Source organism: Phalaenopsis equestris, unplaced genomic scaffold, assembly GCF_001263595.1.
Source record: "Phalaenopsis equestris unplaced genomic scaffold, ASM126359v1 Scaffold000789, whole genome shotgun sequence".
Taxonomy (NCBI): domain Eukaryota; kingdom Viridiplantae; phylum Streptophyta; class Magnoliopsida; order Asparagales; family Orchidaceae; genus Phalaenopsis; species Phalaenopsis equestris.
The window spans coordinates 308,580-380,668 of NW_018165229.1; the positions used below are offsets into that span (position 1 = coordinate 308,580).

Sequence of the window (72,089 nt, forward strand, 5' to 3'; positions counted from 1 at the left end):
GTTGTGTGGCAGTGGAGATGGCTTAAAAATGGCAAGAGGTGGTTATTAGGGTTTGTGGGAGAAAATTTGGTATTGAAGGTGATGAGTTTAAGTGAGGGTTTGATGATTTGATAGTGGTAAGGTGCTCTCAGGTTAGGCCCTTTAAATAGCCATGGAAGGCCATGAGAGAGGCCTTGGAGTGCATTAGAGGCTCTGGTGGCTTTAAAAGGAATGGGCAAGGAGATTTCAGAGGCTTGGGTAAAGGGAATGATGCTCTATGCAACCTGGATTGGCGAAGGAATTTTGGAGGAAGCTGCCCATGGCTGCCAATGAAATACCTTCCGGTCACTCGTGACTAATGAAATCATAAACCCAATGACCCCGGGAGGACAAAACCATGGGATCTTGATCAGGTCATTTCAAAATAAAAATTAAAATAAAAAAAAATCACAAAAAAATTAATCGACTAAGAATTTTTAAGCAACCTAAAACTTTTAACCTCCTAAAATCTGAAAAAGATATTAAAACTTAAATAAAGTTTTAATCAACAAAGATCAATGAATGCAACTTTAACACTGCTACCTGGGTCTACAAAGATGACTTGGACAACGCATCCCATGATTACTGGCATAAATCTTCTGGCCAGAGCAGGCTTGGTCGCCTATCTAAACTAAGTAGATTGGGGAAACCGGTAATCCCAAGACAATGAAAAGCTATTGGTATCTTGACCGGGTTGTCCTAAATAAAAAAAATGATCAATAATCTAAACAAACACAGTTACTTCTTATATGAAGTGTACTAACTCTATTTCGTAGAACTGCTCAGAACAACCTATAAGAGGCTGTTCTAGATTTACTTTGCATGTTATTTAGAGTGTGTTAACTCTATTTTGCAAGTATGACATACAAAATTCCACCTTAGAGTTCTTTACATGTTATTTAGGGTGTACTAACACTATTTTGTAGGGATGACATATAAAGTGCCACCTTAAATTTACTTTATATGTTATTGGGGTGTGTTAACTCTATTTTGTAGGGCTGACATAAACGTTGTAGTAATCTAGATTCTTTTCTTTTGAGTCTGATGTTATGGTCAACTGGCTATAAACATCATAAATGTCAAAAAAGAGAACAAAAAATGAAGCAATGGATGAACCTCAACTAAACCATCACTGATAGTTTGGATGATATTGGTTGACGAGTCTGCCATAAGTTAGGGTTGGTGCCCACAAAAATCAATTTTTCTGTATCCATTTGATAGGTTTGTCCAAATTATAGACCAATATCTACATTTATGCCTTTTGCATGGATTACCAGTAGGCTCACTTAAGAACTAAACCTTCTACCCCAACCTAAATAAATTCAACTTAACTTTTTTAAAATGAAATTTGTAACTAAAGCCACAAAAAATTCATTGCATTCACAACCATAGAAACATCATGCATCTAAGCAACATTGATTGACATCAAAAATAAAATTAAGTAGAAACTCCTTTTTTATTTAGGAATATGAGTGATAAGATGATCTGTAGACAAATGCATGACATGTCGCTCCTGTTCTTTGTCTTCAGGCCCTCACTCATTGCACAGAAAAGGGTGGTTTAACTTGTGAGAACCACTACCTTATAGAGTGAATTCTGCCTATGCATACTGATTGGCCTTTTGAATAGACATTTTATGCATTCATCATCAAGGACTTGCATAGCCCATTGCACGACTTGCTTCGATGCACTCAACACCAATCAAATTTAAACATTTGAGCATGGTGAGGTATAAGAATATTTAAATTTAAAATTAAAAAAATCTTTGCATTAGTTTCAGGACATTATGCATACCATACTCATCTAGGTAGCTTGATTGATAAGCAAGTAATAAAGCCTATAACTTCTGATAAGCAATAGCAAGATCGAGCATGCGGTTTTTAATGTGATTAGGTGGCTTAGATATTAACTCTTTCTAGGCATGGTTGTAGGATAGGGTTATGAAGTTTCACTTCTCTCAGTGAACTTCACCTTAGAACTCTGAGGTTGTCCGTCTACCTATGACGTAAATCCTCAATTTTAGGCTCATGCATGATCGTATGTCATGCAACATAAGTCCTAATAATACATCAGGTTAAATATTAAAACTCCTGTGAGAATGAAAAGCTTAACCTCCTAAAAAGAAAATCACAGCCTTAATCGAGAGCTTTCTTAAGTAGCTTCGGTCACTTAAGATGTAATTAATTATAGGGGTTTGCTCTTATGGAAAGAAGAAGAACCCATAAAAAACATAAAAAATTTGAATCTTTGGTTGTTGGTTGGTTTTATAAGGTTCTCTCCGTGAACATGCTTCCAAGGCGTTTTTTAGCCGATCTCATTTCAGACGTATGTTTTGAGTTACTTGCGCAATGTTCACTTCACGAAAGTCCTCCACACACTTTTTCTTATTTTTCTTCATCATCATATATCATTTCCTTCTGGATTCCTCTCTCCTCTAGATCATATGACTTGGAAGAGAGTTTACTCGAAGAAGGGATTATATGCCGATAGACAAGCTGACGACTCCCCCTCGAATAAAAGTGATGAGGATAGAAGTGGGGCCAAAAGGGCGCCCGACATACATATATCTCTAAAGATGGATATTGAGAAAGATAATGTCATGAGGGAGATAAATGTTTGAATCTAAATTATTCATATTTAAGAGATTATCTGACCTAATGTATCTTTGCTCAAACTTCTCCATCTTTAAACCCTTTTTGCAAAATTGAAAATTAAAAGCACCTCATCATCATACATTATTTTGAATGAATCTTCAAAAAGTAAATTCATCCTCGTACTTAATTCCATTAGCATTTTTAACTTAATCTCAAAATTCAAAATTAGGTTATTTCAAATTCATAAAATTTTCTGAAGAAAGTGTGTCAACTTTAAAGTGAGCTAAAAATCAATCAATTTAAGGAGATGATACAATTTTCGACATTTCCTTTAATTTCAATTTCAACTGAAATTGAAGCCAGTAAAGTTGTCACAATTATGTTTGAATGATGAGGAAACCCGTCATAAAAGTTTTGAATATATGTCAGAACTACCCCGAAAGTGGTAGTCTCAAAACACAAAATACCACATGATGTATCATAATATTCTCCTTGATGTTTATGCTTTGAGATCGTACACATGATTTTCATTAAAGAATAGGTTATTGATACTGGAGACTGAGAATTATATTGCATGTTGAACTCTTAACAGATATTATAACTATTGGGTTATATCTTTTGGGCCTTAAAAATATTTATTTTCAAATATTAGCAGGCCACGACTTGAATCTTTGAGATGCTTGTTCCTAAAAGGTTTGAATAATGTTTCAATAACTCTGCTTGTGTTGGTTGCTCTTATTATAAGGGATGCTACCAATATTCCACTTTTTAATCTTTGAAAAGTTTTAAACAAATTTTCAGAATTTAGAATGATAAAATTATAAAGTATAAACAAACTAAATCACAAAAATTGAAAAATAATAATGTTTGGCTTCAGTCTTATTAAAATTAAAAAAATGAAAGTACTAATCATTATTTAAATATGATTAACAATGGGTTCGTTCAAAAAAGAAAATCTTGAATATTTGATTTTGGGTCCCCAACAGGATGACATGTCATTTGACAAAATTTTCTTTCAGGACTTAACAAGAGTATAGCAATCACTGGGTCTCTAAATCTCTGAAGAAGACTTGATCTCTCATTATTTTAAATTTTGAGGTAAAACATAAATGAAATTTAAATCAATTAAATTTTAAAATCTCAAACATCAAATTTCTTACAATCCAATCAAAATGTAAATCCTTAAAATTAAAATTGGATCCAAAACTAAAAAAAACAACACGTCAAAAAGTTTAAAATTTTCAGTCTTTAGGACCTTGTCCTTTGACTGTTCTGCTATCATTGGGCAAGTTATAATTTTCTCAGGGTATCTTATACCCAATACAACTTAAAAAAATAAAAACTCACAAGCTTAATGATAAAATAATCAATTTTCAAACTAAACAACAAAACATTTAAAAAAATAATTAATTTTCAAACAAAAGCAATACATTTTCAAACAGAACCTTCAAAAAAAATTCAAGATCGAACATCAATCAAAATAATCTCCTTTAGGTCTGGCGTAATGTCCTCTGGGATTTAATTTCCATTTGATTAGTTATTAAGTTATATGTAAGTTCATGTGCTTTCTAACTTGATCTAGTCACCCTGTTCACCTCGTAGGTTTAATGCGAGTCTTTGTGCTTTCCACCCTAATGTGTTCAGGTTAATCAAATCAAATCATTCTTCTATTAGCTCTTAATTTAAACTTGAGTTCCCATGCTTTCTGACTTGATCTAATCATTTTGATCACCCCTTAGGTTAGATGTAATTCCTATGCTTTCCATCCTAAAGTTTTTAGACCAAAATCCATCAAACAAATCAAATCAAACCCACAAAAATAAATGAATAAAAAAAAACGAACAAACATTTTTCTAAAAAAATCAACATTTTTATAACACACAAAATTAGTCAACAAACCAAACACAATAATCAAAAATTTCAATTATCAATACCTCTCATAGTCTCAAGGATGTCATCCTTAGACAGTCGCAGCCACTATTTGGATAAGGTATAATGCCCCATGTGGTCTCCTACATCCAAGTATAACTAAAAAACTTGCAATTGTCCAAAAAAAATGAAACAACTTTTCATCATGTCAATTCAACAAATCAATCCAACAAAAATTCTAAGATAAACATAATGCACAATGAATCCACTTTATACTTCTTTGAGTCCATAAAAAATTAGAGTACGCCTCCCATGACACCAACATGATGGGACCAGGTTGATTAACCTTAAACCAACCAGAGTTTGTTTTGGAGATCAATTCATTAAGCTAAGTTTCTTCTTAAGTTATTCTATCACATACTGAAAGAAGTTTGTTTTTGATCCATCAGAAGTTGGAGCATGCCTCACATGACAACATCAGAATGTAATCAAATTGATTGACTTCAAATTAGTCAGGGCTGATTTTGATTGTCAATTCTTTGAGCTGGTAAACTTGATGTGATTAATCATGCATGTCCCTTTCATTTTAGCATATCGTAACCCTTTTTAGCCTTATTCAAGTTCATTGAAATTTGGAGTACGACCCACGTGGCACCAACACAATATGTTTAGGTTGATTGAACTTCCTATAATTGTCAGTCCGTTGAGTTAGTAAATCCAGGTTGAAGTATGACTTACTCTCATCCAGTATACTCAATACATACCAAAAAAGAGTTTCCAAACTTAATTTGATCTTATTCAAATCCTCCACAAGTTTATCTTTGGTTCATTGGAATTTGGAGCACGCCTTATGTGGCACCACACTATGTGACAAGGTTGATTAATCTTAGGGCAATCAAGGCTGGTTTTGTGAATTAATCCTTTAATTTGATAATTCTAATTTAAAGTAAATCTCCTACCAAGCTTTCTCTCAGTCCAATTTATCACACACTAACGAGATGTTATGTTCCTTCCTTCAAGGCTTGTCAGTTTTGGTTGGTCAATATCCAACCCCAATAGAACTGACACCTTTGCTGAGTAAAACTAAGATAGGTTTAGGTCGATATAGCCGCTCCTCTGAGTCAGTCATTACTTGACTCTGTGTTAGAATATCTTATTTGAAGTTAGATTGTACTAACTCACTAAAATCAACAAGGCTAGTTGATGTTGTCAGATTTCTTGGTTCGATCGATTCAACACTTTAGACTTGTAAATCTAGGATTGATTAATGGACTCCTTTCTGAATCATACAATCTCTTGATTGCCTACATAATAGTTATTTTTTCCTCCAAGATTTTAGGATGTTAATCGATAATATTTTGGTCATGCAGTCTACAATTTGACTATTAAACTTAGAGCATAATCAATATCCTCTAGTACAATCATTGAAAACCTGGGTTAAACAATTAGATCTAGTTTCGCCTTGACCATTCATTTCCACAGATCTAACTGGTGATCCGTCGAAAGTTGATGCTCGACTCATATGGCACCATCACAATGGGATTATGTTTATTGATCTAGTGACAATTACCATTGATGCCTTGAGTTAGTAATTTTAAGTTGAGATAAAACTTCTTAACTCTTTTAGCCCATTAAACACTAAAAGTATATCTTTCTATTCCCAGGTTCGTTAATTTTTGTTGACACGCCGGCCTCAACCTATACTACGCCTTTGCTCTGTAAATCTAGGATGGGTCCTAGTATAGCCATTGCACACTACCAAATCTAGATCTCTAAGCCTATCGAGTGTGGACTAGAGGAACAAGCTAACAATGGCTCTCCATTAAAGGGATTAAGCCCTGATGCAGGCCCCACACTGAGCAACCTGGTCCATTACTTTTATTTATGAGTACGGTAAAGTAATGCCTTAACTAATCTAAACTAAGTCTGGAGCAAGCAACATCCTTACTAAGAACCTTTCTTAGTCTTAGTCATTGAACGCCTAAAAAACAAACTAACACAAATCAATACAACACACAAATTTTCCTACTTCTCGGTTCATTAACCTCAATATTGCCATAGAATTCGATAAGCCAGTTTCTTCACTATGCACCCTGTAGAGTATGTATAGTCTCTAGTATTGTCATTGCACACTATAGAAGAACCCTTAGAAGCCCAAAGCCTAGTGGTCAACTTTTAAAAGTATCAGGTCAAAGCTTAAGGTAGATGCTAGTCCCTAAACTATCTGTTTTAAACTAACCACTTGACTTGCCCTTAGTTTAGACCCAATCTCACCTATCATGATCAAGTCACCCTTTTGCACCTCTTAGCTTGAGAATATATTCCTATATCCTCTTTCTTAATGTGTGCAGACACAACACAAATTCATGTCACAACTTCTTAAACCAAATCCCTCAGAAAGGCTAAATCAACTTAATCATTTGAATGTTCCTCCGCCTAACTCCCAGGATGAATGATAAGATACATTGTCGTCTTTCTTGATCTAATTATTCTGTCATCTTTTAGGTTGGATGTTAGTCTCTGTGCTTTCTCTTCTAGTATAGAAACTTTCTCTTAGCTTCTCTGACAAGCTAACAAGATGAATTATAAGATCTAACACTATTCTTTCTAATCTTATCAGCCCATTCTCTTCTCTCAATGAAAGTTAATCCATAATGTTTTTTTTACCCTAATGTGTCTAGGTAAACCTGAAATCCCTAGCCAATCCCAAAAATTATAATTCATAGAACACTAACTCCAAATCTCCAACATATCCAAAGCAAATCATATGTCTTTCAAATTTGGTTGACCGATATGTGTGGCGCACTTTGAACAGTTCACCACACCATATTGCGGGTCCATTTGTTGACCTCATTTTTTTTGTCACGGAACTTCTACGAACAATTTCCCCTGATTTGGTGCAATCAGATTGGCCAAGGAAATGAATTTTCTCTTTTTTTTTGTCCTGGTGTGGTCACGTTAGGCCTGGGCGTGACCACGCCCAAACATACCTCAACGTGGTCACGCTTAGCCTAGACATGACCACGTCCAAAAGTTCCTTGGTGTGGTTACGCCAGCTCTGGGTGTGACCACACCAAGTTATAGCTGGAGTCATCACTCTGCATGACAAGCCATCAAGTAGCGGCCTTCGTCCAATTCTTTAACCCATTTGATTCATCGTGTTTGTCAACCTGCCACCTAATTGGAAGGCTACAGAGGAGGGGGCTCCACCACCGCCTTTCCAGCCAATAAATAGGTGGTATTCAACATAACTAGGACATCCCGACATCCTAACTCTTCAAAACTTACCTCAAATAATTTGATTAGAGGAAAAAGAAGGAAGGACATCTCTCTGACGAGCCTCCTCCTCCGGTCAGCGTCTTTCTCCTACTAAGCTTTCTATACAATTTCATTTTAATTCTTAAGTCTAAAGTTAATTTTTATGCTAGATTAATGAACTTAATAGCTTTCGATAAGGTTTGGGATTAGACTCGACTAAGGTCGACTTGAACCTAATCTAACCTAACATACTTAATCTAGCTCAAACCTTAAACCTAACTCAGATCTAACCTAACCATGACCCAGCTCAGACTCAACATAGACTTGACTAAAACCCTAAACCTAACCCAGGTTTGATCCAAGTCATACCTGACCCAAACTCGAAACTTAACTTAGGTCTGATCCAACCTAGGTCTAACTCAAACCCAGTCTAACGCAACCCAAACCTGGCCCAAATGATTCCCTTCTCAGTTCAGGTGCACTTTCATACTGAGGTTTTACGCAAGTATATGTTTTGTATAAGTAATATCATATTTATGAGTCTACAATATCGATCCCAAAGGGAGTGAGGCAGTTAAAGTCTTAAGAAAAGTTTTAGCTTACTAAAATGAGTTTTAGCTTGGAAGTAAAGTTGGTTTGAAGTGTTGCTAACTAATTTTACAGAATTACTACCTATAATTTAAGATTTACTTCTCTAGAAATCATACTAATTATATTTAATGTGGTGAAAATCATGATATAAAAACTACCCTCCCTTGCATTGATATATGTAGTGTATAGGAAAACCAATACTTGAAATTGTGATTATGGCTAGTAACAAATAAGAGTAACTTTCTACTTTACCTTGTCCCAAATGCATAAAGAAGCTTTGCTAAACTAGTTTTAGTTCCTTAAACCCCAATTTGAACCCATCAAAGACTATTTCTCTATCTATTTTTGTCTCCCTATAGTTTATTTTTATTTCATAACCTATAGGTCAACCTGAATATTCTAATTATTCTTCTATAGCTCTCCTCAATCATAATAGATCACAACGTGTGTTAACTAATCATTTAGACATAATGATAGTAAATGAAGCATAGAAGAATACTCATCATATTGAAGATGGAAAATCAATTTCCAAAGATTCTACCATTTCTATATAACTAACGTAATCATTACAAGAGAAAAGAGAAAAGACTACTCATTGAGCATGGAAAACACACCACAAAACATTATTAACTTAAAGCAAATCCACTAGGAAATTGTGTTTTACAAAAGTATAATAAAAGAAAAGCACAATACTTAGCTTGTTCCTCTTTACAATGCTATGAAATGCTCTCCTAGCCTTTCCCAAACCCTTCCTGCAGTGTTGATGTAATCTTCTTACAATAAAAATCCCAATTCTCACCAAATTCTCTAATTCAAGGCTCTAATTCTCCCCTACAACGATCCTCTCATGTTCCTCTTCTTCTACCCTCGAAATACTTCTCTTCATGCCATTTTAGAACTGCACATAACCTTAAAATAACTCCCTGCATCATGGGGAGAACTGCTCAAAAAAATGCCCAGCAATTGCTGACGCCTACGTGGCAAGCTTTCTGTTTGTTCAGGTAAAGACTGGTGCCTTAGAGGCCAAGTGTGTGGCACTGAGGCGCTTGGGTACAGCGCCTTGGCCCTAAAGGCTGGCACCTAGGAGCCAGTCACTTGGTGCTTCCTTAGCTCCATGTCACCTCTGCTTCGCTCTGTTTCTTCTCCACTTTGTTCCACTTCTACTACCTATTGTACTTGCAAGAAGAACACAAAAATATTCTTCTTTAAAGTGCAATTTCATCCATAAAAAGCTGAAAAAAATAAAGGAATTTAAGTATGTTTTTGTACATATCAAAATCCTCAAACTTAAACATTACTTGTCCTCGAGTAGTACTAGCAAAAATTAATTTTATTAATTTAAAGAAGCTGGTTTCAATTAAAATTATCAAAAATTTTGTTTCAGGAAATACATAAAGTAAAATTTAGATTAACTCTAATAAACAATTCTATTTCTAGGGTATGAGTAAACCTTTTATCTAACAAGGAAAACCTGATTTTCTATTCAATTTACAAAGGAGTAAATGCTTGCTAACTAAAGTATTTTAGATGGTATAAAAATAGAACTTAAGCACTCATTTTAAAAATACTTACACATTCCCTTTGAATTAATATAAGCTCAGGGATGTAATATTATTTGAACTGTAAAACGAATCCAATGAAATCAATGTTTTATTAGACTTCTCATCAAGCTTCTCTTCCCCTTAATACTTTTTTTTAATCTCTTTTTTTCTTGCTTTAGGATATTTATTTCAATCCTTAGCTTTATTTTAAAAAAGATTATTATATCTGGATAGACCTTCAATATTTTTGAATTCCACTGTTAACCTTGAAAGTGAAGCCTATCACACTCTTTTACCTTTTCTTTCAAAATTTTTCAAAATAAATATAATACTTGAAATTTATATTTTGAAAAGAGGCTTAATTCTTATAAAATGTATATCTAAGATAATTGGGTTAAAATATAAGTAACTCTTTGTAAAATTAAATAGTTAAATTATTTTTCTACTGGTTAAACTATAAGTTCACTACACACTAATCTATACTTATTTACATTGAATGTAAAATAAAAAATACTATGTTTTCTGTATGCAGAATTGCAATAATTTCAATTTAACACCACATGCCTCAAATTTCTTTTTAAAGCTTAAGAATATGAAATTTAGGTAACTGAGGATAAATAAATTTAAGCTTTTAAAAGCTTTTCTCACCCCCTCCCGCCCCCCCCCCCAAACATGATTTTTAGCATATGAATTAATTTAGAACTGAAATATAAGTAGGGAGAAAAATTAGCATAGAAGTACATCTTACTACATGTGTTTATCTTAAACATTTATAAATATATTAAAGAAAGAACTAACATAGTGTAGAGAGTAAATTGCTGCTAAACATGATTAATATGAAACTTCACCAAAAAGATTAAAATATTACAACATATAAGTTTAATAGGAGTCCAGAGCAATAATTACATAGTTCAAAAATATAACCATACTACATTAGCACAAAATAATATGTACAATACATCAGAATAAGTAAAAGAAAGTACAACAACGTTATAGCAGGGAAAATAAAGAAATCAGTACATCCACATCACAATAAAAATCTACTCCTCATCCTCATCATCATCTTTGTTATCACCATCATCATCAACTTCCTCCTCTGAATCCTCCTCCCAGCGTGCTCTGCTCATATAACTGGTAAGGAGGACACACAGGAAACTCCACTGTTTTGTCACCCCCAATCCACTTATTCTATCTATTCATTTTTATTTGAGTAGCATGGAACTGGCCTCGATGGTCAAATTGCCTTTTGTTTTACAAATCCAACTGTGACAAATGCTCATTGAATTTGTATACCTCAACATGTAAAATTGCAATGTGATCCCTTGCTCTTTTCAAATGTTGTGCAGATTTATCCCTTGGAGTAGGAGGGTGTGGTGAATAAAAAGTATAAGAAATAGGCTGCTCTCTATCTGATCCTTCTTTGACATTAGCATGCCAGCTATATAACACAATTTTTGTTGTCGGGATTGCATTTAAGGGAGGAAAAATCTCCTCCTCACTTCTAACATCAACTCCCACATGTTGGCATAAGGAAAATATAATAGATGGATGTCCTAAACCAAGTGTTAATCCTAACTCTGTGGCATTGACTATAGAATAAGGGATGATGAAACCAACATTAATAGGATCATATTTCTGGATATAATAATTTAAAAGGGAACAATCAATATTTACTTTACTAGTGTTTTTCGATGGAAGTAAATGTCAAGCCTTAGAAATTCCATTTAATTTAAAGGTAGAAAATTTGATTAGAGCACCCTCACTATCCTTCCACTCTCCTCTACCATCAGTTAAATTTGTATAACTTCATCAAGAAGATATTTATTTAAAGGAGTATTAGAATAAGTACAATGAGAGATATTACTCAAAGATAAATATGCATTGATATAAGAGGTGGGAATATCTATATATGTTCCTCTTACAAAAATAAATCCATCCTGATCTTCAAGTAGAATTGAATAAAATTCTCTTACTACAGCTATTACAATAACAAAAGCATTATCGCAGAATTTTTCTCACTTCTTGCCAGTAATTTTCCTTTCCATCTCCCCCACCCCCCCAAGACTAACAAATCCTCTTTCAACAATTAATTTCTTTAATATTAAGAGGTCTGAATATCACACCTGCGCTTTGGAGCCCACAAACTTCTTCCTATCAAAAAAAACCTTGCCCATGCCTCCCTTGGTTTTGGGTTCCATAATAAAGGGTGAGATATGCAATCTAAGATGAAATGAGTTCAAATGTATGATATAAATGATTCAATATGCTAATTAAGAGTTTAATCAACTCTCCCCAAAGAATTCTCTTTTTCTCCATGGTCTTTCCAAAAAACCCAAAAGTTTTGGGATGAAGAACTCAAATGCATGATCGAGAGATAAAACTTTACCTAAGGTGGTGGTTTCTAATCTCCAATGCCTCTAGAATGAGCACAAATGTAAATTAAATAGAAGCCCTATGTATCACCCTCAGTTCTCCAAAGAAGTGTTGGGGAGGTGGGGGGGGGGAGGAGTTTTTTGCGAAAATGACCTAAATCGGGGCAGTTCAGTCAATTTTGTCAAACAAGAAGGAGTGTCGTCTAGGCACTGCGATAGTGGCACCAAGGCACTTGGGTATAACACCTTAGCACCAGTATATTGGAATATCTTTACTATTGACAGATGTGTTGTCAATCCCAAGTACTATTGTCTACAAAGGTATACACCACTGGCAGTTCAAATGAAAATCTATTCCACAAGCTCCTCAAATGGTTGGTTTATTGAACCACCCAAATGGAAGAACTAGGTCAAAAATAGGAAGTAAAGAATTGAGATGGACTAGTCTATGTCCAAACTCAACATGTCCTTGATATATCTTTAAGCTCGATTGCGAACTAAGATGTAGAGGATTTGGTTGATCCTACTACTTCTAGAGAACATATACAATTCTAATCACAACGAGAAGACTAAGGAATTACCTCCCTCAAATCACATTGAAATTAAAGCAAACCAGTCTTAATCTTAAACATCAACATATGAATATAAACAATACAACCCACAACAAATAATAACAAAAACACTAACAATAAAAACAAACTTGATTTGCCTCCTAAGAAGCACTTGGTTTAACGTCATCATCCCGACGATTCTAGAAATTTTCTCAGATTGACCCAACATTAAGACTTCATTAACAATAGGTCTTTGACCACCCAGGTAATGTTTTAGCCTTTGTCCATTCGCTTTGAATATTCTACCACTCTTAGGATCTTTGAATTTTTGCATGAATGGACCAACATATGGTCTATTATGAAAAGTGAGTATAAATTTAAATATCTTTCTTTATTTTTATGCTCTGGTAGTAACACCCACCCTTTAATGACTATTATTATTTTTATTTCTTGTTTGCCCACCCCTATATTTTTCTTCTTTTTCCCCTTTTTTGGATGAAAAATCTCATTCTATTTTATTTCTCTTTTCTCTTTCAATGTTGAAAATGCCTAACTGAAAAACTTTTTATATCTAAATTCTACTTATTTTTTTTATGTTATGAAATCAAAAAGATAAAAATCTTGTAATGTACCATATGACTCAAAGGCATAGACATCCATCTTTATTACCAACCTTACTTTAAATTTATAGGCTTAATTTGAATGTATCATAATAGTATAAATAATATGACTATGAGGGTATAATTATATTGAAATATATTAAATAATAGGTACATCTCATTAATATAATTAGTTGTAAATTTCACGTAGATGATTAAATATCCCCATCTAAAATATCAATAACAAAAATATTATAGTGTATCAAAATAATTATTTTAATATGAAAATTTAACTAAGATAAAGGTGAAGCTCAAAGCTAGACACAACCTGTTCCCCTTTACTTAAAACAAATCATGTTATAAGTGACAACACATTATAAGAATCAAAATAAATAGGTAACCAAAGTGACAAATATAGGTGAATAAAAAAATTGAAATGTTGTAGTGGAATAAAGAAAGATAGAAAAACATAAATCTATAATAATAAAAACAATGAACATAAATTCAAAATAACTAAAATGGGACTCAAATTTATCGGTGGGGCGGTGTTATTGCTCTCACATTGATTTTCACTTCTCATCTTAAGAAAATAAAAGTAGAATTAAATTTATAAATAAAATAAAACCAAAAACAAAATAAATAAACTTTAAATTATAAAAGTATTATTGTCTCCTAAAAAGTGTTTTGTATAACATCCTCAACTTGACACTAAAAAATTTGTACATTTCAAACTATTTTCCATTTTATTTACATTTTATTATGGATTGTTTATAATAAATGGACTAGACTTAGTGCTCCTTTGTCCAAGGTCCTTGAGTGTCTTCTTGATGGAACATAGTGTGGTTTTTTTAAGATTTTTGGTGTGCTCTCTGATCATGATGTCTTTTGGCTTAATTACCAATTTAACACAAAAAGAGAAAATTTCCTTGGAGAACACAAATCTGTTAGCTTTCATAATAAAATTTTTTAGGAAAATTCCTCTTCAAATATCTATCCATCTTTTTTCACTAGATCTTTGGGTGGCTTTAATCTTTTCAAAAATAACTTTTTTTAGATTTTGGTTCTCTTGGTCTACTAACTTCTTTAGTTGCATTTCCCTTCTCAAGCTGAAAATATTACTCAGTTGCTTAAATCAACTTCAGTATTTTAATAGAGAGCATCATGATATCTCTATACTTACTATTATGATATCTATCCCAATTATACTTCAATATTCTTAATTATAATTTCTAATCTCTGAAGTAAGGCTTCATATCTCTACAAAGTAGCTTCCATTCACATTATGAATTGTATCTTCATTATCATTAACTATGATAATGCATATTTTAGAGATATATCCTCATTCATCAGTTGTGCGGGACTTTGTTGTAGAGGAAAAAAAACTTATGATATGCTCTTTGTTGATGACGCCTTTATGGTTATTGGAATCCAACTAGATGGTGTCCAACCTTTGTGTTCTTCTATAAGAAACTTGGGTTTCTTTTCCATCCCTTATTATGGTTATTTGATCAAGGGTTGTATAGAAGGTTCCTTGCAAAGTTTAGTTCCTCTATGTATGGCTACACAAATAGGTTTTGTTTTTAGTACTCACTTCTTTTATGACCACCTCTATAACGTTCATAGTATAATCGAAGACTAGGGACAACATTCACTATGAAAGAGCTTTATTTCTTTGTCTAAGAAGCAATTGTGAAATGATTGCAAAAATGAAATCCAACTCTTGTATAGTGGCAATTGGCTTCTTTGGTAGGATTCTCTCACTCAATCATAAGTAGTTAGTCATGAACATCTCTTCAAGTAAGCCATATGTTGCTCCCATTTCTCTCTCATAAATATGATGACAATGCGACAATAAGATATTTTATGTTGGCACAACCAACTCATTTTGGCAATCATTATTGGTTGAAAGCAATTGATAAGAGTTTTTATGTCAAGAGATCTTCTTAATAATAGAATTGCTTGACAATAAATTTATCTAACTATTTTCTCTATCACTTCAAGAAAATGATAACATCCATAATTAGATTGTATTGTATGACACTATTTTATTTGAAGATGTAACATATCTTCAAAAAATTTAAGATTTGAAAGTTGAAATTCTTTATCGCTAAGCCCATGAAATGGAATTTTTGTATCATTGTAGGGTTGATAATTTGATCACAAAATATTAGCTTGCTAGTTTAAAAATTGATTAGAGGATGCCATGCAACATTAGAAGTGCATAGTTTAACAAAATCCTAACCCTTATAAACAAGACTGCTTCTTCATTATTGTTTTCTTATTATAACTGGTCAAGCTCTCGGTTTACTACTCTTTCTTAACCTTCTAAAAAATAAGCAATTAACTTCAAGATTTACAACTAGCAGTGGCTCACCTTCCCCACAACACATTCAACATGACAAAATCTATAAACCAAGTAGGCAAAAAATGTAAAATAAGATTAAAAAAATAAAATAAAGCATACTTGAAATAACAATACAAAATGAGTATTGATATCAACATTGCAATTCCAATAAAATGCTAAGAACATTGTATGGGGCAGGCGTGTACCACACATAATATCATGCTTGCTAGAGAATGAGTTTAAAAAAGTATTAAAGTGCGAATAAGAATACCATCCCATAGGAAATGAACACTAATTAGTGAAATTAGGTGTGTATGATATTATCTTGATGGTAATTAGAAGACAAATTAAAGTACTAATCTAAAAAATTAATAAGATAAAATGAGGATGGCTAAGATTTAGGGATTTGATTTCATCTATGATTACTTGGTTGACTAATTTTTAAATTAGATAAGAGATTTATTTTATTCTATTAAAGTTTGATCAAAGGTGTTGACTACCTTTCTCCTAAAAGAGTAAGATTTTTGTTTTCTCTAAGATTTTTGTTTTCTCCACAAAACCTACTTACTACTTCATAAAGTGTTTGTGGTTATTTGTATCCTACAATCTATTTATCATGCTATTTTTCTTTAATCTATCAAGATTGGCCAAACAATCAATCAATATCATAAAAAAATATGTGATAATTGTAATAATAAAAACTTTAAACTTTCATTTAAACTCGAATCCAATACAAGCAACCATGGTTGCACCTAATAGCTAGAAAAAATGATTTAATTCATGATAATTACTAAAAATTCCTAAAAAATATATAAATAAGTATGATAAACAATGTTACAAAGAAAAGAGCTAAAAAAACTAAATTATATAGGCTCTCACACCTCTCCTGCGGCCTTTCCATTTTTTTTTTGGTGCCTCGAACCTCTCTTAATATTCTCTTCCAATTCTTCTTAAAATTGCAACTTTGAAACTCTAGAAAAAGATTTTAAAAAAGCTGAAAAGTAAGAGGCATCGCCAAAATTTGGTCAAGATTTAGTATGGCGCCCACCAGGCCCTCGTCTAATTGCCTATCTATGGTGCATAGTTACTTATATGTAGCTTTAGATACCAAGTTAGGTACTATTTTGTACATTCAATTCACACTATTTTTTGGTTATAATTATTCTTTGATGATCTTTAATATTTGATTAAACATAGTATGTCATAAAATACACATAAATTAATGCTCTCATTGAAGTTTCAAAAAGTAAATAATTATTATAGTGAATTTTCAATAATCAAGTTGAATATTATGTGAAATTGATATCACATAAATTAAATATTTGGTAGTGCATATAATTGGAAGTAGTGTTGATGATTGTTTTAATATATAAAATTTTAATTATACTTTTCAAATAAATTATAGTGAATATGTGTTTCCAATTCTATATAATGAACATGAAGTCAAACTTTTCTTTGTAAACTTCAATTTAAAAAAAAAAAAAAACTATAAACTAAATAAAAGATGTGAAACCATTTCGGTTCGCACGCCCTGCCACGGGGATTATTGAGTGCGGACATCGTATGCATCTCTGCATGCGGTGTTCGATCCTGGCCGTAGATCACGATGATCTACGGTCAGGATTATTTCCGTTTTTTTAAAAAAAAATAAAAAATTTTAGGTGAGGCCCACCGAAATACATCAGTACCGTAAATCCGGATCCGCATGGAATAATTTTTCTGCCACCCACGCATGCAATTACGCGATCGCTTCCTCTGTTCTCTCAATTTTTTCTTTCTCGCGAAAGCAGTTCACGTTCATTGCTTTGGCCACCATCGTCATTGATCATTCTGGTTCCATTTACCTCATTGATTTTTCACTCATGGAATATTGACCGCTCCAATTCGCCGTCTCTTGTTCGGGTTATGAATCACTTGTGAGGAGCTAGATACAATACAAAGAGGATCCAGCATCGATAACCAGAGCTCGTATTAGGGCTTATAATGTATCAATATCGTTATTTATAATCGATGCTGCAATATGGGCCAAGAAGAGCCGAGCGGCAATGGGGAAGGGGAGGGGTTGGAAAGCAACATTGATAGGAAACCAAACCCTAATCAGGTGTTAATGACATCGCATTCGGAAGAGGCAGTCGATGCCAAAGGAGATGAAAGGGAAAAGAGCGCATCCGTGGAGGAGGAGAAGGTCGGCGTGGTGGATGCAGCTTACAAGGGTTTTCTTTTAAGGAGTGAGAGTGATCGGGAGGAGTGTAGGTAAATAGCCCGATTTATGGTGTTATAATTCTTTTCTCCATTTCTTTTGGATGCATTTCTTCTTTGGTTGAAATTCGTTATGTTGGGGTTGGAGGAAGCGTAGATATCTTATGAATTAGGTCCCTACTCTTCAAGTTGGTTGATCTTTTTTATTATTCTGGTTGTAAACCATTTTTAATTACTTTTAAATGGGAGAAATTGTTAGCATGAACTGATATTTTGTTCCCGTGTAAATACATAGCCATATGCTTTATGCGAGCAAAATAAAATTGCGTGCATATTTTGAATTTATAAAGAACTTTACTGATGATTGTCCTTATCATGCCAGCCATATGCAATTTTTCTTCTTAAATTATGTTAATTTTAGAAATTTTGTTCGATATTTTAAATTCCCTGAATGAACTGATAGTTCCCTCTTGGTAGTTGCTGGGATAGGAATTGTCAAGCTTTCATCATGGTTAACCCTTCACGTGATTCTCCATGCTATTGTTATTAGTAAATTAAATTATGATCATCAATGTCAAACTAATTTTTATTCTTTTTGTTATAACTTTTATGAATTGATCATAGGGAGGATGATTGACAGTACTAAGGAAAATGATGAATTATATTAGTTTAATGATGAACTTGACTCAAATAAACATTGTCAAAGTACCGATTTTAATTCTTTTTCTGTTTCTCTGACAATGGAATTATACGACATGATATATTGGTCATCCTGGTTTTTAGTATCTAAAATACTTGTATCACAAATTATTTTAGAATAAAAATTTATCTTTTTTTAATATAAAGTTTTTCAGTTTGCTAAAGATCCTCATGCATCGTTTTCTCCATAAATTTACAAATTAACTACGCAATTTATTTTAATTTATAACAATATCTGGAGTCCTTATAAAAATCTTACACATTCTGAGGAAAAATAGTTTATGAATTTTATTGTTGATCACACTAGGTTATGTTAGGTTTGTTTAATGAAAGAAAAATCTGAAATGAAAATAATTTAAAAGGAAAATTATACCATGGTACACACGCAATTCCAAAATCATTCAAATATTACTGAATGATAATAATCGAGAATATTTCAATAATATTTTGGGTCAATTGTTTTTCGAAAAATGAATAATTCATCATAGCTCTTGTGCCAACACTTCACAAATAAAATGGCGTGGTTGAAAGGAAATACAAACACTTATTGTATGTTGCTCGGGAATTGCTATTTACTAGTCAGATGCCTAAATTTTTTTTGGGTGAACCAGTTCTTACTGTTATTTTTCTCATAAATAGAATACTCAATAAAGTTTTAAATTTTGAAGCACCTTTTGATGTTTTTTTGATTTTTTTTCAAAAGAATCATCTCTAATTTTTTCTATCTCTAAAGATATTTGAGTGTATTGCTTTCATTCACCTTCATAATCAAGGAAAACATGAATCCCTAACTAAAATTGTGTTTCTTGGTATGCTCCTATCCAAAATGGATATAAATGCTTTGATCTAAAGTCTAAAATATATTTGTTATCATAGATGTTACTTTTTTTTTAATTGCAATCTTTTTGAAACCTTATCTTCAAGGAGGGAACAAAATAATTTTTTTTTTCAAATTGAAGAAACTCAAAATAGTATTTCTCTATCCTTAATTGTTCAACCTGAAAAACACAAGCGATTTTATATCAGGAGAGAGTGTCGAGTCTTTTAGATATTGATGTTCTTATAATGCCATCTCATGATATTTATAATAAAGAATAATTAGGAAAAAGAACTACGATAGTGGTGCCGTTTGATATTATCTACTTACGACAGAGGAAAATTTAATTAAAAGGGTCCACGAATATTTTATACTGTCTAAAATCCACAACAAGTATTGTTCTCACTAATCCTTTACCACATGTTTAGTCTACTTCATCTTCAATTTTTGAGTCTTTTAGCCCTGAGTTTATTGAGTATATCCTTCTCATTGGAGAAATGTCTTGCACCCAATATCCATTATCCCATTAAGTGTCATATGAAAACTTCTCACACACTTTCTTTGCTTTTACCACATAATTATTGGGTATGGAAATTCCTAGAACTGTGCAAGATGTCTGCAAGTCGCTAAGTGGAAGTAAACTATTTTCTAGAAAATGAAAACTCTTGAAAGAAAATAGCATGTGTGAATTGGTTGTTCTATCTATAAGAAAGATTACTATTGGGTGTAAATGAGTGTTTACATTTAAGTATATTTCTGATGGCTTTCTAGAACGGTACAAGGTTCAATTGGTTATTAAGGGATTTATGCAAACCTATACAATTGATTATTTAGTCATTCACTCTAATCACAAAATTAAACTTTGTAAGGGTTTTTCTGTCACTTGGAACTAATTTTGACTGGCTCCTACAATAGTTGAATATAAAGATTGTCTTCCTCAATTGAGACTTGGAGGAAGAGGTGTAAATGAATACACTTTTGAGATTCAACGAGAAGTTTGGTACAAAGGTGTGTGAACTAAAAAAGTTCTTATACATGCTGAAGTAGTCACTGACAACGTGGTTTAAGAAATTTACACTATTTGTTAAATGTTAAGGGTATATTCATGGGCAATGAGATTATACAATGTTTTTTAGACATTCAAATGATGGGAATATAGCCATATTAATTGTGTATGTGGACGATATTATTCTCACCGAAAATGATGCATATGAGATGAATAGTTTGAAGACTTCTTTATCATCTGTTCTTTAAACCAATGACTTAGGATCTCTGAGGTATTTCCTTGGCTTGAAGGTTGCTTGATCGAAAAAAAGGAATTGTTGTCTCCTAACGGAAGGATGCTCTTGATCTTCTCAAGGAAACTAGGATGAGTGAGTTTTAACATGCAGACCCTCCAATTAATCCCAATAAAAAGTTGGGAGATGAGAAGGAAGGTTATTCAATGAATATAGTTAGGTATCAAAAATTGGTGGGGAAACTAGTATTCTTTTTACATACCAGGCCATATATTGCTTTTGCTCTGAGTTTGATAAATCAATTTACGCATTCACTCCATGAAAAACACCTTGAAGCAGTCAACAAAATTCCATTATCTAAAAGATATACCAGGAAAAGGCTTACTCTTTCAAAGGACCACATAAAAGGGCATAGAGGCGTACACTGATATAGATTGGGTAGACTCAGTTATTGAAAGATCAACTTTTAGATACTGCACCTATATGTGGGGAAACTTGGTTACATGCCAAAGAAATAGAATGTGGTTGCAAGGAGTAGTGCTGAGCTAGAATACAAGGTCTTTGCTAATGAAGTATGTTGACTTTATGGTTGAAAAGAATTCGTGGGGGGCTGTAGATCTCGATAAGGTTGCCAATGAAGTTATATTGTGAAAATAAAACAATCACAATCATTGCAGAAAATCCAATGCAGCATTATCGAACAAAACATGCGGTGATTGACAAACACTTCATAAAAGAGAAGATTGATTGTGGAGCTAGTTGTATGCCATTTGTTCCTATTGCTCAACAAATAGCAAATCACCAAAGGATTGTTCAAGCCTAATTTTGAGCTCCTTGTAAGCAAGTTGGGCATGATAGATATCAATGCTGCAGCTTGAGGGGTGTGTTGGTTCTTACAAAGATTTTATTTTTAGTATATTCTATTATTATTATTTTCTATTTCTAGAAGTTAGAATTATTGGTTTGTCATAATTCTTGTTTTCTTCTTTTATCATGCATGAGTAGTTATGGCTGATTTTATTAGTTTCTTACTATGGGAGCCGTCCCTCTCTATTTATCTTATTATCATTTTCTTTGAAATTGAAGAGGAATAATTATTTTTTTTCCTCCCAAAACCTGCACTTTATCAGTGGCCGCCACATTTGATTTTAATATTTGTAAGTTGCATTGACTTTCACATGTGATTATATCAAAGCTAGGTCTCTTATTTTCTTGCTCATTTTTTTCTAGTTTCTTTTGGAAAAATTATTTGCTCACCGAGGCAATGTCAATTCTTGTCATTTAGAATTGACAGACAATTAGAGATTATCAATAGTTGTTTGTAATATTGTTTGTGCTACTTTGAAATATGCCGTCATAATGTTTGGAAATTTTGCCTTGGGCATAATTTTTTTCTATATTATCAATACTCACAGTTTGATTGGAATGTCACCGCTTAAGTGTTGTATGGCTGAGTTTTACCATAAATCATTTCATATGAACCAAGGTCTTTAGATATTGAAGCTAGGGAATTTATGCTCTAGGTTTGATTTGAAATAATTTTAAGACTATTTAAATTTAGAAAAAAAACTCAATCAATTGAAACAAATGACTGATAAGCAATACTGTAAATTACATTTTTTTTTTGAAATATTACATTTGCATTAATCAAAAGAAAAGCAACAAAACTATGTCCAAGGACACTAAACAAGCTGGCTCTTTTCCTCTTGCAAAAAATAAAAAGAGGATCATCAACATTCATAACATACAAAATAAAATCCTTATCTATGGCCATTCTGGCACAAGTATGAGCAACTCTGTTGTTGCTCCTGAAGATGTGTTGGAAAATAACTTGCTTGAATCTGGACAAAAAAGCAAAATTTGGATTACTAGGCACCTCCAATTGTCAGCACCTTTTATCCATACTCCTTCGCAGAAAGTCCATGGCGTTGGAGTTGTCAGTCTCTATAATAATCCCTCAACATTCTGTCATCCAATCTTCAATGAGAGTAGAGAGAGCTAAAACTGCCATCATTTCCACTTATGTGCTGTCCCAATGAGGAAGTCCTTTTCTCATAGTCGTAATAAGTTCTCCCGACTCATCATGCATGACAATATCAATACCAGCCCGTCCCGATGAATTTAATGCACCATCGACATTGACTTTTACCCAACCCGAAGTGGGGGATGCTAGAAGGCTGACCCTCAGTGCTTTGAAATTTGGTATAAAGAGGGGTCGGTAAATTATTCCAGCACATTGATGCCACTGTGGTAGATGTACAATGTGATTTCCCATGCTTCTTGTTATTTCTGGCATGCCAATAGAGATAAACTACATTACAATAAAGCCGCGCCATAGCTAAATACTATATGTTGTTTCGCTTATGTTTCTCAACGACATCCTCATAGGAGTAGAACATAGGATTAATGCAACCCCATAACCTGGGCTTCTCGAGAGCTGCCATCAGAAATAATTAATTAACAGTAATTTGGTGTCTGTCCTCAAGATCGGGGCAACCCTACGGGCATTGATGTCATTCATGAGGCCCCGCCGCAGCAACCATCCATTAGAAGGAATGGCATCTAAGCTTAACCTTCACAAAAAAAATTTCTCACGGGTTCTCAATTTGAGTTTAAGAAGCCAAGCCTGCATGTTTTCCAACTGAGAAATATCGGCTTGATAAGCCATAAAAGTAATAGAAATTCCAGCAAGTCGCTTACAAAGTTTAGGAGAATTTCTGCCGAGGTCAAGCTTGAGGGGATATGGAGTATAATATCAGCGAGCTCCACACAATAGTGCGATCTTATTTCTGTATGTTCCAGCTTTGATTGTTAACCAAATCAACAACTTGTTTGGTTTCATACAAAAAAGAATTAACAAATGTGGGCCATCGGCTTGGCATGCAATCATTTATCCAAATTTGGGTCACAATTTGGATTTTATTACCACCACACACATTCCAACGAATGATCTTATTGAAACTAGCAGCCCGCTACAGTCTTCCAGGAAATGGAGTAACTTCTTTTAAAGTTATAGCCCCATAAATTAGTACCATACTTGTTAGCCAAGAATTTATGTAGCATCGAATCCGAACAAGAAATGAAAGCCCAAGCAAGCCTAGCCTGCAAGGGGGCCCTCTAGTCCTTGGCCATATGAAACCCTATTCTTGAATGGTTTACATAACTCGTGCCACGGGACATAATGCATCCTTGGATGCCCTGACCCTTCTGCCATAAAAAAGATCTGCCCTTGACACAATTTGGGCAGATCTTTTTTAGGATATCTTCGAACATGACGACAATCATGTTGTGACTATTAAAGAAGTTAAAATGATAAATACTTAGAGTGAAATAGGAATGGATAAAATTAATTTGAAAGTTCAAGGTTTTATAAAGCATGAAGTTGCATTTTCTTTTGGTTTTTCAAGAGAAATTTTAAGTTGATATATCTGGTAGGAGGGATTTGGTTTACAGGAGAAGAAAAACTTTAGTTTGATTTGTCTTTTAGGAGAATTTTGGTTTATAGGAGGAGAACTGCAGCTGATAAGTACTAGTTATGTTGTGTTTGTAGCTTCTTTTAATTGTTTTCTTCATATATTGTTTAGTAGTGGTTTGAGATGAGGTTTCCATATTATGTTGTTGTTTTTGGATGTTTAATTTTATTGCACTTTGTAGATTATTGACTTTTTTAAATATTATAAGTTTTTAAAAAATTTTGTGGAAAGTAAAATGAAGTGTTAAGACAATCCGGCCGCAGTTCCTACCTTAGTTAATTCTATGCACCGGGCCGGATCGTGATAATTATTAGAGCGGGAAGTAATAATGTCAACCAACAACATCCTAACACATTGGTTGATTGATTCATGCAAGTACAAAAAGCACTTAGATGGATGGATCCATTTTTCTCTAAATGATAAGTAATTGTATTGAAAAGCTGAAAGATCTTGTGTCAGCTTTAGTTAGTTGAATTGTTTGTTTAATGTGTAACTAGTTTTGCTGGGTTATTAGTTTGTCGATCGTTGGTTTTAGCAAACATGTTTTGTAATAAGGAGGGCTGAGACCTGAACAGAACTACAAATAATTTGATCAGTCAGTTATGTAGAGTGAGCTGAATTTCCCTTGTTTTTCTTCTGTCCGTTGTTCTTCCTGTGCCTGTTTTTGTAATTCATTTTTTTTTTGTTTGAGCAAGCTTGAATTTCTTATAAGTGACATGGTCACAATCACTATAATGTTTGTCCAAACATTCAAACCTTGTTTAAATATGTCTAAGTGCTCTATTTAAAGTACATAAAGTCAACATTCAGAAAAGGGTTGGATGTGTATAGATGGTCAAATCAATCAAAAGTACATAACATAAAGTCAACATTCAGAAAAGGGTTGGATGTGTATAGATGGTCAAATCAATCAATATGCAATGAGTCCATCTCAAAATTCTATTTACAAACTTTTGGTATGCAAAGTCATATCATCTAAGGAGCATGATTAGATGTCATTTGCTATTTTCTTTCTAGTATCTCGAGTTGACTGGGCTAGGGCAACAAATTAGTTGACTTATCATTTCAAAATAAGGTCTCGGTTTTATTCTGGACAAAAAGGCTCAAGGGTACCAATGCGTTTGACTTTGGTTCCACTCATGTATGGCTTAATAGGATCAGTTGATTTATATCAAAATTGGCTCAAAAGCATGAAGCGTGGCCAGTTTGGTTTAAAGGCGTTGACATGACCAGTTCAATTATGTGGAATATAGCTGGAGCCTATTCGAAAGGAGAGCATTCTATGGCATACATATGGGATGAATTATATTTTAATGAATGCTTTTGAGATAATGTTTGGAGTTCATACATTCAAACCTTGTTTAAATATGTCTAAGTGCTCTATTGAAAGTACATAAAGTCAACATTCAGAAAAGGGTTGGATGTGTATAGAGGATCAGTTGATTTATATCAAAATTGGCTCAAAAGCATGAAGCGTGGCCAGTTTGGTTTAAAGGCGTTGACATGACCAGTTCAATTATGTGGAATATAGCTGGAGCCTATTCGAAAGGAGAGCATTCTATGGCATACATATGGGATGAATTATATTTTAATGTATGCTTTTGAGATAATGTTTGGAGTTCATCTTAGATGGAAAGTGCCTAAGAGTACTAGCGTGATTGGTTGTGATTCCATGAAAGTACTATGCATTGGGCTTGGATGAATCATATCAAATTTTGTTTTGGAATTGCCAAGCCTTATGAGATGATCTTGTTTTGAGCTCTCATTTTGAATCTTCAATGCATGATTATATATTTGAAGGAATTTTGCGTACCCTGGATGATTTACTTTTAGTGTGCAAAGTACATTTGTAAATGAATATTCTCTTAGACTATAGGACTGCCAACACAAGACGTGGGCAAATGGGGTTGTTTCATATAAAGAATGATTTGTTGCTAAGCATGACCAGAAGGTGCACCATTGATGTTGGGCAAACAACTTTCTCATGGATCGTTAATTTTATAGGGATTCAATCATCCTAAATGGGCGACTTATTATTTGGGAATTAGATCTTTAAAGGGTGATTAATCTGATGGTCCGCTTCAAATAAATATGTAGGAAGAAGTTTCCCTCATTATTTGCTTATCAGATTGTGAATTGATTTGGATATCGTGTTTGTTGAAATTTTAATGGTCTAATTTGTTTTGGTGAAGATTGCCATAGGTGTAGATTCATATCATTTAATCCATTTTTAAGACCAGATTTTTAGGAACATGCTCTATTTTTATGGTGGATCAGTTTTTATTTAATTAAGATTTAGAATTCGGTGGACTATTTAATTAGAAATGATTTTTTCTTAACCTCACTTGTACGTTGACTCAAAATCATAATTTTTGGTCCCTTATCATAGAAGTTCATTCAAGTTCCTGTAGGCCATATTAAATGTTATTTTTTTCCCATGTTCACACTTTATCTCATAGCACATTCTTTGTATCTTTTTAGTTCATTTTTATCTTGTTACATATTTGTTTAACGTTTGAGATCGTTTTTCATGTGCCCATTTTGTTGATTATTTCTACGTCATTCTCAAAGGATGGAAAAAGTCTACCAAGCCATCACACATTTCTAAAAACTTGTATGGAGCAGTGAATATTATCTGCAACCATACAATTAGTTTCTTTACATGTCTCTATCATATATTAGAAGTTTTTAAAAAATTTTGTGGAAAGTACAATGAAGTGTTAGCACCATCCGGCCTTTGAGAAAACATATTTACAATTAGTTGGCATTGAGCTAATTTTGATAGTGCTTCTTTATCCCTTAGTGAAAGAGCTATTGGGGCATGCCACTACTTATGCAGAATTGGAGCTCATGTTTAACCATGATAATGATAGAGAACGTGGATATTATAGAAATTTAGATTTCCGTTCCAATGTTGAATGTTTGTCCACCTCCATCACACAACAAGAGCTTGCATCATTAACATCAAATTAACCATCAACCAAGGTAAGCCTCAACAACTTGTCCATGTTGATATTATTTTTATTTCAAATTTCTAAATAATATTTTAATTACCAGAATAACTTTAGTATTTTAATTTGTTGGGGTGGGTTAGTTGGTAGTTACTTGTAATTTAGTTGTCAGATTAACGTTAAATTAATATTCTTCATCATATGGACAGCCTATCATTTCCCATTCAATTTAAAGAGTTAACACAATTCAAATTCAAGAAGTTACACTTCAAGGCATAAATCAAGATCTTCTCCAAATGATACAGCTGACCGCCAATTATTTCGAAACCACCAATAATTCAATTGGAAACATCAAAGGTTATTCAAGGAGTATCAATGCATGATCCAAGCTCTTCCATTTAGTCATTGAAGTTCAAAACCATTGACTTCGTCAAGATTAAACATTTTTTTTATTCCTTTGATTTTTGAATTATGATTTCCTCTTTCATAAACATGAAGTGTGCTTATTTGAAATAAATGAGTGAATAGATGACATTTGAACATTTTTAGACAAATTATTGAATTAAATCGTGATAGCAGATTCCTTTGGTTAGAGGCTTGCTGGCTGCAAGCCACCATAATTCTCTTGTGAGGATTGTGTTTTTTCTTTTAAAATTCTCTTTTTCTCCTCACTAGCCAAGACTATCGAGTCTCATTTTCAATGTAAAATCTAATCTTGTTCTTCTACCATGGCCTCTCACGTTCCTACCATTTATCACCATCCCTTAATTCCAAATTCATTTAAATTTTAATCTCATTTCTTTAATTTATTTAAGCTTAAATCCATCCTCTCTTTCTTTTTTTTCCTTTGGACAATGTGGGAGAAAAACATGGGTGAATAATAGATTAGTTTAGTGAATATTTAAAAAAATAAAAATCTTAGGCTATGTAAAATGAATCTGATTGAATTTGGCCATTTTGAAAATTTTGAATTTTTAGTTGCAATTAAGTTATCATAGAGCTGAACTCAGTGAAAGCCATGGTCACAATTGTTGTAGAGAATCATGTCATAGATCCACCACTTAAAACTTATGTGCCATCTCCAGATATAGCAATATATGCTCCTGTCACTGGTAGAGATCACAGTTTTGATTTTGGAATAATTTGCACCTCATATGGTTGGAATTAATCAAGATTGAGAGCATGAAAGCTGTAGGTGACCATACAATGAATTCACCATTCAATTATCATGTGTTTTTGAGTAAAGATGAGGAAAAATTGACAAATTATCAATAAAAGTTAGCGACATTTGAGTCTCAGTTTATATGGAAATGGTGATCATAAAAATTAAATTGATTGAGTGATGAAATCAATAAAAAATTTCATTATTTTAATTAAATATGTGCGAGTAATTGCTAATTGGACAAAAAGGGGTTTCCAAGATTCGTCTGTTTTCTTAAAAATTTTTGGTTTATATGAGATTTCCGAAATCAGCTATACCATCATGAAATCTATTGAGTAATGAGAAACAAATTCACAACAACAACAACAACAATAATAAGCCTTTATCCTACTAAGTGGGTCCAACAACATGAATCATTTTTCTCCATTGTGTCCTATTGAGTGTCATATTTTCATTTAAGATTAAGATCATTTTTATACAATTTGCCCAAGTCTTTTTAAGTCTACCTCTTCATTTCTGAACATCAGTCAAATCTAAAACATCTACTCTCTTAACTGGATTATCAGATGGTCGACGTTTAATGTGACCAAATTATTTAAAACTTTTCCTCTACTCCTTAAACATCTTTTTAGTTTTTTAAATAATATTAATGAGAAACAAATCCATAAAATCAAAATCCATGTTATTCTGATCAAGGGTGAGGGGAATGCCAAAATTATAAAAGAAAATTACATTGTTATTCCTTTTATGATTGATTCACACCAGATGAGATCCAAATACGCCAAATTGGTGCTGATCATGATTATTATGAGGATTTTGATGAATTTATGAAATAATAAAATTATGTGATTTAGTTGAAAGATTCAAATTATTAAAAAATTTACCAAGGTGTTGACCATGGGTCTCGATCTATAAGATCCGAACCTCATTGGATCAGAATTTACCATAGTATTGACCATTATAGGGGAAGATAATCATGATAGGAGTCCTACAAATAAAAATTCATGTAATTTTAATAAATGGAGATTCAACCAAGTTAGTACGAAGGGTTCAAAAGATCTCCATTATCCCTCTAACCATTTCCCATTATTTTGATTTCACAAAGAGGCTTTTGGCATACTTGATGATTTACAAGTTCAAACGACTTCACATAATTAGCATGTTCTAAAACAATGCTCAACAATTACTTTGTTTTTTTCATCATTTCTAAAACCATGTTGACTGCTTTCATTTTTGTAATTTTTGTTTATCTTCTAAACACACACGTTTTCTAATGCAAAATGTTAGATCCAGTGACAAGGATCTTATGCCTTTGGCATTTTTTTCGTTTCTTTTTTTTTTTTATTGTAAGATGGATATTTTGGATACTCATGTTCAAATTCTATAATGTAATTCTCTTAAAAGCCAGACAATCATCACCCTTGAAATGTATAGTAATAAAATCATCAAATAAATTGATCTAAAATATTTGAATAAGACTAATGGTGATAAGATGGTAATTATGATGTGTTTCATTCTAAAGGTTAACAATCATTGATCCTTCTTTAATTAAGAGTAGATGAAAGGTGGATGCCTTATTCAGATACGTTACTTTGAATATTTTGCTTCTAGTGATTTCTTTTTGAATATTGATTTTGATTTTATCTTTTTTTGTGCTGATCGAAAACTTCTCTTTTTATTTTTGTAAGTTTTGGCATCACTATGACTGCTCTTTGGCATCCCCTATACTCATGTTCAAATTCTATAATGTAATTCTCTTAAAAGCCAGACAATCATCACCCTTGAAATGTATAGTAATAAAATCATCAAATAAATTGATCTAAAATATTTGAATAAGACTAATGGTGATAAGATGGTAATTATGATGTGTTTCATTCTAAAGGTTAACAATCATTGATCCTTCTTTAATTAAGAGTAGATGAAAGGTGGATGCCTTATTCAGATACGTTACTTTGAATATTTTGCTTCTAGTGATTTCTTTTTGAATATTGATTTTGATTTTATCTTTTTTTGTGCTGATCGAAAACTTCTCTTTTTATTTTTGTAAGTTTTGGCATCACTATGACTGCTCTTTGGCATCCCCTTGACTGTTCTTATTGTAGCTGGTGAAAAGTTGTATGCTGTGAATAGATTAATTATTAAGTTGTCTAGTAAATTTTCTTCGATAAGATTAAACTTATTTCTAAAAACACCTGAAGTTTTATTTCAACCAAAAAAAAGTAGAAACTTATTTCAATAATTGACATTTCTTTGAGACTTAAGAATGACAAATTATTTTTCTTATAAATTTTAACTTAATGAATGCTAACTTTGTTTTTGTTTAATCTGGAAAACATAAGCAGAGTTTGTCAACAACAAACAGAAGAACCTTTAGTAGAGCTTGGGTGCGGATGCCGAGGAGAACTTTCAAAAGCACACAAATCCTGCATCATGAAATGGTTTCACACTAGAGGGTCAAATAAATGCGAGATATGTCAGTAAGTTTTTCTCTCATTTTGTTTTATTTATTTATTATTTATTATTATTATTTTCTTGTGTTTTTACTCTCATGCTGTATATTTTTTTTTCAGGAAACTGGCTGTAAACGTTCCTTTTCCAGATTCCCAATCAAATGTAAGTATGAACAAATTAAATGTTTGTGCCCATTTTTCTTTCACTTTGGGAACCAGGCGTACGTTCATTTTTACCGATTGACACATGACGAATGGAGAATTGTTGAATGTTTTTTACTCCAAAATTTATGTATAGTTTATGCAATCTTAGGAGTGCTAATTCAAAAATATGCAAAACTAGGGATTGAAAAATAACTTCAAAATTAATTTTAGTAGGATATAGCATAGATCTTGCTTCGTACAACCGAAAACTCACATCAATTAATGAGGTGACAGAAAGATCCCATGAATTTGTGAGGTGGCAAGATAGGTGGAGGTGGAGAGGATGCTTTGATCCCATAGGTTGGAATCAAAAGGCATTTTGACACTTGCTTCTCTAGCCAATAAATTTGTGTTATTCCAAATTTGCTTGATAGTTTTTGGAAGGTTTCTCCTAATTATTTGGTGAGAATGTTCTCAAGTTGTTCACTTGCAGTTATAAATGGAGTACATATTAAACTACTACCCAGCTTCTTATTTATAAAATGTCTATTAATTTTAATATGCTTAATATTGTCAGACATGATATTTGATGGTTGACATATTATCAAAAAAGAATCTCATAAAAATTATTTATTCTACCTTTAAATCTTACAGGATAATATTTAGCTTTAGCAAATCGCAGACTTGCATATTCCTGGTGCAATGGATTGAAGTTTGTCTTCTAAGCTTGATATCGGTATCTTATTTTAGTTTTTTTACTTTTTTAATTTATAGGGTTCCCTCTTAAAAATCTATAATGTTTTAAAAGTTGATCTCTTTTCAACATAGACCCTCAATAATTGTATGCTACAAGAGATAGAGTCTTTTCTTTTTGTTTAATAGGATTCTTTTTGCATGGGCTTCCATTCGCTTATTGAATACTATATTACACCAAAAGATGTGATTTTTGAGTATTATATATAAGCTAAAACATATCTCTTTTTGTTAGAAAATGCTGGATCTTGGATATAATAAATAAGCAAGTCTTCATATTACTCTTTGATAGGAGATTTTTTCTCCTGAAATATCTTATGAAGCATCTTTGAGTTTATAATTTTACATCCAAAAATAGATCTTTAAAGTAATAGGAAAGCCCAAGCGCTAAATGGGTCTTCTTGGGCATAATGGAGAAGACGGCTACTAGAGAACGCCTTCTCAAAAAAAATTGATGAAGTAGAGCCTCCTGGGAATTTCAAGATCTCTTCTTTAGATTCCTATAAAGGAAGAAAGGATCCTGCCAATCACTTGGCATCCTTTGAATCAGCAATATGTTTGTTGCAAATAAATGATGCTGCCCTTAAATGTTGTTTGTTTTTTATGACATTCAAAGATTTAGCTCTGCAATGGTTAAACGACTGGCCGGTTAGAGTCATTACATCTTTCGACGAGTTCAAGTGAATGTCCGTGACTCAATTAGCCAGCACTCAAAAGCCATAAAAAATTCTCAAGATTTATTGAAGATCCGACAAGCTTCATCCAAAAGTCTTAAGGAATTTTATCACGAGATTCTAGTGGGAGATGCTCGATGTTAGAGATTTTTAGCCTTTCGTCGCTTATGCAGTTCTCATGCAGGGTCTACGTGAACGCCCATCTTGATATGCACTTGGCAAAAATATTGGCATATTTCGACTGAAGAATGCAAATCTTTGTCAAATCCCTCTGGAAGTGGAGAGGCAGAAGGTAGATTTTGAAAAAGAGCCTTTCCTAAACACTGGGGTCTCGAAATTGATTCGTACGAAGGGATCATTGAATTGCCTAGGGAAGACATTCTTGGCAGCAGTAACAACCAGAGCAGCCCGACCGAAAGCTTGTCATAAGGAGATCGAAGAGGAGACAGGATATACCTCTGCCCGTTACACTAGAAATTACTCTGTTGAGAATGTCGATGTACGAAACTATAGAGGCCATTCAAAATAAATAATACTTTAAGAGACCATGAAAGCCAGGAGTGTTCAGTGCAACCCCAATAAGTACTGCGATTATCATTGTGATAATAGGCATGACACTGAAGAATGTTGTCATCTTTGAAACTTGATCGAAGAGTTAATCCGAGTGAGAAAGTTAAAAAGAGTTCGTTGCGTCAAAAGCCAACACTCAAAGGCAAGAAAAAATACCTGCCAAATCTGCTTCCAATGGACTAGTCCTTGCCGCAGACATGCATATCGCCGGAGTTGTACCCGTAATTTTCGGTCGGGATGGGCCTGAAGCATCGTGATACTCAAGCTTGAACTAGTTGAAAGTAGGAGATATTCATTCCACCATTTTGGCTAAAGCCTTCATCTGACTTATCCATCGATCACCTTTATGGGAGTTAGCTTACCGGACTACTGGAATCATTTTAACGATGCTATCCTTGTAACCACGGTGATAGGCAATAACCAAATTGGAAGCATCTTGATTAATACAAAGAGTTTTGTTAAAATCCTCTTTTAAAAATTTCTCAAGAAGATGAATATATTGAATGCTTAATTAACCCCTACTTCTGGACCTCTGTGAGGATTCTCTGGCAAGAGAAAAAAACTTGCGGAGTCATCTCATTGCTGGTAACTTTGGGAGTAGGGTATAAACAATATACAACGATGACAAATTTTATAGTAGAGGATGCCTCAACTATCTACAATGCCATCTTTGGCAGACCAGTGCTCAACGTGTTTAAAGCAATGACTTCTACCTATCATTTAGCAATCAATTCCTTAAGAGAGGAGAAATCATCACTGTTCAAGGAAATCTAATCCAATCTAGAACATGTTGCCTGTGAGCTGTAGGAAATGTATGAGAGAATCTCCTCGAACTAGACACAAATAAAGGAATCAATTTGGAGACTACTAAGACCACCGAGTAAGTTCTAACCTGAGAGAAGAACATAGAGGATAACTGATCTCAAGGGGGGAATGCGAGAGAACATTCTTGACCGGTTCTAACCTGACTCAAGAATATAGAGAAAAACTGATCTCAACTCTGAGGGATCATTGTGACATTCACGTTGACTGTGGATGAAATGTCGGGAGTTGATATCAATATATCTTGTCATCGGCTCAAAGTCAATCCCAGTGCCAAACCCATCAAAGAAGAAAAGCAAACTATAGCTACTACCTTGGATAAACCTATTCGGCAGGAACTTTGGAAACTCGTGGATGTTAGCTTCATCTATGAAGCCAATATCCAATATGGTTGGCAAATGTGGTGATGGTCCATGAAATAAATAATAGCGGAGGATATGTATGGAATTTACCAAACTGAACATAATTTACGTAAAGGATAGCCATCCCTTGTCGCGAATAGCCGCATAGGTAGACTTAACTGTCGGTGACTCAGTCAAGAGTTTTTTGTATGCCTTCATGGGAAACCACCAAATCAAAATGCATTTTGTGAATGCTGAGAAAATTTCATTTAAATTTCTTTTATAAATAGAGAGGGTTTTTTTTTTTTTTTTTTTTTTTACAATGTAATGTTTTTTATGTTGAAAAATGCTAGGGCTACTTAGCACCGACTTGTGGACATTGTATTTGAAAATCAGAAAAGAAAGAATGTCGAAGTGTATATCGATGATCTTCTCGTTAAAAGGGAACACTTAAAAAAACACATAAAAGACCTAAAAGAAACCTTCAATACTCTGAGGCGGTTCAACCTTAAGCTCAACATCCTCATAACTACTTTTGGAGTACAGGAAAATTCTTTCGGTACTTACACCTGAAGGGACAAAAATAAATTCTAAAAAAGTTCAATCTATCTTAGATTTGTCTCCACCGAAGAACCTCAAAGAGCTACAAATTATGACTAGTCACGTCGCAGGCCTAAACATGTTTCTTTTAAAGTTTGGTGATCGATAACTACTTTTGGAGTACAGGAAAATTCTTTCGGTACTTACACCTGAAGGGACAAAAATAAATTCTAAAAAAGTTCAATCTATCTTGGATTTGTCTCCATCGAAGAATCTCAAAGAGCTACAAATTATGACTAGTCACGTCGCAGGCCTAAACATATTTCTTTCAAAGTTTGGTGATCGATATTCATCCTTCTTAAAGAACATGAAGAATTCTACTCATTTTGTCTAGATGGAAGAATGCAATCTGACATTCAAGCAATTAAAGACATTATCATTTTCACATCCTTTATGACAGAGTCTCAAACCAGGGGAAAAACTATTTGTTTACTTGGCAGTTAGGAATGATGCAACCAGCTTTGTCCTAATTCTCAAAGAAAATAAAAAATGATTTATTATCTATTACGTAAGTAAAGTTTGCATGGAGTTGAGTTAATGTACATAATCATGGAAAACTTACATTGGCTCATCATTTCAGTAAGGATATTGTGTTCTTTCAATCTCACGTCATAAACGTAATCATTGATCACATATTCAAATCGATGTTATCATGACCTGATCAATTGGGAAGATTATTGAAATGGCAAGTCGAACTAAAAAAATTCGATATTTTGTTTGTACCCAAAACAAATATCAAAGACCAAGTAGTTGTTGTCTTCTTAATAGATCTCTTAGAAGGCCCGATTCATGATGAAACCAACCACACATACACTTTGCATAGATTGAGCTTTAGGAACCCTGAGGAAGGGAGTAAGTATGGTCTTTCAGAGCCCTCAAGGACGCATCTCCTGCCATTCTATTCAGCTCAACTTCAGTGCCACTAACAATTAAGTTGAATATGAGACACTGATTGCCAGGTTGAGATTTTCATCAACAATATCAGTGTGACATCTCTCCTTTAAGTCAGACTCTAAGCTGTCAGTAAATCAAGTAAATGAAGTTTTTGAAGTGTGAGACGATGTCTTACTAAAATATCTTGTGAAGGACAAAATTGAAATTAGAAAATTCAAATACTTCTGGATTGAATCACATCTCCAGAGAAGAGAACCAATTGGCTAACCTCCTTTCAAAAGGACAACATTTAGGACAAAGATGTATGACATTGGAGCAATCTGCCTCCGAAGAACTTGAAGTTCCAGTTTCATATCTTCTTTGTAAGGTGGTTCGACCTAGAAAGCAATACCTGACCATAGGTACAATCTCATCAAGAGTTACAATTCTTTGAAAGTTCAGGTTTAAAGCTGCACAATACTTCATTATTGATGACCATCTATTTTGAAAATTAGTAATCTCTATCGCATTAAGCTTTGTCAAGGAAGATGAAACATCAATAATCCTATAACAAACTCATTTTGTAGAATGCGACAACCATTTAGGGGGAAGAACCTTGGCCAATCGAATTTTAGGACAATGATACTGTTGGTTAACCTTAAGGAAAGATGCAGGAGAATTCACACAAAATGCACATAGTGCCAAAAGTTTGCGCACATGTGATTACTACCATCCCATAAGCTTCAATTGATTACCAACATCTTGTCGTTTGCGATATGCGGAATGGATCTTCTTGGCCCCTTTCCTTTGAGCAATGAACAACAAAAAGTCATCCTCGTAATGATCAGTTACTTCTCAAAGTGGATATAAGGGCTATAATCATCATCAAAGTGGTCAGCAACTTCACCTAAATTGGTATTATGTTTTGATTTGATCTGTCCTTCATGATCATCAATGACAAATGTACTCAATTCGCTAAATAAAAAGTTAAAAAATTTGCAGTGAGCAAGGAATGTAGCTTAAATTTATTTTTGCACATTACCTAAAGACTAACAGTCAAGTAGTATATGCTAATAAACTCATCCTGAGCTTGTTCAAGAAGAAAGTAAGAAGCACAAAAAGACAATGGGTTGAAGTTTTACTATCAGTGTTATGAGCACTGTGAACTACACTTTCAACAGCTACCGGGCAAACTCCTTTCTGTCTATCACATGGAGTCGAGATTGTGGTCTCAGTGGACTATGATTTTCATAGTCAACAGACCCTAACAATCACTAGCTTCGAGGAAAAAAGAATTGGATGAATGGAGAGGACTCATAATGGAAGCATACAAAACTCGTTGGATCTTTTGGAATAGCTTCAAGTAAATTCTTGGTGCGGGAAGAAGTGCATAGAAGAACATGAAAGTACTATAACTCGTGAGTTAATGGACGACAATTCAAAGCAGGCGACCTGGTCCTAAAAAAGTTTGATGTTGTTGCTCGTAGCCAGACACTCGAGAAACTCGACCTCTCATGGATTGGGCCATATACATCATCAAGGGGCAAGTCGGTCCAGGCGCATACAAACTGTTCACGCATCTCGACCAAGAAGTCCCAAGGATATGTAATGGGAATGGTATTAAAATATTCTATCCATAAGAAGTGGCAATGCTATAACCCTCGTGAACATGAAAACAAGTGTATACAAAAGAAAAAGAATACTACATATTCTAACATTTTGATCTTGGTTAATTTGTAATAAGCCTACTTAGCAAGAATACAATTTAATCTCTAAGAAGAGTAGCTTGCTTAATAATAAACTTGAATAAGTTATCACGATAAAAAAGATTGGTCTATTAGCTGAGTAATCGACTATTTTCTCGAGAAAATTGGAGGCCCCCAGGCATTTGAAAACATTGTAGGAGTAGCTCCCGAGCCTCTAAGAAAGTAAGATCTGCAAGAGAGTCGAAAATCTCCCAATGGGAGGCCAGTTCACACTTGAAGAAATATTTTTTCTCTCAAGAAGATGATAAATTATGATAGATTTAATTATAAGCAAACTCGCTAGAAAGTATACATATACTTATAAGAATACTATATGGCATCTTGAGAAACTCATTTTCCACTTTCTCAAACCATACACAACAAGAGTGAATGCTGACTAGAATAATATCAAACTTCCACAAACTCGATATATATTCATCTCGGGGAACTCTAACTCGAAGTATAAGCTAGAAAATATATCCAAAAATCAAAATAAGAAAACTGGCAACAACAATTCAAAAGCGATACACAATTTCAAGAATATAGAGAAAAACAATAAATGAAGGAACTCTGAGTTTTATTTATCAATGAAGAACATATTACAAATAACAACACAACTTAATTCTTGACATTACAGATCATTATATACAAGAGGTAAAGAGTATATGGTACACATTCCTTGCTTATTTCCAGGAAATCGGAAGCTCAACCTTCCTAACCTTCCGGGAAATCGGAAGCTCTTATGATAGCAGTGCGATTGTTTCTCCCACCAGAGAGTAATCACGAGGCCTTTGAGAAGACCAAAAAAGGGTTTTGTCAGGGGCTTGTCTTCTTCAAGTATCTCTATAGCAGCAACACTAGAACTCGAGGAACACTTATGGTAAATATGTTAGAAACAATAAGAGGATTTGGTAGGACCTGTGGTCACCGTCTTTGTCTTTGCTCAGTCGAAACCCTTTCATGAAAGACATCTCCAACATAGTAGGAGTCCTCTGATGACCCCAACGAGAGGCGTAGCCCAACCAAACCTGAACAACCAGTGTATTCGGATTCAATGAGCAAAGGCTCCCTAGTTTGAATATCAACAAATACAAGAATTACATTCTGCACGATGAGATTGGCGAGGATGGCTTACCTCTCTTATTATCGTGAGTTCTTCCAACTACATTTTCATTTATCGAATTTTTCTTATTCAACAAAACATTTTGACCAAATTTATCTTAGTTCATAGGATCACCCTACCTTATTTATAGACTCCACAATGGGGTAATCACGGAAACAGTGAAAGGAGCCATAAAATGGACATTGAATTTATAGCCTACCTTGCTTACTTGTCATATTTATCTATGCCCATTATGACACATTTACTTTCATTTATTAGATTTATTGTTATTGATATCACTTGACACATGTTGAATTCAAGAGGATTTCAATGCTTCTTATTTTTAGCAAAATTATCGATTTGTTGCATTCTGGAAGTCTCATACTTCTTAGTCATGACTTGACAAAGCATGACAACGCGAACTTTCTATGTCATGGGGTTATTTTTCCAGTCACTCAGCTAACTCTACATGGACATGCAAAATATCTTGTTCTTTTTCATCTCTTCTTTCTTATTGTTTCAAGCAATGACATATAAGACTTCTTAATTATTCCTTCAAGTAAGCAAGCGAGCTCAAGCGAGTTCTTTATTTTTCCTATATTTCCATCATCCATAATGTTCGAGCAGAATTTAAATCACCTTATAAGTAATAAACATTCCTATATCATTGGTCAAATCTAGGCGGATTGACTCCCTCCTTGGCCTAGAAAGTGTAATGAGTAGCGTGTGAGTCCTTAATTAAGGCAAGTGAATAAGGATCTTGCTGGCAATGGTGACAAGATCTGCCTTTTACCTTTAACATGATCTATCTATGGGGAACTTAACTAGGAATTACTAATTATACATGATCGATAAAAATCATAAGACTCGAAACAAATGATTTATATTGGCAATTCATATAAATCGCAACAATTAATCACATACACAACAATACAATAGAGGGAAAATGATTCAATACATATGTAAAAGTAATTATTTGAGCAAGTCTTTTGTGTTCAACAACCAAAATATATTCTTACAAAAGACAACATTAGTGTTTTCTTTTAGCAATGAATCAAGAAAAGACGGACATAATCGAGGAAGATGAAATCGCAGATTTGTTGAAGTATTATCTTGTTCACCCTTTTCCTCGTCGAGTTCTCTAGTGAGCTCTAAATAACGATCTACACTGTCCCAAGATGGCGATGATTTTTTTCTGCACGAGCATTGCTCAGGCAAGATTTGATCATTCATTGATAGTGATGTGCCAGTAGCTCCTTATTTTTAGGAATTCGCCTGAGCTCTCCAAGGAACTCCTCTTGTGCCTTCCTCCCCTTCTATTCCTCTTTTAGATCTGCGACCTCATTTCTAACTTCTTCGATTGTCTGGGAGTCTTCCTCTGGCTTCTTCATCATCCTATCAACAACCTCAATTTTTTCTTTCATACATCTACCAATTGTATGCGCTCCTCCACGGCTAGTCTTGTAACTCTCTCGTGCTCTAAGAACTCTTGCTCTAGTAACCTCAGCGTGTCCTTTGAGCGAGTCAATTCACCTTCTAGAGTAGTAAATTGAAGGAGACTGCCCTGCCCTTCAACTCATCAAGGGACATGGCCCTCTCTCGTCCTCCAATTGGTTCACATTGCGCTCATAGGGAGGCAAGCTGATATGCATTTTCCTAGCTCTTGCCTGCATTTTCTTCTTCTACTAACCCAACTTTACCTCCTTCCTCACTGCTTCGCGATAGAGTCTTAGGTTAAGCTACTGGCACATCACTATCAACTGATCTGAATCTTCCTCAATGTTCACTACAAGTTCCTTTGCTAATACCAACTCTTCTTAACGACCGCGAGCTCTTAGTTCTCTCAAACTCCTCACGAGTAGGTGCTAACTCTTCTATCAAACCACTTTCACAATTAAGAAGCTTGATGCCCTAAAGTTCTTTCAAATGATTGCCTTCAACAATAGCTCTTTGCTCATCCTTCGCCAGCGACTCCCCGGAAATAAGTTCTACTGTAATCTTATCCTCTTTTGCATCGAGCTCCTCTGTGATCTGTTCACCTAAGAACATAAAATGATCATAAAATATAAGGTTGTTTGATCCAATATCATTGTGTAATTCCATGTCACCTTTCGAAGGAAGCTAACCAATATGCAATCTAGATACCATCATTGAGTCTGTACGAGACACTTATGTCCCTCCCGCTTCCTCGGTAATGGGGTCCCTAGAAAGGAATGTGGGATAAGGTATCTGGTCAAACAGATTTTCTTGTGGTAAAATATCAATAAAAAGGACATCAGGTTAATCAAAATACAAGCACACCAAAAGCATGAAAGATAAATATTTGGTAATCAGAGCTAAGGTCTGGGAGCATCACTATGTTCGAGCCTTTCCAATCGTTCAAAGGATCGAAAACCTATTCCTCAACAATGGCTTTCAGATCTCAGCTATCGTCAACTACATAACAATAGGATTTGAAGTAGGAGGCACATGATCTTCCAGAGCTGCTTCATTGAAATCGATCTCCAAATCAAGCACCGGGATCGGGGTACTCTTTGCAAGATGCCTTGACAATTCTACCGTTTTCGTAGGCTTTGAACTCTTGGCCTCTTCTCCTTTCTCTTTCAAGTCCTAGACATTCTTAGAACTTTTCTTCCTCTTCCACTTCTGTCTGAGGATCGCTTTCAACTCATCCTTCTGAATGTCCATTTCTTCCTTGAAAATTTGTTTTGTTGAGAAAAACCCAAGTTAACAGAGAACTTTCTACGAAGAATAAGGAACACGACTGTATGAGCCCTAGCTTGCGGTACCAACAGAGACTCACACAATCATTATATATCGCAAAGAGAGTTAACAAAAAAAATCCTTACATACCCACCAATATTAATTTTTTCGTTAGTAATCCTCTAATTTTATTTATGTAGCAAAGCAACAACGGTAGAGTAACGACATATCAATAAGTGATAAGAGTACGCACATGGGTTTCTCCTTGCATGAGGTGACAATTATTTAAAGTTCTAAATCAATCTCATCTTCTATTATGGGGTGGCCTCAAATATTTTCATGGCATTACATTTCTTCATTTTCTTTGAACACGGACCTTCTAGTGACTGAAATTAGTCGTAACATCTGACAACATGCGCTCCACCTAGGGTAACTTGACAAGAAGGAATCTTTATGTATCGTGTATGGGTCATAAAAAAATAAGAGTAATTCTATCACCTTGAATGCAAAGGCTCCTAAATGAAAAACATTCCAAAGTTACTCTAGAGGACTTGCGACTACCCCTGGTTGGTGTGGCTCCAGAGCTCCCAGAGGAAGGAAAGTCTAGGTTCGACAATGAACTCTTCCAATTACTCTTCAAGGCATTGCCAGTAAAGTTTATTGATGGCGGGAAGCACCATTTCAATTGTATATGAACAAATGAATCTCATCAAACCTTGATAAGGAAGAGCTATCGCCACAATTCTCTTATCTTTCTTATCGCGTTTAGAGATGATACATGTTCTTTTTATTCTCATTCTTCTTGCAGTATTCACCCAAAGAGCTATGAGAATTGGGTAACTTAATGTACATCCAAAAATAGATCTTCAAAGCAACATGAAAATCCAAGTGCTAAATCCGTCTTTTTGGGCCTAATGGATCTAGCTTGTTTATCACACATTTTGGAGCACCAATACTGACCGGATCGTATGTACATGCTAGTTACTCTTGGAGGTGACACCTGTTAGATTTATCTCTTAGAAGATTACGCAAGTTTCTTTGACTGAACTCCCCTGTATTGGTGTTCAAGCGAGCTTCTTCCACCAAGTGGCCTACACTTCTCGAGCTCTTTTATCAAATTTGCATGTGCCTAGCAAGCTCTCTAATCTAGCTCACCTGTATTTATCACGTGCATTTAATAGTTCTTCATAATAACAGAAAGAAAATTTAGTTCCATTAACGTCCATGATTGTTTATTGACTGCACGACATTCACATCTAGGAACTTACCAAAGATGAGTCTTCACATGCTCCGTACAACACGACCTACAATATAGTATTTGTTTATTTTTTGTAGCCCTGTGAGGGCAAGTACATTATGAGAGTTTTAAATAAGGAGTAGAAGGGAAGGTTGGGAGAGTTTTCTTCTGTTCTTAACCACCATCAATAACGACACGCACGCTAAAAAATACTCAGCTCCCTTCTACCTCTTTTGCAAGGTCTCTCCCAAATTATAAGAACCCACGGATAATACAAGACTTTATATCCTGAAGGGATTCAACAATAATTGTATTTTATATTGCTCGTGATGGGCTTGCATCCCAACTTAACACATATATTTCAATATTTTTTGTTGTGATATAACTATTCACTGTTGAGAGTGTGCAATCTCAATACCAAGAAAATACTTTAGCTTGCTTGGTTATTTGTCTTCAAAGTCTTTAAATAAATTTTCTTTAAATTCTATATTCTTTTAGCATCACCATCTATTATGATAATATGTTGAACATAAACTGGTATTGTTAAGACTCCTGAAACTGTGTTGTGTTTTATAAATTGTATATGGTCTTTTTGACTTTTTTTACATTCATCATTAAGTATTACCTCAATGATTTTCTTGAACCGTGCCCTTGGAGATTACTTCAATTTATACAATGCCTTTGTTATCTTACATAGCTTTGTTCTATGTTTGAACAAAATACTAGTGATTTTTCTATATCCAATTCCTCTATTAGGTCAACATATAAGAAATCATTCTTAACATTGTATTATTGTATTTTCAACTCCATATTCGTTGTAACGATAAAAAATCTTGAACAATATTAATTTTAGCAACTAGAGCAGTTTTTTGAAGTAATCAATCTCATGCCTTTGATACACCTTTGACAGCAAATGTAGCTTTATATCTTTCTAATGAATTATTTAACGTATACTTTACTGTAAAGATCTATCTATTTTTCACTTGTTTCGTTCCTTACTGTAACATTATTAATTTCTATATTTTATTTTTATTTGAAGTGCTTACATTTTTTTATTTAATCGCTCTACCTCTCATTATCTAATGCCTCAGTGATTATCTTAGGGATAGAAGTAGTATGCAAGCTAGTGTGAAATGCTTGGTGATTATGATTTTGATTTTTGTAAGAAAAAAATAAATGTAAAGGGTGTTACATTGAAGTTCTTGTACCTTTGTTACTAAGACTCCATTTAGTTGCATTTGTAATAGTTTCCTTAAGAAATTTATTAATAAGGATTATTTCGTTTGATTGGACTTGCATAAACTTAGAGATTGATGTCTTTAATTTTGAATATAGCTACAGTGCTCACTAACTAGTAATTAGGTATAGACTTGCTTTGGTTAGGAGTAATTCTCGGATAGAATTTTTTGCTGTGATGAGCAATAAGGATAAACAATTTAGTAAAAAATTTTCTCTTATCATTTATGAATGACATTTTTTTCTAAAATTAAGTAATAATAAAATAGTATTTATTTCATTGAAAGTGTGATCAACAAGCGCATGCTTTCCTAAGCCAATGCTCCTAAATATTTATGGAACAAGTTAATTTGATGTGTTAAACTGAATAAATAAATTGGTTAGGACTTATATAGGACTTCAGACGCAATAACTCTTGTTGGTGACTTAGTTTATGATGTCTTTTGTTGCTAAAATATCTTCTCTCTAAGAACTTTTTGGAAATTTTTTTATGAAGGAGAGTCATTATTGTAGTAGGTAGGTGGCTTTTTTTTCTTTCAATAAGTCTGTTTTGTTAGAATCTATGCACGTAAGAGGATTCATGAATTATATTGTTCTCCTAGTAGTAAGCGGAGGGATAGTGATTAAAATAGACTTTGACCTCATTTGATTAACTCATTTTATTTAATGTCAAATTGATTTTTGATCTTATTGTAAAAGGTGAAAAAAATGGCATTCACATTATTTTTGTCTTTTGTAGAAAAAAATTATGACACGGATATGATTATTAATAAAAGAAAGAAACCATTGAGCTTAGAGTATTATTTATATTGGATATTCTCCAAATGTCACTATGATGAAAAGAAAAAGATTTAAGGATATTTCTGTCACTCATTGCAGGCTAGTAAAGTTTTTGTTTTGTTAGCTCACAAATATCACAAAAAAAAATTTATTAATATTGATTTTCTTTGAATAATGAATGAAGTTTTGAGGAAAAACAGATGGGTGACAGATGTAGATGTTGAAGTTTGATTTTTTCTTTATTGGGTTTTAAGATTCTTAAAAGAAGAGATTATATTGAAGGTTGTATGTAGTTTTTCTCGATTGTTAGATTTCTCAAAGTGATAGATAGCATTTCTTTCTTTAGCTAATGCAATTGTCATCATCTTGTTGTAGTATTGAATGACACAATATGAATGATAAAACACAACTCTACGCCTAAAAGTTTTAGTTTGGGGATAATGGGCTGGTATATGGATGTTATTTTAGAGTGTGAGAGATTTATTTGTAAGAGTATTTACTTAAATGGCAACAATTTGAAGAATTCATCAATAATAATTATTTTTTTGTTGCTAGGACAAGAGGTATATGAAATAAATTTATAAGTGTTGGTCATATAGTTTGTAACTCTTGAATAATTTAGGAGCTAAAAATTGACATTTCTATGACTTCTAAAGCATGATAAATGGAGTTAACACTTGGGAATGCTAAAGAATGAGTACCTACTATGTATATTTTATTTTTAAGTTCTTTTAACAATTTGTTTAGCCTTCTATTTCATCTTCATGGAATTCAGTGGGTAATTCTGTAGTGCTATCTTCTCCTACATGTGTTATATATGCATGTCTCTATTCTTTGAATGTCTTCCTTGTGTTATCAACTTTTGATTTTTGGTTTGTCATGAAGTTTTTGGCATCTCTCGTTTGTATGTTGAGCCTTTTTGCAATGTGTGTGCCATGGAGTATCTCTATCGATCATCTTTGCTAGGGTGGTTATTTGTGGTTCTTAATAGGAGTGGGCTTTGAGTTGAGGTTCTTGATATTGACAACCTTTGTACCAAGGTTGGGCCCTCCATTGAGTTTATGATTGTAATTCTGCTTATTCCTTATTTTGTCTTGATGATGGCTGATTATGGCAATGACTTCGTTTAGTGATAATAACTTCTCTGTTCTGAGAAACTTTTCTCTTATAGTAGCAAACGCAAACATCTAAATCAACAAGAAAATCATATATGCAGCCTTCTTAACGAACCTTTAAAAAAAGATACATTTTTCTTGCATTTCATTTAGATTTATTGATCATGGTGCAACTCTTTTCATAGGCTTTGCAATTGGTTGGAATATTTTGTGATGGATCATGCTTCTTGTATTGTGAATGAGATCAAGTTCTTGACTACAGTTTCGTTGCGGCATCACATAGTATCCCATATATACTTCGCTGATAGAAGGAAAATTCCTTTAATAATTATATTCATAATCATGACAAAACAGAAGGATCATTTTGTTCATCTCAAACTTTAAATATGGGATCTCTTTGCTGAATGCCAAATAACTAGCCTAATTTTCTTCTCTTCATAAAGGTGTGAACCAATTGAGACCACCATATATAGTTCTTTTTCATACACGATTCACATAGTTCGAAGGAAAAAATTGATGTATATTTGCAGCTTTTGATGGAAGAGCTTCAAATATTATATTTATAAATATTTATAGTATTATGCAAGCTGCCCTGGCTTAACGGTTGCGAGCTTTGCCTTTCAACCAAGAGGTAAATCACATTTAAAAAAATATATTGAATGGTTTTTCTGCAACTCTCTTGTTGGATTCTGATTGTAACCCTTAGTCCCAAGTAACATGCAATAGAGAGAATATGAGCAAGGTTATTATTATCCAAGAAAAAAAATTGTGGTGGTAGTGTTTGGGAGTAAAAAAGAAGGAACTGATACTGGAAAATTTTATATTATAGAAATCGAGAAGAAAAGAAAAAAATGATGAACTTGGGAAATGTATTTTAAAGCTTTTATACCATGAAAAGATTGGAGAATAGTGTTAACTCCATCCTAGGAAAACTTCCAATAGGAAATATATAAAATTAAAGACCAAAAACTAACTTCAGATTTGGTTACAATAACACAGCCCATAGATGTTCCAGTTTCAGGTGAGTAGGTCACATTGGATTTATGACGTGGTAGCAATAATCCCACAGATCTGTAGTGGTAGGGAGAAGGTTTTGTGGGTCTAGGAGGGTGGAGATGGAGACAGGGGGTGTTGTGGATCCTGGTGGGTGGAATCAAGGGGCGTTTTCACAACACAATTTAATCTGTGAAATCTGTTTCATAAAACGTCTTAATCTAGCTGGTATGTAGCATCACCTATACGGTAATAAAAGTTTTATTCCATACGTTCCTTTTTCTTTGAAGCAGGCAAATTATTGTGTGTGGAGAGTTGAGTCGGCACATGGAGCTACAAACGTTGGACAAGTACATGCAAGGGTATATTGTTACTTTTGCAGAGTCGAAAATTGTTTTTTGCTTAATTATATCATAATTCTCTTGCCACTATTCATGCTTGTGCTTGCCATCAGTTTCTGTCATTAAGATTTCTAGAATGCCAATGCTTCTCAGTTAGTTTATCTTAATCTATTCTGATGTACGTTAGTTTTGTTCGTAGCGATGCATTACTCCTCTTTGGGTTGCATTTACTGTACTGATTGGAGGACTTCTATTGGATGTGCTGCTGTCCATTTTGCTTGGCGTTTCTGCGCTTCCAGTAAACATTATTATCGGTAAATTTTTTTTTTTTTTTTTTTTGTGGTGCTTCTTTATTTGCACTTCAGTACTTGCATTGCGTTTTTCTTTGTCATTTTAAGATTCCGTTGAGTGGGGATGAGAAATTCAATCTCGTTTTGTTGATTAGTTGCACGCAATATTGAATTAAACTACCAATTTCCACCTGCAAAGCTCGTCCAGTGATTAAAATATGAATCTGCTTCATCTTTTTTATTCTCCTCCAATCATTCTCATATTTGGATGCATGTATGCCTCCCAGACAAACACAAACATTTTGAGGATGAAGCATGGATGAATATATTTTTCATAAGCAAGAGGAAGAAGCCAAGAAGATTGAGATGTGTCAGAAGATGAAGCTCTATTGTACTAACACATACGTACACAAAGGATCTGTATCACAATACTTGGCCTATGTTCAACTGATTAGTAGGGAAACAGCAAATTGAAGAGGGGAAGCGAACATATACTGACAACCTAGCCCTAGGGATTTTACTTATAACAAAAGGATTTCCAGACTTGCAAGTAAAAGAATAAGGAAAAAGAAAACTAAATAAATCTTAACAAAATAAAGGAGAAAATAAATCCATATATTTCTTAAATATAAATTTCTAAATTAAATAAGAAAATATCTATTCCATCATGCCATCTATATCAAATATTACTCTAGATTTGAGGATCTTCATCAACTTTCGAGGATATAAGGGGTTGCTTGGTAGCAGACTCTTAATAGGATTCAAGCCTGAATTTCACTTGAATCCAACCAAACACAAAAAATACGAAAACGAAATGTGGATTTTCGGTACCTCCCATTCCGTATTCCCAACAACCATTCTGTCTTCTCCACACCCCTTCAAATCCGGATTTCATAAATCGCACAGGGAGCCGGATTCCATGGATTTCGCTCACCATTGCTTGCACCTTCGCTTCTGTAACGAGCCTCAAATGAAATGTGGATTTGAAACCCTATTAACGTAAATTTGATCCTGCAACCAAGCAGCCCCCAAGGAACTCTCCTTTGGAGAATTATGCTGAAGGTTTTCACCATGAAGGTCAAGAGCGATGGACTGTTGTTCACCGTGGGTCACCGAGAGCAATCTGATGGTTTGTGGCCTCTCTATTGAATAAGTAACTCTACAGACTCTTAAAGCTGAGTATAATATTTATAAGCATGAATTCAAGTTCAAAACTTGATCAAGAATCTAAATTATGATTAGATTGACTATATTATATATATCTTGAGTGCTGGGAATAAAAAAGCTAATAATGCTCGAGTGCAGCAAAAAATGTGAATGATAAGATCAGTGTGTAGCAGAACTAACAAAGACTAGAATCATATGTTTGTATGAGAGGAACCGTGCAGTGACACTTAAGGGTGGACTTAGGTAGGTCTGAAATATCACTTTGTCCTTCGTTGTCCTATTACGTCCCATATTAGTTCTAGGTGGACAATTAGACCCCCTTCAAAAGAAGAACCGGTTCTGCCCTTGATTACACCTAATATAGTTTATTGGAAATATAAAATAAATATATTATTGTAAATATATAAAATTTTGTGACTTGACATTTATAGATAAAATGTGATACAAATATATCCATGAAATGGTTGGTGTAGCTCTAGTGGAAGACAAGATTAGAGAGAGTCATATTAATATATATTTACACATTTCCTACACTGTAAATATAAAATGCTTGAATGAAACATTTGTATTCTGGCATTTAAGTTTTAAAAATTAAACAGTAAACCAAACACTAAATGTCAAACTAAAGAAGGAAAATCAATGAAAAACATCTTGGATAAAAAATTAAGTATGAAAACCAGAACTTAAAAGACCTTAATTTTTATAATAATCTAATCTAGGAGCTAAAGTATATCATGAATTAAATATAAAACTCCATGCACCTTTTCTATCTTTATCTCCAATTTTCCCTCCCTCCCCTTTTCTGCCTCTCTTTCTCTCTCTCATTCTCCTTCCCTTTTTATATCTCTCATACACTCTCATGTTAACTCTCCCTCTCTCCCTCTCACTTTCTCTCACTCGCTCTATGTGCCTCTCTCGTACCCGTTACCCTTTCTCCCCATCCTTATATATCTCTCTCCCTTTCATTATATACCTCTTTTGCACTATCTTTCTCCATTTCTCTCATCCCTCTTTCTTTCTCCTTCTCACCTTCTCTCCCGCCTACCTCTCTCTCTCTCTCACACACACACACTCAGTCCCTCTCTTTCCCCCTTCATCTCTCTCTCACTCCCTCATGCTTTCTCTCTCTCCCCCTCCCTTTCACAACCTCAATTTATTTCTCTCACACACACATTTTCTCTCTCTCTCATGCTCTCTTTTCCCTCCCTCCCTCCCTCGTCTCTCTCTCCCTCTTTATATTTTTTCTTTTTCTCTTTCTTTCTTCCTATCGTACTATATGTTTCACTCTTCTTTTCTCTTATCTTCTCCACTCAATAGCTCTCTTTTCTTTACTCTATCTTCTCTCTTTTCTCTATTCGTCTCTCTCTCACATTTGCTCTTCTTTTACTTGCTTTCTCTCATCCTTTCTCGCTTTCACTCCTACTCCCCCATCTTTTTCTCTCTTATTATCTCTTCTCAAGCTATCTAATCTCACTCTCTTCTCTCCCTCCCTCTCTCACATCTCTCTCTCTTCTTTTCTCTCACACGCACTATCTCTCTCACTCACTCACTCACTCACTCTCTCTCTCTCACTCTCCAAAAAACTTCTCCTATAACACACTCTCTCATTCACTTACACTCTCACCATCCAAATGACTTCTCCTATAACACGCACACTTTCTTATGTTCGGTTGTTGGGAATGACTGAACATATTAAGGTTCTAAGAGAAGTTCTAAGAGAAGTCTTTTGGAGGATACGACTTATATTCAAGTCATTAAAGATATGTACACTAGAGTTGTTACCATGTTTGAGCAGGAGGATTGACCAATTATCTTCCTATTTTAGTTGGTTTACATTAGGGAGCATTATTAAGCCGATGTCTTTTTGCTTTAGTATTTGATGCTCTTACTGGAAATTTATAGGAGGATGTACCTTGGTGTATGCTTTCTGTTGATTATATCCTTCTTATGGATAAGACTACAGAAAGAGCTCGGTAAAAACTTGAATTATGGAGGTTTATATTAGAGTCTAAGGGCCTTAATTTGAGTAGATTTAAAACTGAATGCATGGAATGTAATTTTAGTAATGGTGGGTCTAGTGGCAGAGTTGTAACGAGGGGTGATCAAATCATTAAAAAGTGTGAAGTTTTAGATATCTCAGGTCTATTGTTCAAAGTGACTGTGATATAAATGGACATGTTTTTGGTAGAATTCAAGTTTGGATGGTTGAAGGGGAGGAATGCATTTGACCTATTTTGGGATAGAAAAGTACCGCTTGGACTTGAAGGAAAATTTTATAAGATGATGGTGAGATATGCAATGCTTTATGGCACATAATATTGACCTTTAAAAGAGAAGCATAAAACTATATTTAGCGTTTTTGAGATGAGAATGCTTGGGTAGATGAGTGGCTTGAGATTTACAGACAAAATTTGAAACAAATATATCCATGAAAGAGTTGTTGTAGCTCTAGTAGAAAACAAGATTAGAGAGAGTCTTCTTAGATGGTTTAGCCTTATACTCGGGATAGAAAATACATAGATAAAATTATTGACAGTGTAGGAAGGAAAATGGTTAGCCCAAACATACCATGTATGGAATTTATGCCCCCAAAAAAAAAAAAATCACCTCGAGTAGCGCTCAATGAGTAGTCGCAAAGCCAACTTCAGATAGTTTTTGATAAACTGATGATAATAATGATAAAATGGTCTAATTCTTTTCTTCTACCGTGGTATGCACTGTACCAAGACTTGTCATTATGCTTAAATATCTCAATATTCTCGTTTCAAAATCCCCATATTCTACTTTGATCTAAAAGTTTTCTAATCTGGGCGTGCATGCAGGTGTACTCATCGTGCTGGGATTGGGAACAGCTTTTCGGCTCGCATTGGAATGCTGCCATGAATGGGGCGCAAGGAGGCATGTACAGAGGATGGATGCTGGCGTTCCTGCCGGTTCCCATGCTGCTGTTTAATTTGTTTTCTACATATCAATGGCATATATAATTTAATTATATGAAAGTTAATTAATTTTTTCGCACTTTAAGCCTAAAGAAAGTTTTAATTGTGCAACCACATTGTGATTTTAGTTGAGCAGAATGTGCTTACTGCTACCAATACATTTCTTTTGATCTTCTGCTCAACCTGTGCGTTATGTTTTTAATAAAAGCTCTATTAATATTTTTCCCTGCAGGAATTTTTATTTTTCATCTTAAATTAATTCAGGTAGTGCATTTTCTTAAACCATGGTTGGTTATGCTTGTATGCAGTAGAAAGTTTAAGGTTAGAGAATTAAGGGTTATTTTGAAAGTTTTTATTAGTTAATCATTAGTTAAAAGTTTTGTTAAATACTGACATCTTTTCTCTTCTCTTTTTTCTTTTTTTTCTTTTTTCCTTTATTTGATAGCTTCAAAATAGTTGATTATTTATATAAATATTATCATAGAATTGTGTCTAATAGATTATGTGCTATGAGCCTTAGATGTATCTCTTCTTTGCTCACGAATTAACTAGGCCTGTAAAAGAGCTGAGCTTGAGCGAGCTTAGGCTTGGCTTTCGTGCTTGTTCGAAATTAGCTCATGTTAAAAATAAACTTGTGTTTGAAATTGCTTGGGAGCAATGTGTTAATTTTTAGCTCAATTTGTGTGTTTTTGTTGGTGTTCAGCTTGAAATTGGCACGTTTCAGTAGAAAAATAGATGTAGGGTGTTGTATTTGAACTTAAACCATTTTTCTGTGCAATAGAAGGTGCAAAATCCGTGATCACTTCTATATCTGTCTAAAAAACTCATTTTTTAACAATTTTTTAAATAATTTGTGTTCGATTGATTCATCAAGCAAAAGAGCTAAACATGAATAATTTTTTAAGCTGGATTTATAAACCAATAAAACAAGAATAAGCTTGAAATATTAAATAATTATATTTATTCATATAAAAAATATAAAGATATGTAAGCAAATAGAATTTGATTGGTACAATTGTAGATATGCCTAAAATTTAAAAAGTCACTTTGAAGTTCGCTGGCTTGGCTACAGGAAGACAGGAAAGGGACGCTCAAGCATTCTGCGGCGTGACTTGGTTGTAGGAAGACAGGACTGCATGCATGAAAGGTTTGAAAAAAACTCTAAAAAAAAAAATTTAAGCATATGAATTTTGAGCCAGTTTAGTAAATATAATTATTGTTTTTTTTTAATTTAAAAGAAAATAAATTAAAGTAAATAAGGTGTTCGAGTTAAATTTGAGTTGAATATTAGTTTAATTCGAACAAATAATTTTGAATCAAATCGTACACAAATACATTATTCGTGGGCCATTTCAAACATCAATTGAACATGAAAATAAATAAATAAATAAATGAGCCAAAAACAAATTAGAATTAACCTCGCTCAAACTATGCTTGTTTACACCCTAACCACAAGAGTTGTTATACTTTAAACATAAATAAATAAATTTATTTAATTTTCTTATTTTGAGTGGACACTTTGGCTTGCTTAGAATTTGAGCATAAGAAAAAATATTTGGATTCAACTCGTTTACTTACGCAAGCTACAACAAACAACGAGTTTTTCTAACAACCCTGGAATAGTAAACAAGTTTTTTTCCTTGATTGGTAGTAGTAATAATGTGCATTGCTAGGGATTGGATCCCACGTACAATGTTCTTCCGGCTCTTATAATTCACCAATAATGAGTATTTGTAGATGAAGTGTTATTCGACTTGTATAAGAAATTTTTTATTTGTGTTCAATCATTTAATTTATTAGGCGAAATGAAGCTGGTGACAGACATTAAGGGTGTGTTTGGTGCTGTTAATGAGCTACAGCGCGTTTGAAACCGCATTTTCGTATTTGGAAAATGCTTTGTAGCAGTTTATTTGGAAAATTTCACAAACCACAGGCCGCAGGTTCAACCCTGTGACAACAAAAAATTTATTATGAAGGCCCTAGAGATTTTCGCGAGCCCTTACTGTGGTGCCCTAGCTTCTCCTCATCTCTTGCAGTTGTCTGCCCTCTCTCCTCTTCCTCTATCGTGCACTAGCTCCGATTGGCGGTTTCGGTGGCATCTTTCTTCTTCTTCCTTCCTCCCTTCTCTCTGGTATCTGATTTTGGTGACACTGCCTCATATCCCCTTACAATATTCTCTACCCTACACTATTGCCAGTTATGGTTTAAGGTTTGCCCTGTGTGGCTTGCTCCTTACGAATTTTGCCTTAGGTGTATGTGCGATTGTTTGTTTTGTTTTTGGTTGCCCGTGCGGCCTTTGTAATTTTTAGCTTTGGCCTTTCTCAATTGGAGAGCATTGTGAGCTTCTTTGGGATTTCTTCTGCTCTCTGCTAGATGTTGGAATGGTTTGTGTGAAGGGGCTGATTTGAGACCCTATGTGAAAGTTGATAATTCGTGGTATGTGTTTTGGTTTTTGTGAATTTTTGGCCTCTGTTGGAAAGAAATTTTTTTTCCCCACTATGGTTTGCTTGGTTGGGGCTCTTCCCTCTTTTCTTTTGGGTTTAATTGGAGTAGGCTTGCTACTCCACTTAATGGATTAGGCAATGCTATGTTATGTTTGTAGTGGGGGTTGGAGTTGTGGTTTTTTTTTTTTTTTTGTGCCACGATAGTCGTGTTGTTGGTGGTGATATTATGCCATGGAGGTGTGTTTGTGTAGGGTATGGTTGTTTTGTGCCATGGTGTTTTAGTGACATGGTGGTGATGTTGTTGGTGATGTGTGTATATATTGGGGATGGTTCTTCAATGCCATGGTGGTGGTGTTGTTGTTGAAGTTGTGTCATGGTGGGGTGTGTGTATATTGGGTGTGGTTACTTTGTGTCATCGGGTTCGTGGTGGTGATGTTGCTTGAGGTGTTATTGGTATGTGTAGATGCTAGGGGTGGTTCTTAAGTGCAATGGTGGTGGTGTTGTTGGTAGTGATGTTGTGTCATGGTGGTGGTGTGCGTATGCTGGGTGTCATCGTTTTGTCTCATGGGGTTTTGGTGATGGTGTTGCTGGTGGTGAGTGTATGTTGGGGGTGGTTAGTTACTGACATGGTGGTGGTGCTATTGGTGGTAATGTTTTCTCATGGTTTTTATTGCTTGTTTTATTTTTTTTATTTTGGAGGTCTATGATGGGATATTCGAACTTATAGGTTCTTCTAGATGGCCTATATATTATTATTGGTTCTTGACATATGTGAATCCCAAAGAAAGCAACCGAGTTTCTTTCATTTTTCAGTCCTTATGAGGTTCTTCTAGACTTCCTTTTTTGGCGATATGCATATGTGCCACTTACGAGCTCAGTATTACGTGGTTTAAAGACAACCAATAATCCATATTTTCTTAAAGTCTACTATTTTCTTGTAATGATGGTAGTTTATAATTTGATTTTTGAGACCTCATAGTTTCATAACACTTGAATTGACTATTTGTACTATCATTTATTATTAATGTGCATATAAGAGTATATCCCTTTTTATTTTAAACCTTCAGAAAAAATGAGCTCGGGGACTTCTATTACCTCTAGAACATGGTACTGCTATTATGGACTACAATTTTCTTTGTTTACTTCACAATAGCCACATAATTATATAATACAATTTCTAGGTGTTTAAGAAAGAACAGAGAACTGCGACTTCTTAAAGTGGGCATATCGGTTTGAGGACTCCACTGCAAATACTGATCAGGCGTGGAGAGCTTCGTTGGAGGGAGGATTATCTCGTGACATTAATCAACAGTATTTAAAAAATAATATTACATATTATTAATTGTTATTTTAATAGATTTTTTAAAATTTGTTATTGTTTAATAGTGTTTGTGAGGTCTCTGTTTTTATTTTATTACATTCAAATTAAATATTTGTTTTCAAGTATGAAATGTACTTGCAGAATTGATTCTATTAAACAACATTATACTACCAGAGCAAAAAAGTCATTTCTTCAGAAATAGTTGTAGCACATCTGTTACAAAACTGTAAAAAACAAACAGACAATCAACTTCTTTACGGCAGTTTCTGCACACAACTACTGTGCATCAGTTTTTTAGTAAGTTGTAGCTGCCCCCAAACAGATCCTAAATCTATTCGGAAGCCATATTGATGCTCGGAGCTTATAAATACTTGTGTTCGGCTAAGCTTATAAAAAATAGGTCAAATTATCAAGCTGAATAAAATTAAAATTAAGAAAATTTTGTAAACGGCTTTAAATATGAATGCATCCAAGGTGAAACGTGGAGGGCACAATTTGGACTCCAATTGCCATGATAATTTAGGGTCATTTGGCATCACTTGTTTTTTTATTTTTATTTTTGAAAATATATTTGATTGGTATAATTTCTATATATTTTATTTTATTTAAAACAATAAATCAGTTTATTTCAAAAATATTTAAAACTTGTTTTAAAGTTGTTTTAGATTGTTTTAAAATAATTATCTCAATTAAATATGTTTTAATTAAAAACAAAATATAAAAAATAAAATGAAATGAAATAAATAATAATAAAATAATGATATCAAATGGGTCATAAAGAATTTCCAAGTTGTTAATTATTTTAATAATATAGAACATATCAAAATTTAGATTAGAAAATTGTAATTGAATTTTATTTTGTATAAAAATATTAATTTTTTTTAAATAAGCTTGAATCCATTGTGAAATTATTATGATGTAAATTGTTCATTAGTATTTATTATTTATTATTTTCATTTTTTTTAATTATATTTTATTTTAAATAAAAAAAATTTAATTTGTCGTGACTTTTTTTTAAGTGCGAAATTCTTGTTATTTTTAAATTAGATTCGACCTCAACAATTATGTTGGGTGCATATGTAAGCAAACCAATTTTATAATCCAATGGTAGGGTTTAATTTAGATACAGAGCTTCTTTTGAAACTCTAGCTAATAAAAAAGCCATAAATTAAAATAAAAATTTATAAATTTATTATGAATCTATAATTATTAATTTAAAATTTTGGATTTTTTTTTTTTCCATTCTTATTTCTCGAACTACAAACTTAACGAAAAAAAAAAGGTTCGCAGGGGCAGATAGTTTCCCACCAGAGATTCCAGCAATAATGGCCGCCGCCTGCAGGTTGAAGTTGGAGGCTCTTTGTCATGACTCGGAATGGACTTAAAAATTTTAAAGACGGGCTTTCGGTCGGTGAAAATATAATACAATTATTCAAATTCAAAAATAATGAAAGAACCACTAATGATTTCAAATTAAAATGAAAAAAATAATAAATTTACCTTAGTTCAGATAGTTTGCATCTTCTCTAAGCATTTTTCTTCTATTGCTCCTCTTTAAATAAAAACTTAAACTTGAAAAAGTTAATTTAAAATAATAGTGAGCTACAACAGTCAATCAATACTCATACTTTAAATTTTAGAAACACAACAAAATGAAATAATATGCATGCTAGTAAGACATACAAAAATCAATGTAAATTATTTGATAGTTTAGCGATCAAATCTAAAGTGATCAGTCGATCATGCCCGGGTGATCGATCAAACTGAAGTGATCGAGTGATCGGACTGGAGCGACCGATTGAACCCAACATATAGAGTAATCGAACCAGAGCGGTCGATCAAACCCAAAGTGATTGGTTAATCGTGTCGGGGCGGTTGATCGAACCGAAGTGGTTGGTCGATCAGACGAAAATCGAACCAAAAGTGATCACGCGATCAACATGCAATGTATAAAATGTCACAAATGAGCATGCAAACATTGCAAGCCAAAGAACTTTGACAGCACTTCAATCTCGTCCTATTAACCTCGCATAGGTATCTAGAGTATTATTGCGTGGATATGTGGCATAGCTGCCTCCAACTATAGCAAGCAAGTGTGGGGAATTTTCCTTTATGATTGCTCTGAGGAATGATTCTCCGTCTCGTGCAAAATAGACTAGCTATAATATTTTCCCATTTTTGTAAGTGCGATGTTCTGATCCCTCCATAGAAGATTGATACTGCTACAGTTGTGGGAAATTGAGATTCCGACCTACTCGGGTTGGGGCTAAGGCTTGCAAGGATACACTCTTGGCTTCACAAGAGATTCGGTCATGAACGTAAATTCCTAAACTATGGCTTTATTTAGACATAACTGGCCAATGAATATGTGTATGGCTAAGACGAATAGTGTCGGTCAACCAACTTGCCCAACATGGGTGACCAAACTAACGATGACACCACACAAATGGACAATCAAAAGGCATATGGCTTGGCTGAGCGGTATCGCTCAACCAATCGGACTATCTGATAATGGGCAATCAATTAGACCGGACGAAAGCGGGTGGCTGGTTAAACTTGCCTCATGTGGGCGACCAAACCCACAATACCCAGCAAAATCTAATCCTAGGGCTGGCTAAGAAAGAAAATGTGAAGGTTGCGGAGATTATACCATTGTGGTGGTTGATTGAAGTCCAGCTGTTGCTCGGGAAGAAGCTCTCTTTGTCACAAAGAGATTCTGGCGATGCACCAAATACCAGCCTCTGCTCCCCACATGTGATGAAGCTCTCCTCGCGAGGAATTTTCTTGAGATTAGCCTCTTCTTCTTTTCATGTACTCATTGTACTTTATGAGAAATAGATGTTCAAGGATTATGTAATTTGTAATCCAATTTCTTGAGTAAAAAATAATAAGCATTTTCTGCTATATGTGAGCTATTTATAGTGACCACCTTATTTTTGTTAAAAAGATCACTCATAGTTCACAATAATTTTATGTAAGAGAAGCCTTGTTCTCTTAATTTGATTGTTGGCATGCATTTCGGGCAAGGTAGAAGTCCTACGGGCGACCTATACCTGGTACAACCAATAATCAATAAAAAAAAGCCTTGCTCTTCTCTTACCCAGTCTTCCAACGATCTACTCTATGCAGAGTCCAAATCTATTATACCCGCTCATCGTGAGTGTAGTTGACGTGCATATCCCGTTCATCTTTATGAATGAGGAATATGTGGTTATCCCGTCTACTTTGAATGAGTACGGTCGATATCCTTCTACTGATATGGTTTAGTTCAAAGGCTAAACATTTTTGTGGCTAAACTGCCATCATGGTCTAACCCCATCCTTAAATCCCCACATCAAGGAGATTCTTATCACCATGTCGGAAAGAGAGGTATTGCGTTGGTTGCAGCATTCAACTTGCCTAGCTGATCCATGCATAGGTGGGATACCTTCGTACCTACAATGAAGCCCTACTTTGGTCACCTTTTTATTTGTTTGAAAAAATCCATTTCTACAAGTTTGACTACCTCAATCTCCCTCAAACAAATAAGAAGGGATGTTATCCACTCAGTCTACTTAGTTCACCCGAACATCTCAACAACACAACTAACTTGGATAATTTGTTGTCTTGTCAGTAGACATGTTGTATCAGTTAGAACACTTGCTCACATAACTGATTCATGCCTAGTCAGAATCCTCAATACCCGACCAGATTGCGACACTTTTCTTGATAAGGACTACTTTCCTCATTCTTGAGGAAATCCCCAACAAGATTGTTGAGTTTGACTTTGTAAAAGGCTCCTTGTGGTTGGACCATCTCATGCATACACCCTTTAGATGCATCTTTGATATTTTGATCGACTCGGTTGACTTTGCTCACCATGTTGAAAAATGTGTCATATCAACTTAAAGCCTTTGTTTGTTTGGTTGATCTACGTCTAGGTGGGATATTTTCATACTCGCGAGTGAAAATCCTCAACAAAAGCCATCCTGTGGGTACATTTGGAAATCTCTACTATGGTAGGCCTACGTGGATCATCCCACCTCTTTAGAAAGTCCTATCAACTTGGCTAACTCTTCTCTCACATCGGAGCATATGTCGCACGGATTCGATCCCTCATGCTAGCTCATTCAGTCCAAGCCTATGCCAGATATTCTCATGCCCGCGAGAAAAATTCCCAACAAGGGTCGCTTTGCCAAAGCCCACAGAAGCATTGCGAGGTTGGATTGCCTTGTTCATCTGACTCCCTCATATACCATGTTTGATTAGGTTGATCTCATCACCTTGTAATTAGACATGTCGTATTGGTTAAGCCACTTAAGCTATCTAACTGATCTGTGTCGGGTCATAATATCCTTACATCTGACAATATCATGATGTTCTAAGAATTGTTTTGCTCTATTCTTGCTATAGCATCTTACGTCGCTAGACCCCCTTAGCCATCTTGCCTTTGATGTCACTTGAACCATATGACTCCTCAGTTAGTTCTTTCACTAGAATATCTCATCTTATGATGATTCATGGTTTCTTGGCCAGTTGATTTCGATGCTTCTTGAACCACATTACCCTTTAGTCGGTTCTTTCACGAAAGCATTCCCATCTCAGGACGATTATGGCTTTTTAGCCACTTGTTATCATGTTTCTTGAGCTGCACGCGCTTTAGCCAGATCTTTTATGAGAATGATCTTGTCTTTTGACAACGTCAACTTTTCAACCACCTTTCATCGTAGTTCTTGAATCATATGTTCTCTTCAAGTGATTCCTTCATGAAAGTGCGATAGAAGAACTCGAATTACATGTGATAATCTGACCTTTTACCATGCATACTTTTAAGGTCGAATGTAAATCCTTCGTTGTTTCTCCTTACCATAGCAGGTAATTGGAGCTTCATCAGTTTTTAGGTCGATTCATGCCCCCATGGCCCCTGAACTCACATACCAGGTCACACTTCTATGGCCTCTGAAAGTTAATTTTTTACTAAATGTTCCTAAGGTTAATTTTTTTCTAACAAAGACTTATTGCTTGGAAAAATAGACCATAACTGTCCACTTTACATTTCTATGAATGTGGATTGATTCATGTTGTCAAGGGTTCTTTTTTATTTGGGTGCATCGTGTTGACATCAATTTTTGATGTCACGAGTGTAGGGTGTCCATCTGCATGACTTAGGATAGCTTACGGCTTGTCCGTAATATCTGGTAGTTCAGACATCCACACGGGACTTTTCGACACTAGTCAGAGTCATTCTGCTAGGTTTTGGCTTAAGCTTAGGCGAAGGCCGGTCGGCATTCTGCATGTGAGAAGACTCTGATCGGGTCAATGAATATTATGCGTCGCGTACGCGTGAATGTTGTGTCTTACTTGTCACGCCATAAACCCACCGGTCGACGCTCCGACCGGCCGTATCTCCCTCGCCGGTAAGCGTCTCGACTCCGGTTTGGCCTCCCCGATCCTTCACAAGATGCCCTAGAGTACCGCTCCCTTTCTCGGTCTGCGACTTCACCGTGACCTCCACCTGCACCGCCATTCTTCTGTGTCGTCAACCGCACTCCAGCCAGATCTGAGGTGGCACCTCCTCCTTTTATATTCCATCACCAGTAAGGCCCGATTCTTCTTCCTTAGCCGCATCCGTGGATCACCTTTCGAGCACCACCCGAAGTTCTCACTCTCCGACGCCGACACGACCTGTTCGACCTGCTTTCCGGCGACCCTCGCCGTTAGTCGTCTTCCCCCCTCTCCAAACAGTAGTGCTTCTTCTCCTTCCACCTCGCAGTAAAAAAAAGAGTTCAAAACCTTCTGCCCTAGCGTCGATGCTACCTCAGCCGTCAGCCACGTCTCACACACCGGTGCAGCTGCCGTTGGCCTTCCCTCCTTGTCGACCCTCATTCCCCGGTGGTTGGAACGTCTTCGGATTGTCCTACCGTCGACAGACAGCGACAATACATCAGCTTGAAGAGGTGTGGACGTCTTTTCCTTTGCAAGGAAAGCTTCCCCTCTTTCACCGTCATTAAGCAACCCCTGCGGGAAGGTACGTTTTGGTTATATTTTCAAATGCCAAAATAGATTATTTTTGGGTACTTTGAATACCTCTTGCCCTCACTGGCTATTTCATGTCTTTCTTGTGTTTTGTTGCGAGATTACCGGAAAGTCGACCTCCTTGCACTCATTGGCCCTTTTTGTGGTTCTGTGCATGTTTTGCGAGATACGTCAGAGCGTGGACCGGGGCACCACCGGGGTTCGCCGGAAACGTGGGTTCTCCTTCAGCATAAAGAGAACTCGTCTGCAACTATTACGGTTGTGAGATCCACTAAAATTCTAACTAGCCTTAGAATTAGTGGTGTCTATGTGTGTGGGTTCGATCGCCCACACACGGGGTGCGTGCACCGATGTGGATCGGCGTGATGACATGTCTGCATGATGGATCGTTGGTTTTCCTAGAGTTATTCTTTAGGTTAGGACTTCCTGTGTATGGCCAAACACCATCCGTAGAGCCGAGTGTCTCCCCTTTGTTGTGAGCCTTAGTGCAAATCTCGATGGGTCAGAGTCCCTCACTCCCCTAGCTTTACGTAGAGAAGCTGGAAGGTCGAACTTAGCAAAACGAAATAAGCTTTGTAGCTGGCTCGCTTTGCAAAATTTGGAGGAGTTCGCAAAATGGGAAAAGCTTTGTAGTTAGCCCATTTCGCAACGCCGTGGAAAGTTTTTCCTCTAAAGATCCGAGGAGAAACTCCCCACATTTTCTCACCAAACCAAGAGGCGGCGGTGCCGCACGTCCAAGGGTCTAAACCTTAAGTTTCCCAGATAAGGTCATTAGCACGAGTCTGGTTTATTATCTGCATGTTGGTTTGCTTCATATTTCATTTTGCATTTCACTTCACTCCGACCGGCCGCCTCGGCCCGGTGAGCATCTCACTTCGCTCCGACCAGCCGCCCCGGCCTGGCGAGCATTTCACTTCGCTTTGACTGGCCCCTATGGTCCGATGAGCATCTCACTTTGCTCCTACCGACCGCCCCTACCCTGTGAACACCTCACATCGTTCCAATCGGCCGCCCCGGCCCAGTGAGCATCTCACTTCACTCTGACAGCCCCCATGGTTTGGTGAGCATCTCACTTTTCTCCTATTGGCCGCTCCAGCCCAGGGAACACCTCACTTCACTCTGATCGGCCACTCCCGCCCGGTAAGCATCTCACTTTGGTTTGACCGGCTGCCCCGGCCCGGTCGACTGATACTTTGGTTCGACCGGTCACCAAGGTCCGATCGACCGACTACTTGCACCACTGCATGTTGTGTGTGTACATATGCATGGTTTTTTGCATGTTCATCTGTCTTTTTTTGCATATTCAAGTCACTGACTCCACGCACATCCATTTTTTTGGGCCAGTGCAGCCACGACACGCCCATCTTTTCTGGTCACTACCGCATCGACACTCCATCTTTCAGGTCACTGTTGCCACGACACGCCCATCTCTTTCGGTCACTTCCGCCTCTAAACACCTTCGGGTCGCAGCCACTACAGCACGCCCATCCCTTTTATTCACTGTCGTCCCGTCACACCTTCCTCGAGTTGTTGACACCACAGCATGCTCATCCCTTTTGGTCACTGCCAAGGCGCCGCTTCGGCACACTTTCTTCAGGTCGCTGCCACCACGACATGCCCATCCCTTTCGGTCATTGCCGCCTCGGAACACCTTCCTCTGGTCACTGCCGCCACGGCACACTCATCCCTTTCGGGTCACTGCCGCCTCGGCACACTTTCTTCAGGTTGTTGCCTCCACGGCACGCCTATCTCGGGGTCATTGCCACTACAACACACTAATGTGTCGGGTCGCTAGCTCTACCATATGTTCATCGTTCCTTGAGTCTACACTTGCATTTGCATGTTTGTATGGGTAGCGAGCCAGGCTCGTTAGAAGAGTGACTCCGTATCGATCACGATGCCTTAACGAGCATTGCTTGCTTGGTTGATCCTGGTGAGCAATGTGAGTTAAGTCATCGGGATTGACACGAGTATGGGTCTTTCGTGACACCCCTCTTCGTGACGCTCTTTAGATCCTTTGGATCTTTAGGATGGGGTCGGTACGGCGACCCCGTCAAAGTCATACTATATCTAGACTTACCCTGCACTTAGATACTAGGTTAATGCACCTTTCGTTAGATGGTGTGCTAGGCTAGGATTTAGGATGTTAGGCACTCTTTTTGATGTCTGGTTATTATTCTCTGCTGGATTGGTTGCCCTGGCCAGACATCTTTCTTTTGCATCGTGCTTGTAGTGTGACTGTATGTTGCATATGTATGGTAGTGTGTTAGTGGTAGTGTGTTAGGGTGTTTGTTAGGGTGTTTTTCTGCAAGGAGTCATGCCTATTTATATGCACACACACGGGTACCGCTATTGGGGGAGCATGTTATGATTTCTGACCATTTTGCTTGCATGTGCTATTTAGCTCCACACTTTTAAGGTATGACTCATTATACGTCATATGCATGTGGTCTTTCCCGATAACAATTGTTTTCATGCAAGATTGAGTCTTTTCCTTTTTCTTATGTACTTTTTAGAGTTTAGGAGAGTCATGTAGCAAAAATAAGATACGGGCACAGGTTCCGAGGCATTTGGCGTGGGAACCACATGAAGAGGACTAGGAGCAGATGCTCGTGCCCTGTATCTTAATTCTGTATTTTTACATTGATGTATAGAATTAGGACCGGGCATGTATATGTTGAGTCTGACCGCTCTTTTCTTTTCTGGGATATGTTTCCGATCCAGCGACACCGGCCTGTTTTTATTTTGATTTGGCTTGTGTTATTTTTTGCATCATGTTGCATGCCTACACATCTGCATGTGTTTTCCTTGTTTCTTTCTGTGATATGAGATTTCTACGATGTAATTTAGGTTCTCCAGGACTTAAATTCCTAATTTTTCTATAAAAAAATCATAAATAAAATATTCAAGATAATTAAAATTTAGGATTAAAATATTCAGGATTTAAAAATTACAATTTTACTTTCCTGCATATATTAATAGGGCCTCCACAATACTTAAGGACTGCTTTAGATAATTGCATCATATCTTGCATGTCCCGAGGAGGAATCGAGGAGGAGTTCTCATGCTTCCATGCTTCTCCAACCTGACTGTCCCAGCATACCTTCATATAGGTGGTTGTCTAATGTGTCTAGGGTGTTAGAAGCTCCCCGACCCAGACAGGTTGTAATTCCTTTTGTCTAGAGTGTTTCCAGCTTTGTAGTTAAACCTCTATTTTTCTTTCTTTCCTGAGACATTCTTGCCACTTCGGCAGGTATAGTCCTACCTCTAAAAGCTCCAGCTTATAGTCATAGGATAGAGTTTCCTTCCTTCGACCTTAGGACTACCGAGATCCCCCGTGAACGACACAATTCACAGATTGCTGATCGGGAATTTCAGGACGTGTTGGATCGATTACCCTCACGACTAGGAAGACTTAGGGTCCTAGTAGTTGTGTATGACGGGTCTGCGGTATCCCGACCCAATTACCTCCACCTTTTAGGATCACTCTACATTCCTTTTTGTTGAGCCCCTTTGAGCCTTATCGCTCATTGACTTCGTCGATATCATCTTGACGGTCTAATACCGATGAGTTGCCGCCCATTTCGGATACGACGATTTGTCCTCTGCTAACATTCCTTTGATTGTCTATATCCCATGTCTATGATAATATAAAGTGAAACTCTTTTTATCGAGAGTATTTTTGGGTATCCCCCAAGATGTAATTAACTAGTAGGAACATGTTCCTTTGGGAGTGCTCTTGACCCCAGAACATGTACATACACATGACTCTCTGGTTATGAGTAGTCTACGTACATACTTCTTTCGCGGATATTGGTTTAAGGTGCATCCGCCCGATCTTGTTTGGGTGGACATACTTGATCTATTATTGTGAGGTTTATCACACGTAGACTCTCCATGTTTCACTTTTTCTCTTGTTTGTCTCTTTGTCGCATATCCCTTCTTATTCGATTTCTCTCCTATTCAAATCACTAATTTGATTCGAGAGGGAGATTTATTCGAATAAGGGAATTATATGATGATCGACAAGCTGACGACTCCTTTTAAAATAAAAAAGAGAAAAATGAATGGAAACACATCGATCAACATAATTAGCTTGATAACTCTGACATACCTCGACATTAATGCCCCTGGGCTTTAAAAAATAATGTTATGCGGATTCAATGTAAAGGGTATGAGGGTTCTTGGCTCGATAACCGTCCTATTAAGGATTTGTGATTTGGTGACAAGCATAAAGTTTCACATAATATAATAAGAAACTTCTTTGAATGTCCTATTAGGCCAATCATAGCTGCAGAAACACAGAATGATGACATCTTCATCACTTCAATATATCAAGTATTGGCATGAATGATTCAAATGATACATAAAAAGATATTTACAAACATTTTCCAATTCATAAAATTAGAATCTATGAGGATACAACGTACTATGCACTAAATAATTAGAAAACTTTACTTGAGATGGTACAAAAGAAAAAAAAAGAAGAAAAAAGAAAATGAAAATGAAGAAAAAAATTAAACATGGAACAACAACTCAGAAAACCTCTTATTGCTTTGTTGCAATAAAAAGGTGGAGGTTATTCAAGAATATAAGGTTGAGGACACAAATAAGAAATTAGAATGCTAATAATGTAATAAATACAAACTTCAATCATTAATATTGACTTTGAGTCAAGTTTAAAAGAAAAAGAAGAAAAATGCATTGATAATCTGTAAAAGGAAACTAATGTATGAAATATCTTTAGTGAAAGAAGATGAAAATAAATATAAGTATAAGTATAAAAAAATGTATTAGAGAATAAACTAATATGTGCAAACTGTGACATTAACCTTATTATCTTTAGATTGGATTAAGGGGATGGAGGTTAAGTAAGCATGTAAATGTAATGATAAGTTGATCAAGTTTTATCATGGATCTTCTTCCTCTAGTTCTAGACCAAATGTAAAACTAGAAAATAATATTTTTTTTAAAATTAAAGGAACTTCCCATTAATTGGCACTCCTCTATGTAAAAAACACTTCAAAAGAGGGTTTGATACAACTACACCGGTTTCAAATACAAATCACACTAATTCAAGAAATTGTGATAACAACATGATAAATATAAATTGAATATATGTGTTGGATTTAGAGTTGTTTAATTAATCGATAATGTTGGAATATTTATTAATCACCACCAATCATTTGAAATCTGAAATGATCATTACATAAAGGCACTAATTTTTTTTGGTGAAAAGTGCTTATAAATGTTGGAGGATTCAGAGGACCCTCCAATTAGGGATGCATCCATCAAATTGGAGCAAATTAAATTTATAATTCATGATTTAAAAGAAGTAAATGTGGGAACAATAGAGGATCCTCTACCAACCTTTATAAGCATGTTATTGGGTGAAAATGAAGCACATGACCTGATTAGACTAATCTCTAAGTTTAAGGCTATTTTGCTTGGAGCTATGATGTATGACTATATTAGCTCCTAAAGTTGTTGTACATAAACTTGAGATAGATCCTAATGTTATTCCTGTGAAAAAATATTCTTCAAGCATGTGCTTATAAGTTGAGCAATAAGTAATAACTGGATTAAAAAATTGATCAACGTTGGTTTTATCCAAAAAGATAAGTATCCATCTTGGCTAGCACAACATAAGTATCCATCTTGGCTAGCTTAGTGCTGGTTAAGAAAAGGATGGTCAAATTTTTGCATGTATCAACTTTAAAGATCTAAATAAAGCATGTCCCAAAGATGAATATTTGTTACCTATGGTTGACATGAGTTCTTCTCATGTGATTTTCTCTTTCATGCATGGGTCATATAGTTAAAACCAGATTAAGATGCTCTCTAAGGACGAGAATTACATTGCATTCCAAACATCCTTTGATTTCTATTATCATAAGGTTATATTTTTCTGTCTTAAAAATGTCGGCGCCACAGATTACCGGACCATGACTAAAATTTTCATGAACTCATCCATAACTAAGTTGAATGTTTTGTTGATGATTTAGTCGTCAAATGCAAAGAAAAAAAAAAGACCACTTGTTCAATTTAAGAATTATCTTTGAGTTATTATATCAATATAATGTCAAAATGAATCCACAAAAATGTGCCTTCAAAGTTACTTTAGATAAACTCTTGGGATTTGTTGTTTAGCACTGTTGGATTAAGATTGATCCCTATAATATTAAAGCTACTTTTAAATTTTTTACACAATTAAGATTCTTTCAAGGGAGATTGTTTACCTTAGAAATTTTATATTTAATCTTTCTGGGAGGTTTCAACATTTTTATTGTATTAACTAAAAAGGATACCAAGTTTACTTGAGATGATAAATATTAACATGTTTTTTGAGAACATAAATCAATATCTGATGACACCACATGTATTAGTAGCTCCTATCCTGAGTAAACTTTTGATGCTTTACAACGCAAAATTAGACGACTCTCTCGGAGCTCTATTGTCCAAAATCAATAATGAGGGCAAAGAAAATGTATTATATTAATTTAGTTATTATTTGATTTTTGTGTAGTTGAAGTATCCTTCAATTGAGAAAAATTATTTGACATTAATATTTGTAGTCCAAAAGCTTTTGCATTACATGTTTTCTCATAAAATCAACCTTATTTTAAGATTTAACAATTGCAACATTTGATGGCTCAAACAATATTATTTGGAATACTAGAAATATGGTAGTTGGTCTTATTACAATTTGATATAACATTTGTTCCACTTCAAGTTGTGAAAGGTCAAGTCTTGTCTGACTTATTAGCAGCGTACTAGCTTCTTATAGATTCATCTCCAAATGATGGCTTAACTGAGGAATAAGTTATAAATTTAAACAAACAAGATAACTATTGCTAGAAGATGTACTTTGATGAAGCTTCATCTTCCCAAAATGGTGAATAACCTCAAATAATCATTCATGGGAAAGTAAAAAATTAGATTGATTTTCATTACTCCTGATGAAGGAATTATCATACATATCTTTCCACTTATCAAAACCTTGCACTAAAAACAAAGCAAAATATGAATCTCTAATTATTGATTTGGAGTCAGTTATTCTTATGTATAAAATACACATCAAGATTTGTGGGATTCTCAATTGATTATGAAAACGAAAACAAAAAATACAAAGTTTCGTGATAAAGCTAAAACAGTACTATTTGTATACCATGAAACTCCTCGAGCAAATTCTAAATGTGACATTATACCAAATACCCCATGGAGATAGCTACCTAGTAAACAATTTGGCAAAACTCGCTAAGAAACTTGTGTGCCCTGAAGAAGATTCTATTCATATCGATATACAAGGGCGTCAATTTTTTATTTCTAATCAATATGGAATATTTGCTTAAATTATTTACTAATGGGAATGTTGCCCTTGCAGGTAAAGAGGACATAAGTGACCGACGATAGCCATTTATAGATTACTTATAAATAGAATAATTATTCCAAGAGAAATCTCTAGCCCACTAGATCAAAAAAGGAGCATTGTCCTATACTTTGATTGATGATGTTCTTTATAAGATCGTTTGATTAGATGTGGTTAAAATGTATTTAAAAATCAAAAGCATAGAAGATAGTTAACAAAATACATTCCAACTTAAGTGGTGATCATTAGTCTGGTCCAAATATAAAGACAAAGATTAAAAGACTTAGATATTATTAGCCTGCTTTGATTATAGATTGTATGGAAGTTCCTAAGAAATACATCAATGAAAAATACACGGGATTGTGTTACATCAACTTCTTAATGTTCTGCACACAACAATTGCCTTTGGGACTTTTGAGTATTAGGGTATGGATGTAGTGGGGGTCAAATATACCTCCTTTCTCTATGATCATAAGTTATTATGTCAGCTACAAACAGCATCTCTAAATCGGTAAAGGCAATATCATTATGAGAAGTTAAATAACATTATGTTCTTCAGTTCTTCAAGAACCATTTCATATATATGTTTGAAATTCTCTATCAAATAATATTTAACAATGGTTCTACCTTTAAAAGCAAAAATATTAATAATTTTATCTAACAATAAGGTACGGACTAGAGATTTTCCATGATATACTACCAGAAAAATGGATTAGTAGAAGCTTTCAATTAAATATTAGTTTATATATTATTTGATGATAATAAAAGATAATGGAACGAATAATGATTGTATGCTCTATGGCCTTACAAAACCATATATAAAACCCCAACTTAGCCTGCACCTTATGTCTTAGTATATGGGTCAGAGGTTGTACCCCCTCTAGAGTTTCAAGTCCCTTTACTAACAATAATAGTCAATAATAAGATCATAATAAGCTTCATTTATAAGAACTTGAGAGTTTAGAAAGGAAGCATCTACTGGCCCAATAAAACCTCAAGTTAAACCAAGCTAAAATGGTTTAACTCAGGATAAATTGGTCTATTTTAGAACTTCTTGAGTTGGTTACTTTGCCTAAGGTCTTTGTTTTGCATTAGCTTTAGTCATTTGCATAAAATTCATGCCCATATAGCTTGATTTTCATAATCAAATTGTAAGGCCAATTTTATCTTTTTAATAAATAATAACCTAGCATATCATGCATTTCAGAAGATCAGACTTGCATGGTTTTGAGATGTTACAAAAATTTAGCTAGTAATCCTATCCAGACAAAATTATATGTCTGGTAGAGTTGGACTCCTTTTAGTCATTTGTGGGATTGAATTATTAAGTCCCTTTGTTTACATTTTCTCATTAGATTAAGTTTGAGTTTCTATTTGGCTATTAATCTCATATTTAGTCTTAGGATTTTGAGCATGCTCGTCTCACTACAACATAAATCCTTATCTCCTAGCTTTCTTACGATTTGATATCTTTGAAATATAAATCCTAATTTCTAATAAAATGTCAATTCAAACCAATAAATTTCTTCAATTTCAAAAATCATGAAAACCAAACCATAGGATAATAGATATATCAATGAGTTTCTCAATACCTAAACACTTCCTATTATTTCTCCTTTTGATTCCGATAATTATTATTCAACATTGATCTTTCCTATTTGAAATTCCAATTAAGTAATCATTAAAACTAAGCTTTGAAAATCTTGAAGATTTAACATCATCTATAATCAAAGAGATTTCTTTAGTGATTTTGCCCCTCAAAGTGTAATTAACTATATGAGTTTTTTTCTTATAAGAAATTTGTAACCCATATTAATTTAAATCCTATCTAGCATTCATTAGGAAAAAAAATTGTTGGTTTAAGCATAGGCTCATTAAATATTTAATAAAATTCTTTATTTCTGAGTAATCAAATCCATCCTTCTCAAGCCTCTAGGCCTTAAGTTTTAAGGATGCTAGAGCTGATTAAAAGATGCAAGGGGTCGCTGTGACAGTTAGTTTCTATAGCATTGAATTCTTCCAGTATTTTCAAACGATTATTTTACTGTAATTTTGTATTCTTTACTAAAAGGTAATTAATAGTTATATTTTTAATAATGAAATTTTGAATGTTTAAACATTAAAATAAAGAAGTTTAGGTATATAGATAATGTAAATGCAAAATAACTGTTGTATCCATTCAAATGCCACTAATATAAAATAAATAAGGTGATAAATATGAATCATCATAAATTCAAAACTATGATGAAATTCAGCTCATTGGATAAAAGTTCATGTGAAAGAATATTGGGAGCAGAAATTTATGATATTGTTGAAGATTTATGGTCTTTAATTTCACTGTGCTTGCAATGATAATTGAACAATATCCATATATGGACATATTTTGATAGCGCTTGCAAGTGCTCCATTTACCGGACACCGCACGTCTGAACGGCTAACCACTGACAGCCACATCACAATACACATCATCAGTGATCAACCTTTTCAAAATTTTCTAGTGCTATTATGTCTACGCCAGGCTAGGTCTGGAGAACTCATCAAACCACAAGCATTTCAACATCATTTGTTAGTAGCTAGTACTCTCCATCTCCTCACTACGTCTTCACTTTCGGTCTCCTCTACTGACCTCTACTTTATAAAGAACAGAGGTGTCAAGCATTTCTCATAAATTTACTTTTTCACATTCTTCATTCACTCCTACCCAAAAGTTCTCAAGTACATTAAATTATACAGCTCGTAATAGATTTTACAAAACTAGTGTCCCAAGTTGGCAGTCATAAATAAAGGCTCCAGTAAAAAACAAAAGTAAAATTTTACAGATTTCTGTTTCAACATAGTTCTACTGATAAGGTGAAATAGTGTTAAATTAAAAGCAAACATCTCCAACAAGTTATCAAGAAAGAGAAAGCTGTACACAATTCTGTGAGGTGGTTTGTTTGAGTTTACTTTATGCGCAAATCAATCTTCAAGCAATCCACTGAGAAGAACAAAACCCAGAGGGTTTAGGGTTTTGGTTTTGTTCTTCTCAGTGGATTGCTTGAAGATTGGATTATTTTATATAATGAACGGTGTAATTTGATTAATTCGATCAAATTTTAAGGGTTTAGGGTTTAGGGTTTAGGGTTTTGGTTTTGTTCTTCTCAGTGGATTGCTTGAAGATTGATTTGCGCATAAAGTAAACTCAAACAAACCACCTCACAGAAACAATCAACAATCTAAATTATACTGCAAATCATATGAAAAAGGAATAATCAGCATTAAATTGTAACTATGATGAAATTTGTGAAAATTTAAACTCTGAATAATTTATATTAATCATTTGATGCAATATGAAGGAAAAAAAACATGTTAAGAATATATAAAAAAAGATCCCTAAAGCAAAGCCATGAAGAAATTTGTGTTTATCAACTATAATTCACAAAGAGTAAAGAAGGTATCATAAAAAAATGGAAAGATAACTGCCCCGATGCATCAACCGTGAACAAAAGTTACTTCTCCCTGAAAGCATAATAAGCACAGAAGCATCCTCACTGAAACATTATTATTATATAATATGAGGCCAGTTGAAAGTAAACAACATTTCTCAAAGCAAGTAATATATATATAAATTCTTTTTGCTAATCATGAAATAGTGCAGAGATTCTATAATTGAGGGAGTATAATACACTGCCATAGAATGAAATCATAGAAATTGAAAAAGATCATTTAGTAAAAAATAACAAAGTTATAAAACTACTACACTAGATGTTAAGGTTTTCATGTCAATGTGAAAGATCAAAATTAAATAAA

At 34.7% G+C, this 72,089-nt stretch overlaps 2 protein-coding genes across 7 annotated transcripts in view; one reads left to right on the plus strand and one right to left on the minus strand.

The window, feature by feature from the left end:
* Window positions 1-17,462: 17,462 nt before the first annotated feature.
* LOC110031233 (E3 ubiquitin-protein ligase MARCH9-like) lies at window positions 17,463-51,376 on the plus strand. 3 transcript variants are annotated; one of them, XM_020734342.1, is made up of 6 exons: window positions 17,463-17,990; window positions 30,619-30,753; window positions 30,847-30,889; window positions 46,708-46,776; window positions 46,955-47,069; window positions 51,035-51,376. In XM_020734342.1, the coding sequence occupies exons 1-6, from the start codon at window positions 17,758-17,760 to the stop codon at window positions 51,163-51,165; spliced, it is 726 nt and encodes a 241-aa protein (XP_020590001.1). In that variant the 5' UTR covers window positions 17,463-17,757; the 3' UTR covers window positions 51,166-51,376. The 3 variants fall into 3 exon arrangements, with proteins under 3 accessions (XP_020590001.1, XP_020590002.1, XP_020590003.1); XM_020734343.1 differs by having other exon boundaries at window positions 46,708-46,764; XM_020734344.1 differs by lacking the exon at window positions 46,708-46,776.
* Window positions 51,377-71,197: 19,821 nt separating this feature from the next.
* LOC110031228 (RRP15-like protein) overlaps window positions 71,198-72,089 on the minus strand; it is a 37,725-nt gene continuing 36,833 nt past the window's right edge. For 2 of the 4 annotated variants that reach the window (XM_020734332.1, XM_020734329.1), the window contains exon 10: window positions 71,198-71,277. The gene's annotated coding sequence lies outside the window, so the exon portion shown is untranslated. Of the gene's footprint in view, window positions 71,278-71,673; window positions 71,831-72,089 lie in introns of those variants that run through there. The other 2 variants (XM_020734330.1, XM_020734331.1) reach the window with 2 other exon arrangements.

What these genes read in the sequence shown, in the direction of transcription:
- LOC110031233 (XM_020734342.1), top strand. Translation starts at nt 17,758, where the DNA reads ATGGGCCAAGAAGAGCCGAGCGGCAATGGGGAAGGGGAGGGGTTGGAA. An exon ending in AGTGATCGGGAGGAGTGTAG is followed by an intron (nt 17,991 to 30,618) that starts GTAAATAGCCCG and finishes AAACATAAGCAG; the next exon opens with AGTTTGTCAACAACAAACAG. An exon ending in AATAAATGCGAGATATGTCA is followed by an intron (nt 30,754 to 30,846) that starts GTAAGTTTTTCT and finishes TTTTTTTTTCAG; the next exon opens with GAAACTGGCTGTAAACGTTC.